Source organism: Tenrec ecaudatus, chromosome 3 (genome assembly GCF_050624435.1).
Source record: "Tenrec ecaudatus isolate mTenEca1 chromosome 3, mTenEca1.hap1, whole genome shotgun sequence".
NCBI classification, from domain to species: Eukaryota; Metazoa; Chordata; class Mammalia; order Afrosoricida; family Tenrecidae; genus Tenrec; species Tenrec ecaudatus.
The window spans coordinates 134,757,330-134,820,111 of NC_134532.1; the positions used below are offsets into that span (position 1 = coordinate 134,757,330).

General features: G+C 41.1%; 2 protein-coding genes across 2 annotated transcripts; both read right to left on the bottom strand.

Annotated features, from left to right (window-relative positions):
- Window positions 1-16,761: 16,761 nt before the first annotated feature.
- On the bottom strand, window positions 16,762-17,991 carry LOC142442763 (glyceraldehyde-3-phosphate dehydrogenase-like). The gene has a single exon (XM_075544035.1). It carries the CDS (start codon window positions 17,963-17,965, stop codon window positions 16,925-16,927), a length of 1,041 nt encoding a protein of 346 aa, XP_075400150.1. The 5' UTR covers window positions 17,966-17,991; the 3' UTR covers window positions 16,762-16,924.
- Window positions 17,992-20,273: 2,282 nt separating this feature from the next.
- Window positions 20,274-29,902, bottom strand: SPP1 (secreted phosphoprotein 1). The gene is made up of 8 exons (XM_075544034.1): window positions 29,788-29,902; window positions 28,667-28,731; window positions 28,531-28,572; window positions 25,306-25,347; window positions 23,960-24,280; window positions 23,034-23,075; window positions 21,675-22,013; window positions 20,274-20,969 (listed from the first exon to the last, which is right to left on the bottom strand). The coding sequence occupies exons 2-8, from the start codon at window positions 28,718-28,720 to the stop codon at window positions 20,670-20,672; spliced, it is 1,140 nt and encodes a 379-aa protein (XP_075400149.1). The 5' UTR covers window positions 28,721-28,731; window positions 29,788-29,902; the 3' UTR covers window positions 20,274-20,669.
- Window positions 29,903-62,782: the final 32,880 nt, after the last annotated feature.

Genomic DNA, 62,782 nt, shown 5'->3' on the forward strand with positions numbered 1-62,782 from the left:
GTATTCATAATGAAGGAGTCATCTTTCTTACAAAATTATATCATGGGCTCTCTAGCTTGAGTTCCATCACTAAAATCATGTTGTCCAACTAGCAATTCTTTCTCTCTGTTTCCAACTTTTGCATGAATGTTTCCATAAAATATGTTCCTAGGTTAATAAAGGGTTATTTATGGACACCTCATACATAAGAACAAATGCCCTAAAGCCTCTGTATTAAAATTTTGTGTTAATACATTGATTCATCATAATGAATACGGGTACTACTTTTTGATGCTCATGAAGACATCGAGGCTTCAGCAGTTCGTCACCATGAGGAAGGTGAAGGCTTCCTGTCTTTTTTTTAAAAACACATTTAACACACTGATAACACTGTGTTGAGTTATAACTTTGCATTTGGCTTGAATTTTTCTCTCTTTACCTTTCTAGCCATGCCTCCACAGCACAAATCCAATGTAAGTGTTGGTAGTCCATCATACTTTAAGGAAAATGATCACAACTGAAAATAGGGGGAAATAGTAAAGTGGTTATGAAGCGATGAAACCAATGATGAACTTATGGAAATTTAGTAACAGATGATAGCATTTGAGGAAGAAGATCAGAGCCTACAAACTCCAGAATCCCAAAAAGGTTTTGATGAAAGAGATAGCTTTCATCTCATTGAAGCAGGGGTGGCAAAGTTAGAGGAGTGGGTTCCCAATTCAGGAAGTTCGCCAAAGTTTACCATATAGTTACTGGGGCCATTTATGGTGCACACACAGATACAAACGTGTTCTGTACAAGGCCTCCTTGATGCATATTTCAAGAAATTGACTCCACTAGTATGCTCACCCTGAACCCCACCCTGCAGCAGCAGAACAAAACCTGACTCCCCAACACCAGGCCTGTCTTTTCCAGCATCAGCTCCACCACCTTCAATAGTAACCAACTCTCCATTATCTCTTCTATAAGCCAAGTATTAACATTATCATGTTACCTCACTAATGCCCTTTCCACGCTGCAAAACATCAGTAGAATGAGAGTATTAACTTTTAATTACAATCCTTTTCCTTTTTATTTCTTCCCTCTAAACTCTTTTAAGAACTATTTGTTTAATTTACTTAGATAGCATTATAAACTATAGAAGTTCTGGTGAGAGCACATCAAGTGCGGCACTGCTGAGCTGTATGGGGAGAAACATGAGCTGCTTCCATAAGGATTTACAACCTCAGAAACCCTGTAGCACAGCTCTACCCTGTCCTGTAGATGTTCACACACACACACACACACACACACACACACACACACACACACACACACCCTTTATTAATCTCTCTCCAGTACTGGTTTAAGATATTTTTGTGCATATGGAAAGGTTTTAAAAATGTTTTATATACATTAAAGGTAAAATACATGCTGTAAACATCTGACTAATTGATGCTAAATAGGATCCATTTGTACCTCATGTGCCTTAACTACAAGTGCCACTGAAAGATAGGCTTAGGAGTGATTAATTTCTAGTAATTTGTTTGAGAATTTGTCAGGACTTGGAGTGTCTTTATCCTACTTCCATCATGGTCGAGGAATCCTCACCAGAGCAGACTTGTTCCTAAAGCTACGGTGAACTGAGAACTATGGCGAGCCATTCCAATGATAGTTGGAATAGGGGGGGAAATTAAGGGGCCTTGCTGGAAATTTAATCTCCCTTTTATTAATGGGTAGTGTATGTATGGTATGTGTTGCACAGAAACCAAGTCCCTTCCCCCCAGATTTTGTGCACAGTAAGGGGCAGTGCTGCTCTGTTCAAGGAGGGTGCCACCCACTGAAATGTGGAAGCATAGTACCGTACGACGGAAGTTGATGACAATGTTTTCAATGAGTGTGGCTCTCCTACAAGCCTGCCAATAATCCTAGCTCATGCATCCGGCTCCTGAGAGGGCTCACTACACCTCATTCAAGTCTCCAATTCCAGGGCTTTGCCCCATATTTTTTTGTGTTCCGGGTATCATGCTGAATCGTCAGACCGTATGACCCTGGGTCTGTCCCTATTTTGCTTCATTGGTTGTGACAGAAACTGTTTAAAAAGCAAGTAGGAATTACTCAGAAATTGGGTGTTATTAGGATGGGACTGCCCTTTTTGTTTTAATCACTGAAACCCTTCCTCCTCCACTGCCAAAGTTTGCAACGAGGATGATGGTGGTACCTGGGAAGAGTCAGGCATTCCAGCTGCACTTCAAGCCTTCCCTCTGGTTTCTCTTGACCGCCTAGAGCATCAGGCTCATACAGAACTTTGTTCATTTTCTTAATCCAGTAACTTCACACAGAACCTAGCGGTGTTGCAAATGATGCAGCTAATATTAAGAATACTTTGAAAACCTTGCTTTTGGATTTTCCAGGCTATTAGTGCCAGCTGATCTGGTATCTCTTTGTTTCCCTGTTGTTTGTCAGGAGGACAATGCATCCAGGGGCCATGAGGATGGGGGTGGGAGAGAGGGAAAAAAGAGGAGCTGATACCAAGGGCTCAATAGAAAGTAAATTTTTAGAAAATAATGATGGCAACATATGTACAAATATGCTTGATACAATTGATGTATGGATTGTTACAAGAGCTGTAAGAGTCCCTGATAAAATGAACTTTTAATAAAAAATATGGTTAAATTTGAATTTCAGATAAACAACAAATACTCTTGTAATATGTAGTAGTGCAATATGTACCATGTAACACCTATTTAATAGTCCTCCCATTAATTAAGATACATTTGAGTAAAGGAAGATAGTGACCACCAAATCTCTCAAGTTCTAAGCACTTTGTTGCTTTGGACATCGTAAGCCATTTATGGGCAGAAATTCTGAAGCCCAGGGAACCACGGCGGCACTGTGGGTGCGGAGTTGGTTGGCAGTTCAAACCCACAGATGCTCCATGGGAGAGAGGAGAGGCCATCTGTTCCCGTAAAGATTCGTAGTTTTAGAACTTCAAAGGGGCAGTGCTACCCTGTCCTATGGCTGCTGTGAGTTAGAATTCTCTGGAAGGCAGTGTGGTGGAGTGGGAGCTATAAGGCAGAATCAATTCTATGATAGTTGAGGTTGCCAGGTACATTTACAATTAGCTGTGGAGACATCTCTTTTACTATCACTATGCACTAATGTGATAAAGACGATATTGTGCAGTCTATAGATATATACCCTTTCTGCTTTTACTCTTATTAATTCAAACCACCCTGGTTTGGGTCCACAGAAGCCCCATTGAGTCTGCTTTTTGTTACCATCCCATGTTGACTCGGCGTGCTTCCCTAAAATCTATCATTAAAAAGATGTCCAAGGCTCATTTTGTACTTTTCTTGCCCAAGAACAGGAATCAGCATTTCTTACCAAGGAGCCTGTTCCAGCTATGTGTTTATATTACGTCTCAAATCCATTACCTTTGCCGTGCTTTGCGTGCGATATTGGAGTTGGACAGGGAACTTGCTTCCTTGGCCAGCTGGCATGATGGCAAGCTTGGACAGTAGAGGGCACTGGAGGAACAGTGCAGGAGGAAGGCGTTTCTCTTGCTGGTCCTGGGGAGCATCCTGCTTCTTGTTCCTGTAGCAGCGCAGCTGCTGGTCATGGACACGCGCAGCGCAACATCCAGTGTGCTTGCTCTCCTTCCCTCTTTGTTGACTGCTTGGCAGGCAGTTTCCCGATCCCTGGGCTCCTGCTTGCCAGCCTCAGCCTGAGGGTGTCCCAGTGAGACATTTCCTGCTTGCTTGCTTCAGCCCACCAGGAGTACACCAGCTCTGGCTTACAGATCATACAGGAAACTTCTCTTCAGCCACAGCCAAACCCTTTTAAATAAAAATCTAACTCTCAGCTTGGAGAGAGAGGGGCTCTCTTCAAAATTTGTTCCTTATTTGTGTAAGATTCCTTCAGCTATAAGGTACCCATGAAACTTTTCTTTTAAAATTTTGCGAGCTCATTCTGGGTTGCACCACTTGTCTGTCAGCGTCTTACTGTGGTGGGTTGTGGGCTGCTGGGCTGTTGGAAACTTTGTCATGGAGATTTCAAATCCCAGTAGGGGCCCCCAAATGGAACCGTTGTTTTTGGTTTTTGTTTTCCAAAATCATTTTATTGGGTGCTAATACAGATGTCATATAATTCCATAGTTCAAGCGCATCAGGCGGTATTGTACAATTGCGACCACAGTCACTTTCAATACATTCTCCTTCTGGAACTCCTTGATATCAGCTCCCCTTTACTCCCCCACTCCCTCACTGTACCCTCAGAAACTCTGGATCTACTCTCTGGCTCTGTAGGTCCGTCAATCCTAGGTTTCATATCCTGAAAAACATAACAAAAATTCAAGAGGGCTACTCCCAATGACAAAATACATCAGAGATTAACCCCAATGTGGGGGGAAAAAAACCAACACAGAAAAATGTTGAAAACTGGATCAGGCTCAACTTGTCTCAGTGTGGTGATCAGCTGGCGTGATGTTAACTGTTCAAGTCGGGTTTGTCATTTTGGTATCCTATCTGGTAACCAGTTTGTTCCCCTCCCTCCGTTATGGACAGAGGGAAATTGCTGGGGGTTTATTTCCTGGGTAGAACTCACAAATGTATCTTGGGCTTCCCCTGTCATCCTAAACCTTCTGCAAACCAGAATCTCACAATTTAGGCTCTGATACTATTCCCTCCTTTGGCTTTGGATTATATGCTTAATAATCCTTGAGGCACAAATTTTGGTGGGCTTCTTCCATGTGGATTTAGTTGACATCTCACTTAGATGGCTGCTTGTTTGGAAATAAGCCTTTAAGATTCCAGATCCTGTTTTGTCTGCTAGCCGGGAACCATCTAATTTCTTCACCACACTTTGCTACAGCAAACATATCTTCTGTGTTCCCTTCCTGAAGGTGAGTATCAAGCAGGGCTATAATGTAAAAACTAATTGTTCTTAAATTTGGGTTAGAAATTAATGTGAGTCCTAAACCCATTCCTCGATCTATGTTTTTTTAATGTAATTTAATTTTTATCACCTTTACCTTGCTTTAGAGACCTCCATGTTGATTTATGGGATAGAGTTTAATCAATCATCTCCCTAGAACATATAGGTATTCCATTAATATTGTCATTGATTAGACCCTGGTACTAATTTTAAAATATTGTTGAGAGAGTTTGGGATAATGTAGGATAACTGTATGTTGCAATGCCTGATTGTTCACTTGTACAGAATACATCCTTTAGTGGCTGCATGCTATCCACACACACATGGGAGTTGGTTGTCAGGAAAAGTTTACTATGATATTCATTGAGAATGTCAGCAACAGGTTTGCCAGAATATTTATCTTAATACAGCATATAGGGCATTGATATCGTAAGTCAATGATTGTCTGCTTACTGACAGTTCAATACTCTTTGTTTAGCTGTCTTCTGCTTCTTCAAACACTGTGAATCTTCAGTCTGAAGTCCTCAGGTTACAGGTGTGTCTGAGGTAGAGTCCGGTTCACCTAGTGGAGTTTCCACAGCAGATCCCTCTGGTGGGGCCTTTGGAGCTTGTTGTGCACCTTAAAGATCCAGGATTCAATGCCTCATCGTTCTCTGGCACTTGGTCTGGATCCCCACGGTGTGTCCAAGCTTATTTGGTGCACATTACCAGGGATACTCCCCCTTTAGGCTCCTTAAGAGTATTGTTAGTCATTTTTCTCCAATTAGATGTCAGTCCACCCCTTTTCCTACCAACAGACATGTATTTGTGTTCTCCTAGACATTTCTGTAACCTTTTCTCTCTCCTGTTTTGACTTTCCAATCAGTATCCCTCAGCTCTCTGATAGGGATGTCTTCCTGTGCAGGCGGACCTTGCTATAACTTTGCACGACAGCCACTGAGTGGTCAACATCCCTCCTCCTCCCTTGACAATTTGATCCCAGCTGACACAAAGGGTTCTCCACCAACGTGACCTTCAAGATACACACCTAGAGAGGATGGAGTACGCTCATTGGCACCAGTCAGGCTCTCTACTAGTGTGTCTGCCATCCCAGACGGCAGACTGGATGTGCTGCAAGTCTTATCTGCGCCGTTCCTTTTGCTTGTCTCTATAGCAGTGGACTCATACAGCTTTGTCCTTCGGTGATTGACGAACTTCCAAAGTGAGCACGTTTTAACACCGCTTCCAGTCTAAGAAAAGACTGTGAATAGACTCTTTACTTCTGAAGAATTAGCTACTGAACACCTTCTGGTTGCATCAAACCATTGTGTGATATTGAAATCTGATGAACAGAAGCAGAAGACTGTCAGATATAGTGCCAGAAGATGAGCCCCTCAGGTCAGAAAGCACTCAAAATATGCCTGAGAAAGAGCTGTCTCCCAAAGTAGAGTCAACCGTGATGACTTGGCTGGAGGAAAACCCATGGGAGTAAAGCCTTCAGGACATTCTTTTATTGATTGGGCACAACTCAAAAGAAATCTCTGCAGACATCTCTTCATAATTGGAAGCTGGAATATACAAAGTATGAATATAAGGAAGTCATAAAAATGAAATGAAACTAATAAAGATCTATATTTGAGATATTAGTAAGCTTAAATGGACTGGAGTTGGCCATTTTGAATCAGAAAATCATATGGTTTATTATGCTGGGAATAACATATTCAAGAGGAATGGTATAATATTCATCATGTAAAACAGTGGTTGTCAATCTTCCTAATGCCACGATCCTTTCATACATAGTTCCTTATGTTGTGATGAACTCCAACCATAAAATTATTTTCATCGTTACTTCATAACTGTTATTTTGCTACTATTATGAATCATAATGTAAATGTCTGATATGCAGGGTGCTTTTTCTATGTTACAAATTGAACGTAATTGAACATAATTAAAGCAAAGTGATTAATCACAAAGCAATATGTAATTATCTATTGTGAAATATTTATGTTCTCCAATAGTCTTAGGTGACCCCTGTGAAATGGATCATGAGCCATAGGTTGAGAACCACTGATCTAAAAGGACATTTCAATATCTATCTTGAAGTACAATGCTGTCTGAGATAGGATAATATCTATCTGCTTTCAAGGAAACCTAATCAATACAACTATTATTCAAATTTATGCGCCATCCACTAAGCTAGTAATGCAGAAACTGAACAGTGCTGCCAATATCTATAGTCTGAAATTGATCAAATGTGTAATCGGTGTGCATAATTGATAATTATTAGTGAATGACAGACAAAATGAGATAAAAAGTAGTTTGAAAATATGGTCTTGGTGATAGAAATGAAGCTGGAGTTTCCATTACAGAATTTTGTAGGACCAATGCCAGTAGTTTTTCAACAACACAAATGGCAATTATATACATGGATTTATCTAGATGGCATTCACAGAAATAAAATAAACTACACCTGTGGGAAGAGATGATGATGAAGCATAATATGAACAGTTAAAACCAGGCTAGGGGCTGACTCTGGAACAGACCATCAATTGCTCACATGCAAGTTCAGATTGACGGTGAGCTGTGGGATATCAGACCATTGATCATGAAGAAAACAAAAAGTCACGAGAAAGGCAAGAAATAAATAAAAGATCAAAGCGTATGTTGGAAAAATTCTGAGATTTGCTCTTGATCCTAGAGTAGCTAAGGCAGATGGAAGAAATGATGACGTCAAAGAGCTGAATAAAATATTTCATAGGGCAGCTCAATAGGACAAATGTTACAATAAAATTTACAAAGACCTAAAGTTGGAAAATCAAAAAGGAAGAATACACTCAAGACATCATAAACTAAAACAATGAAAAAATTCAAGCCTAGTGTTACAATATTGAAAGTTTTTACGCACAAAATATTGAATGATTAATGAAGCATCAAAAGAATATGGAAAAAACACAGTCACTGAACTAAAAGTAGCTAGTAGACATTCAAGCATTTCATGAAATAGCATATGAGTAATAACCAATGGTAGTGAAGGAAGGAGGAGGTCAGGATGCACTGAAAGCATCAGTCAAAAACATGTCTCTGGGAGCTGATAGAAGGCCAAAAGACATATGTCAGCAGGCTGATGAAATGCAGGAGGAACCCATTCCTCTATGCCAGGAAATTTGGAAGACAGCTCCTCAGCCAGCTGACTGGCAGTCATCTTTATTTGTTCCTACTCCAAAGGAAGGTGACCCAACAGAAGAATCATACTATAGAAAAAGATCATTAATATCACATGCATAGAATTTTTTGCTAAAGATCATCCACAATAGTTGTAACAGCACGTTGGCAGGGAGCTGCCAGAGGGTCAGGCTGGATTCAGAAGAGGAAGTGGAATGAGGACTGTCAGATGGATCTTGGCTGAAAGCAGAGAATTCCAGAAAGAGGTATACTTGTGTTTTCTTGGCTATGCCAACACATTCAAACTATGGGTAGGCTTGAAAACAATGAGAATTCCAGAACACTTCCTGCGCTCATGCAGACCTTGAATATGAATCACAAGGGAGTTGGGCAAATAGAACAAGGGACTAGTGTATGGTTTAAAAACAGGAAAGGTGTGTCAGGGTTGCATCCTCTCACCACAATTATTCGTTCTGTATGCTGAGCAAATCATCAGAGAAGTTGCTTTAAATGAAGAAGAAAGTGGCATCAGGATTGGAAGTAGTCTTATTAATATCTTTGATAGGCAGATGAGGCAACCTTGTTTGCTGCAAGTGAGGAGGAATTGAAGCTCTTGCTGTTGAAGATCAAAGATTGCAGCCTTCAGGATGGATTACAACTCAATATAAAGAAGACTATAATCCTCCCCACTGGACCAATAGATAGCATCATGGTAAACAGCAACAAAGTTGCAGTTGTCAAGGATTTTGTCTTGCTGTGATCCTTAACTAATGCTCAGCAGCCAAGCGATCCAAGTAAATCTGCTGCACAAGACCCCTGTAGAGTTTTGAAAAGCAAGGATGTTACTTTGAGGATGAAGGTGTGCTTGACCCAAGCCATGGTACTTTCAATTTGCCTCATCTATACGTGAATGCCTTGGACATTGAATAACGACAACCTAAGAACTGCTGCATTTGAATATGGTGATGGTGAAGAATACTGAAAATACCATGGACTGCCCAAAGAACACACAAACCTGTATTGGATGATGTACAATCAGAATGTTCCTTAGAGGCTAGGATGGTGAAACTTGGTCTGATGCACTTTGGATATTGTATTAGCCTGGTTTGACTAAAGAAATAAATCCAGAGACTTTCATATGTGTGTAAGAAAGAGCTTTATTACAAGAAGCTTTATATACAGGAAAACATCCCAGTCCGGTCTAACTCAAGCCCCTAAGCCTGATACTAGTCCATGAGTCCGATACCAGTTCATAAGTCCCTCTTCCGATTCACACAGCCGCATGCAAAGAAGCAGAATGCAGAAATATCACAGGCTGGTTGGTGCAAAGTCCCATGGATCCAATGACGGTGGACACATCTCCAGGGCTCTGGCAAGCCCAGTGTGGCATGTCGGCTGCAAGGTGAAGGCAGAGAGAGGGGGGGAGCTTCCCTGGACCCTTCTTATGAGAAGGCCAGGTCCACAAGGAAGCACCATCAGGCTGTGACCTGATTGACAGGCTAGATTCCACCCCTACACTTTTATATCTTCAAGCTGACATGGATTTATGCACTACTGTAGATAAGTTATCATACCAGTTCCAGGAGAACATCATTATGGTTGGTAACACAGAGAGGCAGCAAACAAAATAGGAACGCCTTCAACAACGTGGATTGATACAGTGGCTGCAACAACGGGCTCAAGCATGAGAGCAATTGTGAGGCTGGTGCAGGACTGGTCCGTGTTTAGTTCTGTTGTACCAATGGTGGCAATGAGTAGGAACCAAGTAGGTGACGCCTAACAATAACAAGAATCCTCTATTGTTGTTATTTGTCTTTCACTCACAGTCTGACAAAGCTGCCCTGAACTCAAAGGAATTGCATGCTTGAAGTCCCATCCCATGTCATTCCCATAGCAGATTACACATCTGGCCATTATGATCCTTAGCACTTTAATCGGCTGCCTCCCTTCAGAGGATTTCCAAGCCTTTGTTTCCCATCTGTCACAGTTGAGAAACTCTTTGAACCCTATTCAGCAATATGAAAGTTTCCTCTGATCGATGACTGGTGGCTGTGCCTGAAGTGCATTAACTGGGAATAGAACTCTGCTCGCCTGTGTGGAAGACCAAAGCCACCACTGCCTGTCATCCTTTGTTGTTTATCAGTGCTTCATTTTATTAAAGTTTCCCTGTTCAAATTTCTGGTGTGGCATTGGTCTTCCAACTCAATATCAAGAAAATAGTACCAAGACTTAGACCTTAAAAGGGGGGACTATTTTGGTCATGTCCTTGGATTTGATCACAGTGCTGAACTGATGCCAATGGAAAATGGAATGCTTGTAATCTATGGCCTGTAGAGACATCACAATGAATCTCCCTGTCACCAATGATGAGGTTTAAGTGCAATGCAGCACAAAGAGCTGCTGCCCTCGACCATTGTGGCAGCATTGATGATTGTTGTTGTTGTTAGGTGCAATCGAGTTGGCTCCAACTCATAGCAACCCCATGCACAACAGAATGCAACACTGCACAGTCCTGTGCCATCTCCACAATAGTTCCTATGCCAGAGCCCATTGATGTAGCCACTGTGTCAATCCATCTCACAGTGAATCTTTTTCTTTTTTCCCGGCCCTCCACTTTACCAAACATGATGTTCTTCTCCAGGGACTGGTCTCTCCTGACAATATGTGCAAAGTTTATAAGACAGAGTTCTGCCCTCCCTACCTCTAAGGAGCCCTCTGGCCTTACTTCTTACACGATAGGTCAGTCTGTCCTTTGAGCAGTTCTGTGTTACTCTCTTTCTGTGTTATTCTCCAGCACCACAATTAGAATGCATCTAATCTTCGGTCTTCCTTACTCAGTGTCCAACTTTCACATTCGTATGATGCAATGGACAACACCAGGGTTTGGGTCCAGCACACTGTAGTCCTCAAAGTAACTTCTTTGCTTTTCAATACTCTAAGGAGGTTTTGTGCAGCAGATTTACCTGATGCAATGTGTCTTTTGATCACTGACTGCTGCTTCTATGAGCATTGATTAGGGACCTAAGTAAGACAAAATCCTTGACAACTTCAACATTTTCTCCATTTATTATGATGTTACTTATTGGTCCAGTTGTGAGGATTTTGGCCTTCCTTACATTGAGTTTAATCCATACCGAAGGCTACAATCTTTGATCTTTATCAGCAAGTGCATCAATTTGTCCTCACTTTCAGCAAACAAGGTTGTGTCATCCACATATTTCACGTTGTTAATAAACCTCCCTCCAATCCTGATGCTGCACTCTTCTTTATATAATCGAGCTTCTTTGATGATTTGTTTAGCATATAGATTGAAGAAATATGGTGCCAGGATATAGCCTTTAGAACGCCTTTCCTGATTTTAAAACAAATGATTGCAAAGACTGTGATAAAGGATGGAGTCTCCTAATGCATCAGCGTTCATAAAGAAAAGAACAACCCAGATCCAATTCATAGTCCACGTCAGTGTGAGAACCAGCAAGCCTGACAACTGTTAAAGAACCTCCTTTAACTCTCAGCTGACATTCCTGAAAGATAAAAGACAAAATTTAACTGTGCTGAATTAAAATGTCTGCTGAATTCACAATTTTACCATGTTTCTGACATGATATTTAAGGCAAAGAGTCCCAGTTGCCACTGAGTCAAGTTTGGTTCATGGTGACCACATGTGGGTCAAGGTAGAACTGTCTTCTGTTGGGTTTTCAGCCCTTTTTGCTATTAGACATGTAACTAGAGTGAAATTAGCATGTTTCCAGGAAAAAGGCGCATACTGGGGGACAACATACCTCATATAACGAAATAGTTGCAAGAATTCGCAAATAAACATGAGATGGCTTCAAAACATTTGTGCAAAAATTGAGTGAAAACATAAAGGGATTTTTCGATAAATGTTCTGAAGTCTGCTAGTATAAACAGAAACGAGGGAATCTGTGTGGGTGTGAATTCAAAGGAGACTGGAATATGGTAATAAATCAGGTACAATTAATTGACATAGTATCACTTGAGATTATGGATTTAATGCATTAGCTCATGCAGCTGGGAGTGGCTGAACTGCTTACTTGATTGGTTCACAGAAAATTGGACTTCATAATGGCCTGTGTTTGATGAAGTTAGGATGCCAGGGCTATCCAGGATAGACTCTAAAGCAGTGATTCTCAACCTTCCTAATACCATGACCCTTTAATACAGTTCCTCATGTTGTGGTGACCCCTAACCATAAAATTATTTTTGTTGCTACTTCATAACTGTAATTTTGTTACTGGATATGAATCAGGTGATCCCAAAAGGGTCACAACCCACAGGTAGAGAACCGCTGCTCTAAAGACTTAGGGAGATAGCAATGTTGAAATAGACTTATCTTTTATAATCTGTCTATCCCTACTACTAACGCTGTGCCACAATAACACATTCCCTGTAGTGAGGAATCTCCAGGTATATTACTGAGGGGAACACCCCTTCTGAGAAAGCTCTGCCATTGGTCTCCTTCACAGGCCAGGAAAGACTGTAGGGTCTGTGACACTGAGACACACCTTCTGCAATTTATGGGGATGATGGTATCCTGGCGGTGCAGGGGCCAAAGGACAGCACTTAACTGCCAACCACATGAGGATGTGCTTCCGCTTCGGGACAGCAGGGACACGAAGGGAAGCCGAATGCTGTGCTCTACTAGCACCCTTGACAGTGGCTAATTGCTCACTGGAATTCTAGCAAAGGAGTGAGCCAGGAGCCAATTGCCAGCGGGTCCGCTCTGACTCATGGTGGTCCCATGTGTGACATAGCAGAGGTTTGCTCCACACTTTTTCAATGGCTGCTCTTTAAAAAACTGATTGTGGAGGCCTTTCGTCTGAGGGGACTAGGTAAAATCAGACCTTCCCATAAACGGTTTGCATAACCCAAAAAATTAAGAAATGAAATAGGATTTATAAATATGAAACATTTAGGTATGGGGACCAAAATTCCAACTTACGTCATCATCACAGAGTCATGGCTCTTCACCATGATTTCACCTTTTCAAAACCTACGCCACTTCACGGAGTCAGAGCTCTTAACTGAGGAAAGCACCCCATGGTGGGTGGGTCCATGGAGCAATTGGACTCCTTTTGGCATCCTCCGAAGACCTCGGGATTCGTTTTGCCCCGATCACCTGATCATGATAAGCCCACTTTAACTGTGGTTCCCGGTGGTGACTTGGGTCCTGACTAATTAGTGCCAGCACAGAGTCAGTAATTCCAGAGAAGCTGGTATTCCCTTTCCCCCAGTATGGTCACTCCAGTAAATGTTCCCTGGAGCAACATCTGGAGGAATATCTGCAGCATGGACCTGAAGCGGGGCTGCAAGCTTTTTCCTGTGGTTATTTCCCCAGTTCATGAATAGACAGACAGAATCATCACATGGACTCTTTGATCACTGGATTAGGGCAAATATAGTGTGATTAGGTGCCATTGAGTCACTTCTCCTCCTAGCGACCTTGTGTACAGCAGAAAGAGAAACTGTCCTGCTCTGCACCATCCACACAATTGTTGTACTTGGACCTATGGCTTCAGCCACTGTGCCATTGTGTTGATTCACCACACAATGTAAGGGCCTTCCTCTTACCCACTCTCCCAAACACGATGGCTTTTCCAGTGACTGGTCTATCCTGATAATGTGGCCAAAACGCATGAGACAAATTCGCACCATCTATTCTATGAGTATTTTGGCTGTGTTTTCTCTATGACTCCTTGGTACTTTCAATATTCATCATCAATTCCATAATTAAAACATGTGAGGGCTTCTTCATTAATTGCCCAAGTTTTCCATGCATATGACACAATGGAAAATATCATGGCTCGAGGTGGGTCGACCTCCGACCTCAGAGTGATCTCTCTGTTCTCTATGATTTTAAATAGGTCTTTGACAGCAGATTTGCCCACTGCTAGGTTCCTTCATTGCTGCCCCCACGAGTACTGATTGTGGATTCAAATACAATGAAATCATCGACAACTTCAATTAATTGTCCACTTATCATGATGCTGTCCATTGGCTCAACTGTGAGGATGATTTCTTCCGTTGGGTTGTGCAGCATCCTGAAGGCTGCACTCCCTGGTCTTCATCGAGTGCTGCAAATTCTCTTGGCTTTCAGTGAGCAAGGCTGTATCAACCACACATCCCAGCTTATTAATGATCTCGAATTTTATGCCACTTTCTTCTTCAGATATTGTAGAAGGACTAATTTTTATCTACTTAGATGTATATGTATTTAAAAATGTATTGTTAGATATACCTTCCCTCACATCCAGATTACAAAGTAACTCATCCATGTATTCTAGTATTTCAGTTTGAAATTTAGATCTCTGGTCAATTTGAGGATTTTGTGTAGGTGAGATGTGGATCCAATTTCATCTTTTTCCAGTTGGATATCTAGTTATCCAATATTATTTATTTAATATCCATATTTTCCCAAATGATGTGAGATATATTTCTCATATGGAAATTATATGTACTTTGGTATATTTCTGAGCTTCATATTCACTTTATTTTTCTTAGGACAGTTTTATAGCATGTTCTAAGGCAAATCTTTCGTATTGCTGTCATTTTCTCAATATTTTGAAGGAAATAGTTGTATAATTATTATTTCATACGAACATTATAATTAGCTTGCCTAGATACAGAAAGAAAAACAATATTTCTTTTTTATTTCATTGGAGTCACAATACTTCTATATGTTACTTGACCACTATGGAATTGAATTCTTCTATACCATAAGAAGTAATTTCTTTCCATTTGTTCAAGTTTTCTTCTTTGCCTTTCAGGAATATTTTACAGTCTTCCTAAAACTGTTTATGTATACTCTCTGTCAAGTATTTTACATTTTTTAAAAACTGTGTTCAATGACATTACATTTTCTAAGGAGTTAATTTTAATACCCGTTGTGTATATATTTTAGGCTAATTTCATACTACAGAATTTATTTATTCATTTTTGCATCAATTTTGTTTTCCAAGCATATGATTACAACATCTGCTCACATTTTGCCATTGAACCTGTTTTGACTCATGGTGATCCAGTGTGTTACAGAGAAGAACTGTTCCATAGGGTTTGCTGTAATCTTTACAGAAGATAATGCCACACCTTTCTTGCATGGTGGTATTACATGGGTTTGAACTTACAGCTTTTAGATTAGTAGGCAAGAGTAAACCACACGCACATATGTTTTTACATATAATTTTGTTTGCTTTATAATTCTTACACTTCTAAATGCTTATTGTTATTGCTTATATCTCAAATCTTAAATACATACCAAATAGTAGAGTTGAGAGAGAATACTTGCTTTGTCCTTGATCTTAATTTGAGTGTCTACATTGCTTTTCCATTAAGTTTCTTGATGGCCTTGGGGGATGAGATGAAAAAGAGCTCATCACATTAAACATGTATCCCCTAATATTTTTTATTTCATAAAATCCAAAATGAGTGTTGAAATGTGTCCAAGGCTGTTGGATATTTTATTAACACGTTTTTTTTTTCTTTCTCCCTTCTCTCACCATCTCCACATGGTGAAAAGGGTAGGCTTTACCAATTCTATTGGTACTGGGTTTGACCATCTGATTTTCTGTGAAAAACAGAATTTGATAGAAAATAACAGGAGTCAGAGTTCAAGTTCACCCTTCTTTTGATGATAAGAAAATGTCCCGAGAGTTCTTAGTACCACCCTGGGAGATATATAGAGCATACCTGGCATCCTTTAGATGCCACCAGGTGGGTTCCAATTCATAGTGACGTTCTGAACAACAGAACAAAACACTGCCTTGTCCTGGGCCATCCTCACATTTGTTATGTTTGAGCCATTGTTGCAGCCACTGTGTCAGTCCATCTCCTCTCTTTTTAACCACTACCCTTCTAATTTACCATTCATGATGTCATTTTTAGGAACTGATCACTCCTGAAAACGGTTCAAAGTATGCGAGATAGTCTCCTTGTCTTCACTTTTAAGGAGCATTCTGGTTGTCCGTCTTCCAAGGCAGATTTGCATATTCTTCATCAGCACCATAATTCAAATGCACCGATTCTTCATGTTTTCTGGTTACAACGTCTGACTTTCAGATGTTTAAGAGCCATGGGTTGGGAAGATGCACCTTAGTCCAAAAAGTGGTCTCCGTGATCTTCAGCACCTTTAAGAGGTCTTCTTCAGCAGAATTACCCAATGCAGGACATTGTTTGATTTCTTGACCACTTCTTCCATGACTATCAAACCCATCCTTTAGCATGAAACAACCATCCTGCCAAGGCACTGTAAGTGACAGAACAAATGAGAAAATGAAATATTTGATGCTGGAAATCACTGCAATAGCTAAAAGGGCATTTCTCCAAGGAAATCACTATATTGATGCTGAACTTAACGCAGACATCTGATTAGCACACGGCACCCCAGAAATTCTGCACTCAAGCATTCCTCTGACTCAGCCTCCCGAGTAGCTGGGACAACAGGCTTGCACCACCACGCCTGGCATAAGGTTATGTTGTACTTAATTTTATAGTCACATCTAGCACAAAATCTGCTTCCTCATCTACATGACCTTTTTCTTCTTAACTCTAGAAACAGTGAATTATAGAAAAGGATTAACTAATATTTAATACCAAATTTGGAAACAAAGAAGGAGCAGTAGTTGGAAAATATGGCCTTAGAGTTAGAAACAAAGGTGTGGATGACACAGTAGAAATTTGCAAAACCAATGACTTCTTCATTGCAAATACTTTTTTTTTTCTAGGTACAGTGTACTTTATTGATGGTGCATAACAAGGTCGGGCTCTCTAAGCCCCTCCCCTTCCTTCAGGGGGTTCCGATGTTATATTCTCAGTATGTTAAGGGATTGAATTGGGGGCAAAGACTCCCCAGCAACTGAGAGCCTCTCTTCCTCTAGTGCTGTTGCTGGGGCTGCTGGTCCAGGGGGGCTCTTACTCCCTTGGAGGCCATGTGGACCATGAGGTCCACCACCCTGTTGCTGTAGCCAAATTCATTGTCATACCAGGAAATGAGCTTGACAAAGTGGTCGTTGAGGGCAATGCCAGCCCCAGCATCAAAGGTGGAAGAGTGGGTGTCACTGTAGAAGTCACAGGAGACCACCTGGTCCTCGGTGTAGCCCAGGATGCCCTTTAGGGGACCATCGGACGCCTGCTTCACCACCTTCTTGATGTCATCGTACTTGGCAGCTTTCTCCAGACGGCAGGTGAGATCCACGACGGACACATTGGGGGTGGGGACACGGAAGGTCATGCCAGTCAGTTTCCCATTCAGCTCCGGGATAACCTTGCCCACAGCCTTGGCAGCGCCAGTAGATGCAGGGATGATGTTCTGGGCAGCCCCACGGCCATCGCGCCAGAGTTTCCCAGAGGGGCCGTCCACGGTCTTTTGGGTGGCAGTGATGGCGTGGACTGTGGTCATGAGTCCTTCCACGATGCCAAAATTGTCATGGATGACCTTGGCCAGGGGGGCTAAGCAGTTGGTGGTGCAGGAGGCATTGCTGACAATCTTGAGGGAGTTGTCGTACTTCTCGTGGTTCACGCCCATCACAAACATGGGGGCATCGGCAGAAGGGGCAGAGATGATCACCCTCTTGGCACCGCCCTTCAGGTGAGCCCCGGCCTTCTCCATGGTGGTGAAGACACCGGTGGACTCCACGACATACTCGGCACCGGCCTCGCCCCACTTGATGTTGGCGGGATCTCGCTCCTGGAAGATGGAGATGGCCTTCCCATTGACAACAAGCTTCCCATTCTCAGCCTTGATGGTGCCCTTGAACTTGCCGTGGGTGGAATCATACTGGAACATGTAGACCACGTAGTTCAGATCAATGAAGGGGTCATTGATGGCAACAATGTCCACTTTGCCAGAATTGAAAGCAGCCCTGGTGACCAGGCGCCCAATGCGGCCGAATCCGTTCACTCCGACCTTCACCATCGTGTCTCGGGGATGCGGCTGGGACTGCACGGGAGCGGGAGAGGCGGCTGTCTGTCGCACGAGGAGGAGCAGAGAGCCGCAAATACTTTTATAAGACAAATAGTGTGTATGTATGTATGTATGTATATATATATGCGAATGGAATACAAGGGAGTCAAAGTGACTATGAGAAGAAATGATGAGGATGAAGCTCAATGTCATCAGCTAAAAGCGGGCCAGGAGCTGACTGTGGAATACACCATTAGCTCCTCATACTTAAATTCAGGTTGAAGTTGAAGACAATAAAACAGGCCCATCAGAATCAAAATATGCTTGAGTCTACCCCACTCTTCTGCCTCAGGTGTTCACGAGAAAAGATGGTAACTTTGAGGACTAAGGTGCATCTGACCTAAGTCATGGTATTTTCAATTGCCTCACGTGCCTGTGGAAGCTGGACAATGAAAGCAGAAGACCAAAGACGAATCGGTGCATTTGAATTATAGTGCTGGCCAAAAATATTGGAAATAACAGGGACTGCCGAAAGAAGGCACACAGCTATCACGGAAGAGGAATAACTAGAAGGCTCCTTTGACGCCAGGATGCCTCGACTTTATCTCCCATGCTCTGAGCATATTATCAGGAGAGCCCGCTCTCTGGGAAAGGACATCATGCTTGTTCCTAGAGGGGCAGAGAAGGGGAGGCCAACTCTGGAGGAGATGGATTTACACGGTGGCTGCAACAATGTGCTCAAGCATAGGAGGATGGCGCAGGATCCAGCCATGCTTTGTGCTGTTGTAAAGAGGGTCATTTGGACTCTGAACTGACTTGATGGCACCTACCAACAGTATTGTATTTTTGGGAAATTCAACCTTGATTATGATACATTGTAAAACTTGATTTTGGAGTTCATTTGCTGGTACCTCATTCGGATTTTTCCATTGCTCGTTATGAGTGAAAGTGGTTTCTGCGTTTGCAGTATCTATTGGATTTGTATGTCGAAATTATGTTACTTGCTTCATAAATTTATTTAAAATTTTTTGTTAGTTTTGTACCATTTCTCTAGAGAAATTTGTCTTTTCATACTTTTTAAGCATAGGGTAGTCAGTTATAGTCCTTTCCTAGAAAATTATCCAGTTCCTGTGGGTTTTTTTTCTTTTGATGTATATAGATTTATGCCAAATGGTCTTTTGATTTCTAATAAATTATTGGTTTCATGGGTCTCTCCTCATTTTAATTTTTCATTTGTACAATTTTCCTGTATTTCTTGTATTTTTTGTTGAGTTTTTTTTATAAATCCAATATTTTATTAGCTATTAGTTTCTGTTATTGTTCTGTTCTTTACCTCATTATTTCCTGCTTTTATTTTTCCTTATACTTTTTTCACTTCATTTTCAATTTTTTAAGGTACAAACAGTTTACTTATTTTAATTTAATATTATTTGTTGCTGAAAAAAATTGATAACTATGACTTTGCACTGACTTAGCTATATGATCATTGAGTTGACACTACCCTGTATGTTCATTATGATTGTATTTTAGCAATTCCATCATTTATATTTTATCCCTTGGTTCCTGAGATTTATCTAATAGAGAATTATAAAATTTCTAATGTAATTACTAGTTTTACAAAGAGCAAAAGAGCAAGACACGGAAATGAGGAAGCTCTTTTTCCGGAAGTTTTGGTTTTCCATGAAATTGGAAATTTTGCATAATTTGATAGAAGGATTTAAAAATTTCCCAATATCAATGACCTATTTATTATCTGAGATTGATAATTAAAAATGCTATGAGATTTCCCCAAGGTTTACCCAAGGACTGGAAAGTGATCAATTTACTGAGCAAATTGATAGGTGTCAAGCAACCATAAAATCAATTTGCGATTGCATTTAGCTCTTACTAACTTGTACATGAGCTTGAGGGGCCCTGGGATGGCGGAGCTCTTCCTCGGCTGCCAATCACAAAGCTGGCAGTTTGAAACCATCAGCACCTCCTGGGAGAGCGACAAGGCTTTCTATTCCGTAAAGAATGATAATTTTGGAAACCCATAGGCACAGTTTTCTATGTCATTATGAGTCAGAATTGACTGTGGTAGTGCGTTTCTATCTGCCTTGTGTTAATTAGAAGGAGGCCCTATTGACAGTCCATAAAGTCCCAAGGGGATGAAGATGTAAGTGCTGGCTGAATGCCTACCCCTCCTCAGTCCCATCTTTGAGTCAGTCAACTGATCTGCAAAGTCTCAGATTAGACTCTGCCAAGTCCAGGACCTTCAGGAAAATGACTAGATTTTAACTGTGGGAAACCAGATAAAAGACGCACAGATGCTCCCAAATTCTCATTCTGTCTCGGATAGTTTTAATCACAAAACAAAAATAATCACAATAAAATACACATGAATTAAAAAACATTATAATGAGAAAATATAATCACATTTATGTCAAAGTGTTGGCGTTGCTTCTACATAAATTTCTATTCATAAAAGAATAGCCAACATTAGGGTGCAGTGAAAGTTCCCTGTAGAGAAAGCACACGGGCCAAACCTTGCAGCCGCTTAGTTTACAAGGTGTTAACCACAAAGCTACAATCAAAACGAAAAACAACAAAGATCTATAGATTTCCAGACCCAGATACATGCACATTCATCCCCTCAGCTGAGAAATCACGATTCTCTCCCATGCCCGTCCATATTCTCTTTTCAATTTACTCAGAGCAAAAATAAGAGAGCACGTTAAACAGCCTCATGAGATACACTTTCATGGCTATGGAATTCCTGGCTTTGTGTTTCTTGGCTGACTGTGGGACTTTCCTGACTATTGATCCGATCAGAACGCTCACTGCTCTCAACCTCTGGCTCCAGCTCTGACTCTTTCGACTGCTCATGGCTCTGGGTCTCCACACTGTGATCATCTGGCTGTCTGGTTTCACGACTGTCCTGCTGCTGGCTCTCCCCAGAAGAAGAAGCCTTCCTCAGGACCTGGACGGGAGAGATGGCCTTGATGGTCTCATCCGAGGCGAAGTCATCAGGGTACTGAATCACAGCACAAAGGAAAGAGAGTTAAATGAACACTCAGGGATGGGAACATTGTAAGTCTGCACCGTGATCTCACTGTCAGGATAATGTATTATGAAAATGATCTAAATATTAGCTGAACTGGGAAAAAATTAAAATAATCTTATATGTTGTCCTTGACCATACCCCTAGGTCATAGCTGTCATCTCCTTTAGCTTGCACACATTAATTGTACATAAATTATATAGATAACGGGGCCTATGAAGTAGGGACCACGATCTGTGTTTTACATAAAGGGAAGTGCAAGTTGCAAGTCACTTGAAGATAGCTAGCAGAGAGCAAGCCAATCCACTCAGCACCATACAGTCGATTCAGACTCAGAGACCTGATAGGGTGGAGAACTCCATCATGTTCCTCAGGTTGCACATCGTCCCCCAAAAGGCCTCTGTCACTATTCTCCCTCTCATTTGGCAGCCAGGCATTTATTTCTTATCACCACCCAGGCTCCACAGAAAACGGCAAAGCTGAGTCAAATCGAGATCCTTGGACTATCACTAACTGCAGTTTAATTTATAACTCTATGATTTCCCTTGTTTATTAAGAAAGTCATTGCTGCTTTCTTTCTTTAATTGCTTTAATTGCTTTCTTTAATTTAAAGAGTAGAATAAACGCCTACATGTGCACTAGTCGTTAAGTGTCCAATGCAGCTGGTAAGGAATTTACCTTGATTTCATGGATCTTCCTCAGGTTTGACCTCACTGCATAACTCAGACTATCACCTCGGCCATCATCAGAATAGACCTCAGTGGGCAGAGCTGAAGTGAACGGCGCGGTTGCTGGAACTTCAGTGGGCACATCAGTGACGACTTCCTCAGACTCATCAGAATGGTGAGACTCATCAGAATGGTGAGACTCGTCAGAATGATCCGGCTCTTCTGCATGATCATCGTCGTCGTCTGGGTCGTCGTATTCCATGGAGTGCCAGCTCCTCCCGTGGTCACTGTCGTCAGCATCCACATCACCTGTCTGGTCGTGGCTCTCACTGGATTTGTTTGGGAGGGTCTAAAATTCCCGATGGCCACAAACATCAACATATGACTTATTATTTATTCTCTGTCTTTACAGTACATACAACTTTTTTTCTTAACTTAGTTGAAGGATCTCTTGACTCCACTTCATGGCTTTTGGGAGCTAACATGAGCATCTTCCATGCTTTCTTAAATATCCCCACAGGGATCAATGGAAAAGTAATCTGCCCTATTTACCTCACTTTCTCATAAATCATAATTGACTACACATTGTTCAAGCTGAGTAAGTGTGTAAGACACTCATATTGAGCAACTGAAGAAAGTTCCTTGCTGTCGCTGGGTCAATTCAAACTCTTAGCTACCCTAGAGGCAGGGTAAGGATGCCATTGTGAGTTTTCCAGACCATAAATCTTTACGGGAGTAGAAAAACCTCATCTTTTCCCAGCAGAATGGATGATGGTTTTGAACAGCTGACCTCTCAGCAGCCAAACATGTAACCCACTATGCTCTCAAGGCTCCCAATCAAATTGATAGTATTGTTTTCTGTCTTATATATACATGGCATTACTTAATTTACTAAATTCAATGATGCAATATATTCATATACATAATTGGTTGATTTTTCTGCTTCACTGGAAAATAGAGTGTGCCTATTTGAACATATGTGTTAAAATATAAAATCACCTGGTCATTAGCATGGGTAATTAAAAAGATTCTCTTTGCAGATGGGGATAAGGAGTAGCGCAAGTTCTTAATTAAGTTAACCTGTCATTTAATTAGATCCCTCTTAGATTTGAGCGCAGATAGCTACAAAATACTCTCTAGAGAATTTAAATAAGCATCTGTGAACATTCCCTATCATCTCAAACATTTATGCATGAAAAACAACCTGCTCTTTCTGACAGTTAGTTAATATGTGTGTGTTCCCTGAGCAAGTTTTAGACTGGCAATTTACTATAGAATTTGCTAATGGGATTTCATCAGGAGAAATCTAGGCAAGGCTATTGAAAAAAAATCTGATTTCTTGTCTTCGCTTTTGAAAGGAAGCACGTACCTCTTGTTTCAGTCTATCGGTTTCCTCGGAGGACGTGGTGTCCTGCATGGGAAAGAAGGACACATTAGTGGTGTACATTGCACATGTGCAACTCTTGGATTCCAAAGTTCGCTTTCCAATCCAACTCGGGGCTTGTGCTCAGCCTGCTTGTTGGATGGCTTGCAGTGAGAGGAAGGCAACAAGATATATCAGTCAATCGGTGTTCTAAGCACAGGGTTACCAATAGGTGGGAGAGGAAGGATGGATCTATTGAATCAGCCCAAATGGTTGACTTTGTAGATATGTAGTTTTTTTCCTTTTCTTTAATCACTGGAAAAGTTTAAGAGTACCCGCAATCCTGGAAGAATCTGGGGCCCATGAAGTAGGGACAATGATCTGTGCTTTACATAAAAGGGAATTGAAAGTTGCAGGTTATGTGAAGAGTAGATGACAGAGACAAAATAAATCACAGGATCATCCACTCCATCTGGCTTCACAGAGACCGGAGAGCATGGAGCACTCTGCCGTGTTCCTGAGGTAGCGCATCGTCCCCAAAAGGCCTGTGTCACTATTCTCCCTCTCTCTTAGCAGCCGGACATTTATTCTGCGCCACCCCCGGACTCCTTAGTAAATGTCAACGGTGTGTAAAATTCAGATCTTTGACTTCACTAAGTGCAGTTTAATTTACAACTCTGTGATTTCCTTTGTTTAAGAAAAGCATTGCTTGTTTTGAGAATGATGAGTGCAACAAATGTACAAATGTGCTTGACACAATGGTTATATGTATGGATTGTGATAAGAGTTGTATGAGCCCCCAGTGAAATGATTAAGAAAAAAAAAGAAAATCATTGCTGCTTCCTGAAGTCTTTCTTTAATTTAAAGAGTAGAATAAACACCTACATGCGCTCTAGTCGCTAAGTGTCCAATGCAGCTGGTAAGGAATTTACCTTGATTTCATGGATCTTCCTCAGGTTTGACCTCACTGCATAACTCAGACTATCACCTCGGCCATCATCAGAATAGACCTCAGTGGGCAGAGCTGAAGTGAACGGCGCGGTTGCTGGAACTTCAGTGGGCACATCAGTGACGACTTCCTCAGACTCGTCAGAATGGTGAGACTCGTCAGAATGATCCGGCTCTTCTGCATGATCATCATCGTCGTCTGGGTCGTCGTATTCCATGGAGTGCCAGCTCCTCCCGTGGTCACTGTCGCCAGCATCCACATCACCTGTCTGGTCGTGGCTCTCACTGGATTTGTTTGGGAGGGTCTAAAATTCCCGATGGCCACAAACATCAACATATGACTTATTATTTATTCTCTGTCTTTACAGTACATACAACTTTTTTTCTTAACTTAGTTGAAGGATCTCTTGACTCCACTTCATGGCTTTTGGGAGCTAACACGAGCATCTTCCATGCTTTCTTAAATATCCCCACAGGGATCAATGGAAAAATAGTCTGCCCTATTTACCTCACTTTCTCATAAATCATATTTGACTACACATTGTTCATGCTGAGTAAGTGTGTAAGACACTCATATTGAGCAACTGAAGAAAGTTCCTTGCTGTCGCTGGGTCAATTCAAACTCGTAGCCACTCTAGAGGCAGGGTAAGGATGCCATTGTGAGTTTTCCAGACCATAAATCTTTACGGGAGTAGAAAAACCTCATCTTTTCCCATCAGAATGGATGGTGGTTTTGAACAACTGACCTCTCAGCAGCCAAACATGTAACCCACTATGCTCTCAAGGCTCCCAATCCAATCGATAGTATTGTTTTCTGTCTTATATATACATGGCATTACTTAATTTACTAAATTCAATGATGCAATATATTCATATACATAATTGGTTGATTTTTCTGCTTCACTGGAAAACAGAGTGTGCCTATTTGAACATATGTACTAAAATATAAAAATCACCTGGTCATTAGCATGGATGATTAAAAAAAAGATTCTCTTTGCCGATGGGGATAAACAGTAGTGCAAATTCTTATTTAAATTAACCAGTCATTTAATTGGATCCCTCTTAGATTTGAGCTCAGACAGTTACAAAATACTCTCTAGAGAATTTAAATAAGCATCTGTGAACATTCCCTATCATCTTAAACATTTATACATGAAAAACAACCTGCTTTTTCTGACAGTTAGTTAATATGCGTGCGTTTCCCGAGCAAGTTTTAGACTGGCAATTTACTATAGAATTTGCTAATGGGATTTCATCAGGAGAAATCTAGGCAATCTTATTGCAAAAAAATTCTGATTTCTTGTCTTCGCCTTTGAAAGGAAGCACTTACCTCTTGTTTCAGGCTATCGGTATCCTCAGTGGACGTGGTGTCCTGCATGGGAAAGAAGGACACATTAGTGGTGTACATTGCACATGTGCAACTCTTGGATTCCAAAGTTCGCTTTCCAATCCAACTTGGGGCTTGTGCTCAGCCTGCCTGTTGGATGGCTTGCAGTGAGAGGAAGGCAACAAGATATATCAGTCAATCGGTGTTCTAAGCACAGGGTTACCAATAGGTGGGAGAGGAAGGATGGATCTATTGAATCAGCCCAAATGGTTGACTTTGTAGATATGTAGTTTTTCCCTTTTTTTCTTTAATCACTGGAAAAGTTTAGGAGCACCCATAGTGCTAGAAGAATCTGGGGCCTATTAAGTAGGGGCCTTGCTCTGTGTTTTACGTAAAAGGGAAATGAAAGTTGCAAGTCATGTGAAGAGTAGAAGGCAGAAACAAAACCAATCTACTCAGCACCATCAGTTGATTCTGACTCAGAGACCCGATAGGATCTTCATTTCATGGGTCTTCCTCAGTTTTGACCGCACTGCATAACCCAGGCTATCACCTCTGCTCAGTGGGCAGAGCTGAAGTGAACAGCGTGGTTGCTGGAACAGCAGTGGGCACATCAGTGATGACTTCATCAGATTGGTCTGATGCTGAGACTCATCAGAATGATCATCGTCATCTGAGTCGTCGGATTCTATGGAGTGCTGGCTCTTCCAGTGATCACTGTCGTCAGCATCCACATCACCTGTCTGGTCGTGGCTCTCACTGGACTTGTTTAGGAGGGTCTAAAAATCCCGATGGCCACAAAATCTGCATGTGGATGGTGGTTTTGAACAGCTGACCTCTCAGCAGCCAAACATGTAACCCACTATGCTCTCAAGGCTCCTAATCCAATCGATAGCATTGTTTTCTGTCTTATATATACACGGCATTACTTAATTTACTAAATTCAATGATGCAATAGATTCAGATACATAATTGGTTGATTTTTCTGCTTCACTGGAAAATAGAGTGTGCGCATTTGAACATATGTGTTAAAATCTAAAATCACCTGGTCATTAGAGTATCTGTGGTGCTAGAAGGATCGCTGGCAGGATAAGCCAAGTTTTTGCCAGGTGGCTACAGCACCTGGGTAATTGAAGAGAAGCTATAAAAAATAAGATTCATGGATTTGTCATTGTAGAAAAGGAAAACTTGGATCTCTAAGAGAGAAACTGTAAATATTACCAGTCTTCGATGGAGAAACATAATGACTCTGTATAATCAAACAGTCAGTAGCATCTTTTGTATAGTTCATTTTTCCTTAATCTTCTCAACCCCCTGTGAAGTAGGTATTGATCCACATTTTACAGATCAGGATGCTACCACAAAGAGGTTCCAAAAAACCCAGATTTCTTTGCTATCATGTTTACTCTGACCCCCAGTGACCTTATAGGACAACATAGAGCTGCCCCTGTGAGTTTACAAGACTATCTCTTTTTAGGAGTAGAAAGTCTCACCTTTTCCCCCAGGAATGGCTGTTGGTTTTGAACTGCTCACCTTTTGGTTAGCAGCCCAATGCATATCCACTATTCCACCATGGGTTAAATGGTTTTAAGTGGCAGAACCAGGATTCAAACCCAGGCAAAGTAGATTTTAATGCTGGGCTTATGACGATGCTTTCCTATTCATTATGGCTAGCTGCCTTTTCCTGTCAGTGAAAGCACATCTAAAGCAGAGGTTCCCCCAATGGGGTTACTCTTCATTGTTTCCTCTCCATGGGAAAAGGACTGCACTGTCTAACACAGTAGCCCCTAACCTAACCACATGTAAGGAGTCCCGTGGGGCATTCTGGTTAACTAAGCACTTGGTTGCTAACTGAAACGTTAAGGGTTCAAATCCATGAGTGACTTCATGGGAGAAAAGACCTGGCCATTTGCTCTGGTCAAACTTACAGCTTAGGAAATCTTATGGGGCAATTCTGCATGGTTCTACAGGGTCAGTATGAGTCTGAATTAACTCGCTAGCAAACAGCAATAGCCTGTGTGACTATCTACTTTTCATAAAGATTAAACTAAAAATTCAGTCCTCAGTTGCACTAGTCACATTTTGAGTGATCAAGTTATTCTAGAGTAAATCCTTTTGGACTTTCCCATATTTCCACGTAACTCTAGATTTCTGGACTTCCGGGAGTTAGAGTCTCTGAAGCAGAATCGACTCAACAGTGTGCGTTCGAGATGTTAGAATTTTGAGCTCCTTTGCTCACGCAGCTCCTAAGGCCATGCATTTTCATTGCGTCGTGTGCCCTTTCAGGAGGTGACCTCGCCACTTTACATTCTATTAGGAAGGCACCAATTCTTGTCTCCAAACAGTGTGACTTCCAATTTCTCTGACAAGTTATTTCTTTTCTGTTTTAATCTTATGAATCAGCATCCATGTCCTCAAATCAGTTGAAAACAAAACGAAAGAAGCATGCTTACCACACAGAACCCCACACAGATGCACACACAACGCAAGCAGGAACACCTCTCTGCATGTCTTCATTAAGCAAGCTACATGCACTGAGCCCAGGCAACACTAGATGGGCCTCTGTCCTGTTCATTTGGTACTTTGTGTGCCTTTTGGTCTAAGCATCTTGGGACAATGCCCATGTGTTGTTTGGCTGGCATTGTTTCATCTGTTGTGGAGGGGCAGGCACAGCTGAGGGGCGGAAGCAGTGACTTGGTCTTATGTGGGGTTAGGAAAATGTGACCTAAAATCAGCTGATGAGCACAATAGACACAAACCGCATAACAGATATTCTTTGCACAATGAACCTCCTGGGAACTATCTGAGGAGATAATCAGGAGTAGTAGTCATGCAACCAGTCCTGACTAATATCTGCGCCAAATTTTAAACCTAGCTCTCCACAGAATAAAACAAACCACAGGATTTTCTGAACAGTATGTTGACTCACAGAAAATGCCACACGATTTCATAGAACTCCATTTACAGAGTGATAATGGTTCAGAGCCTTATTTTCTATACTAATAAAAAGCCTGCTTTGGTTTTAAGATGCTATCAAAAATAAAAAAATGATACTATGCTAGGTACTGCTCTAGATTTCTAGCAAGCAGCCTATAGACCTTTCTAATGTATACAGACTCGAGTGTGAGAAAACATACAGTCGCAGCGTACAGCACTGCAGCTTAGAGGGCTCTTGTGATACGTCATGCTGTAAATAATTTAAGGATGACGAATGTACAAGTTGCTTACCTGCTTTTCCTCGGAGCTGCCAGAATCCACAGGGCGTTTAACCTTGAAATAGAAAAGATGGGAATCAGGGTGGGAGTGTGCCCCGAGGACATGGGGGCCCACAGCTCATGGCTTCCGCGGTGTAGTAGGTACTCACTGGAAGGGTGGAGGCGATGCCCAGCAGGCAACAGCAAAGCACCGCAGCCCTCATAGTGCCTTTTCCTGCAAACGATTCATTTTAGGAACATTAGATATTCTCATAGGTTAAGACAGTGATGCCGATTTATGCTACCACCTTAGACAAGAATCACCAATGCAGTTTCTTTTCTGTAGAACGTTTTCTGCTTCTCAGAGAAATTTGTTCCTTTTAATACCATGCTCTTTTGAATTAATATTTTTCAATACCACCTTGATTCTCCATCTCTCCCGATTAAGCAAGGGAGGCATACACTTCACAAGTCTAAAGCCTATTTTTAAATCCTGAGCTCCAGAAAAGATGATCTCTTTACCACTCGATAGCTCCACTTGTTTTAGCCTAAAGGTAGATCAGTAATCATCCGATTAATTGATTAAACAGGTATAGAGATTATTTTATCTTTTCAGAAGATAAACACAAACAGGAGAGCAAAGAAAACAATATAAGAAAGTATTTTCTCGCTATGCAGGATGGATTCCAAATCTCGTGTTTCCCTTATTTTGAAGGGGCTACTTAAGGAAAGGAGCTAACCTTTAATGTGAGTTACGCCCCTAAGGCAGCTAGTCTGGAAATTTGAAATGACTAAAAAACACTGGAAACAGCTTTTCTCTAATGTAATATTAGCATCCTGATGAAAGATTTCACAGCAAAACACAAATGTCCAACATGCAGAAAGAAGTTTCCCCACCCCTTGAAATTAGAATAGATCGAACCATCATAAGCATGATAGTATTAGCACTCAATGAATGTCCTTTTACAACACCTCGACAATCACCTATTGATAACCATGTGGTTATGGTCATTCTAAAGGGCTGTGGAACTGTACTTTTCATTTTTCTGATTTGAAACAGTCGTCTCAGCTCTTTTGAGAACCCAATGGAAGCATTTAAAATTTTTATTTACAGCGGGGTTTTCAGCCTAGCGGATCATCTTTCTTCCAGTTCTACAATGCATCTAGCATGCTTATTCAAAAGGCTATTAAGAATTTAAGGCTTGGCCAACTTCCTTGCAGTTACGGTTAGTCAGTGAAATTCAATGCAGACAGTCAGGCATAGCAATAGAGTAGCAAACTGCAGACTCACCTTGGCTGGTGTCTGGCTGAGAAGGCTGCCACTGGTGGGAGGAGAGATGCTGCCGCACTCCCTGGCCTCTGCTGCTTGCTCCCAGAATTTAAATGCTGCTCCCAGAGTGCTCCACCACCAACACAGTGAGGTGGACAGATGCGTCATGAGGTTTGTGCCCAACCCACCTGCGCCCACACTTCCTCTTCTGGTTTTGTGGTTTGAAAACGAAAGCAAACAAAACAAAACACAAACAGCACACACACACACACACACACATACACACAAACTGTCCCACAGTTAAAACATTACTTATGTGCAATACCATGAGCCTGCCCTTTCCTATAGGGATCTGGCAGGAAGCACCCTGGAAGGTTACTTAAGGGTTAGGGTGGGGGTGGGGGATAGTAATAGTGATTGTAAATGTTGAAGTCACAGCTTCTGGTTTAGAAGTACCCTGATGAAATGAAATGGTGTTGATTTTTGTTTCTTTCCATTCAAGGGAGAGATAAAGGTAATGTCTGCCAGCAACGTTGCCTCCATGATTATCCGATCAGAGTTCTAGAGAGTTTAGAGGGCAAACCTGCGCCCTTGACTGTTGGAGTGAAGTTTGTGATTGCAAGAGGGCAGCCGCTTGCCGGCCAGCTAAGTGGCATCAGAATTCATGGATTTAAAGCTTTCAAGGGCATAGGACTTTGCTGCATTATCGATGCTGTTTGAATTGGTGGGAAGTGATCAATCTGATAGCTTGCTGTATAGGAAGGGAAAATGACCATTTCTTCTGCTGCTGAAGTGTTTCATGAGTAAGAGCATGTAGAGACCAGAATGTGATCTCCGAATTTAACCCCATTCTGCCACCAATTAGCTGTGTAATCTTGAGCAAATCATTTAACCTCTCACCTCATCTTTAAAATGAAGGGATTGTTATTTTGCTCACAGGACTTTTGAGAGTTTTGAATGAATATCTGTAAAACCAATCACGCGGGGCAAATATTGAGCACTAATAAATGTTAGCTATTAGCCAACATTTTTACTGCAGTAGGTACGTATGATTTTCAATACCTTTATGAGCAATGGGTTGTTAGAAATGATCAAAGATCTTCAACCTGTATACACCAATAAGGTTAATTTACCTTTAAATCAATAGATTTACTTAGTTGATTTAAGAAATTAAAAAAATATATAGTTTCTTTTTAAAACACATCTTTATTGGGTACGTAAAACGTGTTTGAATAAAAGGATAATTGCATGTGGGATTTGAATATTGGAGTAGAAATCAGACAGCAGAGCTCAGGGTTCATCTGCCTTTAGCACCTGTGAAAGGAGGATTTCCGGATTCACTTATCTTACAAGTACAATGTAAAAATTGTATGTGAGGTAAAATGAAGGATGAATGAAACTATGTTTTCATTCTAAAGTGTCAGCTGCAATCTACCAAATCTTGTCTTTAATTGAGATTTAAAGATTTAGGTTTAAAGAATGTCTTGGAACAATAGTAGGATAGTAATTCAATGGAATCAAATATAAGAACAATTGTGAGGATAACCCAGGCCTGAGCATTATTTCCTTCTGTGATACATCTTGTCACTATGTGTCGGAGCCAATTAGACCGCATCTAACAAAAGCAGCAAAATCCATAGGAATGTTTGGTTGAGAAAATAGATGTCTTTTAAATTGGTTACTTTACAAATAGAAGAGATACTTTGTTGATATGGTTGATTTGTGAGTCCTAATCAAGCAAATAATTGAGATTCTTTGTTATTTCAAAAACACCCATCAACGAGGGCAGAATGCTACAAAATAGACTTATTTCTGCTCTTAAAACTTTCCCCACCTCCCATAAATACATTACCCACATAAGTTTGTCACGATGCCAACGGAGTTCGGGAAGTGGCGAATTCACTAGAGTTTACTCTGTGCCTACGAGAATGATTCAAAATGAGTTTAGGGAATTAGAGGAATAGATGTGTCTGGAGCCCGGCCAGTGTGGGATGAACCTTCAGAGGGCTCTTGTGGGCGTAGCTCAAAAGTAGCCACATGATGGCAGTATTTCGGAGAAGCTTTCCACACCACAATTTGGGTCTTTTGGTTTTCTTACTGGGGCAGGAGAGAATAACAGCCACATGTTTAAAGAAATAATTTTGAAAGAACGGCCTGGTGGTGTACGCCTCGAAACCAGCCCCCGGGACCCCTTTGGAGCCCAGTGCTACTCGGACCCACACAGAGTCCCCGTGAGCTGTGATCTGTTCGTTGGCATTTTCTTTTTACTGACACACCTCTCAGACACGTATTGGGTTCATCCCTTACTTAGACTGCCAGATGAGGAAATATTTACCAGCAAAGATCCTCTCTGTCACAGAAGGGAATAGAGAACAAGCAAACCCGAACATACTTGTTTCACTGGTGTTGCCATCAGCAACGACAGGTGGACGGGGTCTCCTTGTGCACCTGGAGGCTCACCCAGAGCGAGCACCCCCTTATACTCACGCTTAAATAATGTGTCTGGGATTCTTCCGAGAGGGAAAAGAAATGCGATTTGTCCATTTTCATCCCTGCTGGACGGCAGTGTTCTACAGGCACCCCAAATCTACAAGGCTACTGAGTGAACCTGCTGGGACATTGGAACAAGAAGGTGGGGGCATGTCGGTATCAGAAAAGATTGTGCTTCTGATGGTGTCTAAGATGGGAGAGACATCCGCCATTGAGAAAAACACTTAACATTACTTGTGGAAACCCCAGAAGAAGAATATATCCGGTGTTGTGTTCCTAATTGGATTTTTTTAACCTAGTTTCCAACCAATCCCTGGTGATCTGGGAAGCATCCTATAAACAACTGGGGCATTAGACTCTGCCCTTTCAGGATGCATAACACCCTTCACAGACTACATTAGAAGGACCCAACTTAGAAACCCCAATGTGTCCACTGAGTCCTGCCTTGCATTCGCTTGTAGCAGAACTAAAAAATGGCAATACTCCCTTGAACTCTAGGCCGCAATAACTTGTTGGGAGAAAAAGCAGAGATCTTGATAACAAGGTTAGGGAATTGGTGGTCATTGGGCTTTGGGTGGGTTTGCACCTATTGCTTTGAGGGTGCCCCATGAATGAAAACCTGGGACCAACTTATAGTTGCTGTTTTCACTTTCTCTGTTTGGTGACATGTATTAGTCAATCACCCAAAGTACGGAGATGTGCAGGTTAATCATTCATGTGTTGGGGTCTAATAAGATGTCTTACACATGTATAAAATCCTTTGCAAAATAGTGTTTTGACATTGACTACCATAATGTTGCTATTGATAGAATTGCTGTGAGCTCTGTGAGGGTGATCTATGAATACTACAATGAAATGATAATGCTGTCTCAAAAGTGTACTAGAGCCTTATAGAAACAATGGTTATATGAATGGATTGGGATTTTCACTTAATCATAACCCTAATATAAGAATAATTTATTCTAGTGATAAGGCCCTGCCTGGTACTTGGCCTCATGAGGAGCTCGCTGAAGATATGGATAACATAGCAATGTGGGGTGAAGAAATCAGATGATGTCCTGCTATCAGGAAAAATAGTGTCTGAGATCTTCAAGATTTGTCTCAAAACAAGCAGCACCATCTAATTGACTAAGCTAAATCCACACAGAAGAAGCACACCAGCTTGTATGATCCAAGGATTGTGGGCAATAAAGTCCAAACCTGGAGGAGGGAACAATACCAGTGCCTAAATTCTAAACACCCAGTTTTCAGAATGCTGTGGATGACAGTGGAAGGTCCAGATCCTTTTGCAGGCTCCCCACATGGATTGAGTCTCCAGTGAATTCCCACTGTCCATAGAGTAGGAATGTGAACAACCCTAATACCAGGCAGAGAACTTTGTTAAGTAGTTCTTAGCAACTGTATTTAGACTGGAATGCAACACCTTGTTGATTAATGTTGCTTGGGACTCACTAGATTCTGGGTTTTTAATATCCTCTATTTTTTTCTTAGCTGTAGGTCTTCGTTTTATATAATCATGGCTGCGGAGTCCTTTTATGGGGTCAGGATGCGTGGATTTATGAAGACGGTAATGGGATATCACTTACCTGGGGCATGGAAACGAAGGGTGTAGGAAGTGGGGCATCCACACTGAGTGGTACACGGAGGAAGAAAATGTTTCAAAGTTGATTTGTGTGCACTATTGACTTGTTTGATGTGTTCATTATAGCTCAATAAAATGTTGTTTAAGAAAGTATTGATACAAACCAGAGAAACATTTATCAGGCAAATGTATAAAAATATATGTAAAGGAAAAAACAGCAATGACAGTAAATGGATGTGTCCTGGAAGGTTGTTCTGTGAAGTCCATAGTTGGAGAGCAGAGAATGGATACTTTTATCTTTCTGACTTTGGGGGAGGCTTTTTCTTTTTAAAATTTATTTTTATTGTTATTTTTGATAGTTTTATTGGCACTTTATCCACATGTCATGCAATTAAATAATTCAATCATATCAAGTAGAGTTGTGCAATTGTTATCATATTCAATTCTAGAATATTTTCTTTTTCCTTGTAGTCATTGTTATTCATGTAAATATAATTATTTTCTAATTGTGGCAAAAATATGCAGAACAGACATTCTCCAATTCCACAACTTCTACCTTGTATATTTGTATAATTTAGAGTCATTGAGAATACTCTTTGTGGTATACTACCTTTATTGATCTTCTTTTCCAAATGAATCCACGACCATTAACATAAACTCAATTGCCCCTAAACAACAACTCTTTCCCCTTTACCTATGGTAACCATTGGTCAAGTTTAATTTCTTTGTGTGTGTGTGGTTTTCTTGATATAGTATTCACATATCATATGCTTCCAGGATTAAATTGCCTTTAATCTAGTGCTCTCTCCCCACCTCCCACACTCCCCAAATCTCTTCACCCTCCCTCTCTCTGACCCCCACCCCTACCTCCCCTGTAACCCCTGCTTTAGTTTATTATCTTTATCCATCTATTCCATCTGTGCTTCACTAACTGGGAAAACCAACAGGAACAATAAAAAAATAATGTGGTAAGGATAAAATAATAATAGGAAGATAAACATGCAAATAATGAGTAAGAAAAAAAGACCACTGTCAATATTTAAAAAGCCAGGGAAGAAATTCTTGTCATGGAACAAGCAAGCAGTACTTGCACCTAGAACAGTTTTAGGTTGGGTCCAGAGGGAGGTCAACTGACCAAGTACCAATGTTGAAGCAGCATAATCAACATTACAATGTCTCCATCTGATAGTAAGGCTGTCTGAGACCCTTGCCTGTGGCTAGAGGGATCTTCCAGCAGCTTAATCTGGCTAGACACTCTACAGAGAAGTTTTGGCTTCTCACCATCCTCCGCAGCCTTCTACAAATTGAGTGTTTGCAATTTAAGCTCTGATACTTTTCCCTTTATCATATTTGGATTTTGTTATCGTCAACTAAGTCCCCATGGACTTAGTTGGCTCCTCACTTAGATGGCTGATTGTTTAAAGAAAGCCTTTGAGACCACAGATACCATTCTTTTTTTCTCAATCATTTTATTGGGGTTCATACAACTCTTAATCACAATCTATATCCATTGTGTCAAGAACATTTGTACATTTGTTGCCATCATCATTCTCAAAACATTTGGTTTCTACTTTGAGCCCTTGGTATCAACTCCTCATTTTCCCCCTCCCTCCTCATCCCCCGCCCCATGAACCCTTGATAATTTAAAAATTATTATTTTGTCAAATCTTGCAGTGTCCGACATCTCCCTTCACCCCACAGACACCATTTTAATTGATAGCTGGGCACCATCTGCTTTCTTTACCACACTTTGCTGTAGCATCCTTATCTTCAGTGATCATTTCATGAAGGTGAGTATTGAGCAGGGCCATGTTATCAGTACTAACTGTTTTTTGATTGGGCTCGAGTTCAGTGGGAGCCCAGAATCCATCTGCATGCATGACTCAGGTTTACTATGGTGGTCATATTATGACAAAATTAAAACCTTGTAATACCAACTGCACCATCACCAGCAACAAACCAACCAGAAAACAAACAAATCAAAAAAAAGAAAGCAAACAAAAACACGTAGAAACAAAAAGTAAACATTGTCAAGCATCCCCCTGGGGCATAAGGCACTGATAACATCACCAATTTTCCCAATGACACAGCACTTGTGACACTGTCCATATGAGTGTCTGGGAGGACAGTTCCACTGCGAGCTGCATGTATCCCATGAGCTGTTGCCCTACACGGTTCCATCTCCCATTCGACTGAGCTCTGTTTACTCTAATCATGGAGATTGGTGTCAGGGGGAAACTTACTGGATCAATTCTTCCAAGTGCAGATCCCTGCAGAACAGATCCAAACCTGTCCTATCACTGCAAGGGGGCATTAAGGTACTAAATATAAGTGATTCTAGGCCCCTTTCCATTGGATACCCACCAAGCTAGGGGTTTCCCCCAAGGTCCAATGACCACCAATTCCACAGCCCAGGGGAGGCCACTCTCTGTTTCCTCTTCCACGCAACTACTTAGTCCAAAGGTGCAGGCAGCTTTGAGGCAGGGCTCAGTTCATTCAGTGGGGCCTCTATGTTGAGTCCTTCTGGCGCAGCTCCTGGGGAATGCTATGCTGCCTGCAAGGTCAGCATCCAAGGTCATCATGGCGCTTAGTCCATGGCATAGTTCACCAAAGGTTGGGTGGAAGCATATTCATAGTGTCCACCCAGGAACATAATATCTGGTCCATGTCCCCCTAAGTTCCCTATAATCATTGTTTAACATCCCTTCCTGATATGAGGCTACTCTACCCATTCACCCACTTTGCTCACTGTGTTAGTCTGGGTACATTAGAGAAATAAATCAACAGAAACTCATATGCATGAGAGAGTTTTATATAAAGGGTAAGTGCACACCAAGAAACCATTCCAACCCAGTGCTGCCCAAACCCACAAGTCCAACATTAATCCATATGACCGATACCAATCCACAAAGTCCTCCTCCATCTCACAAAATACACACTATGACGCTGACTGCAGGTGGAAAGCTGAATCAGTGAATGTGTGAGCATCTCAGCACAGGCTGCTCCAGCAACCATGGCTGCATCAGGGTAGGTCCATGTGGCTTCTTCTTGGGGACGTCTTGTAGGAAGTGAGCCTTGCCAGCTGAAGCAGGGAACTGGCTAAGGCAGCTGCACCCTGGTCCAACCATCACAAAGCAAGAGACCCGAGAACTAGAAAGGCAAGGCTCACCAAGTCATTTATCTCTCTGACCTTCAATTAACCCCACATGTGTTTATTGGCCAGGTTGGCACAATTAACTTCCTCACTCACTAGCAGAACTATCAGTGTCTCCTCCCAAATGTAGACACTCCTCTTCCCTGTCCTAGCTTGTTTTTCCAGCAAGGTTCTCATTCCATTCCTATGGAGGGTCCATTGATTTGTCCCAGCCTTGCTCAATGGTGGATAGGGAGGCTCTTTTCTCTTGCTTTTGATCATCAAGCATCCTGCTGACATGTTTTTTCTGTGTAGGATTTTCCAATGTTCAGAATTAGCATGTTACATGACTTAAATCGGAGAGATTTGTTCTGTAGCATTTCTGTATTATCTCCATCTTTGATTAGGTTAGTGGATGTTAGAGATGAGAAGTCAAAATGTCTCTAATACATATACATCTTGCATTATGTAAAAACTTCAGATGTTATACTGGCATGCAAACAATGGGCTGTGATCTTGGAATGTATGCCCTACACTGGACATAGGAAAACTTATACCCACCCACTGCCGTCAAGTTGACCACTCCCCTGTTGATTTGTTGCACTGTGGTGGTTTGTGTTTTGCTGTGATGCTGGAAATTATGCCACCAGTTTTTCAAATATTAACAGGGTTATCTATGGTCCATAGGTTTCAATAGAGCCTCTAAGAACAGAGGCTAAGAAGAAGGAATACACCGCTCACTTCAGAAGGATTGGTCTTTGAAAATCTATGAATTACAGTGGTATGTTGTTAGACTTAGTGCCTGAAGACAAGTCCCTCAAGTTGGAAGACACTCAATATAGGACTGGGGAAGTGCTGTTTCCTCAGTGTACCTGACTGATGCGACTGGAGCAGGGGTTTCAAGACCTTCACTTGCTCACGTAAAAGTAAAAGAAACAGGTACATACATCATTAATATTTGGGAAGTAGAATGCACAAAGAACAATGAAATGGAATGTATGAAGATGACTATTCTCGCAGGGAGCCCTGGTGGCATAGTGGTTATGCCTGGCCTGCAATCCACAAGATTACTACTCTCAGCATTGGTCGATGGAAAGAGACTGGTATTGGCCATTTTGATTGAATCTGAAAATCACATGCCCGAAATGACATATTGAATAGGACTTATATCACATTCGCCATCAAAAAAGAACATTCCAAGACCTATCTTTAAGTTCAATGTTGTCTGTAATAGCATAAAATACCTATAAAGGAAGCCACTTAATGCAACTCTTATTCAAATTGTGCACTAACCACTATAGCCAATGATGAAGAAATGGAAGATTTCCACTAAATTCTTCAGTCTGAAATTGACCAAGCATGCAACTGATATGTATTGATAATGACTTGTAATTAGGATCAAAAGATGGAAGCAAAGAGGGAGGATCAGTAGTTGGAAAATGTGGCGTAGGTCATACAAATGAAACTGGAGATGGCATAATAACATTTTATAAGACCAAGGGTTCTTTCATTGCGAACACCTTTGTCAGCAACATAAACAGAGGGAGGCCAGAGGACTTAGATGTACCCCATCAGTGAAATGGGCAGAAGACTTTGCACTTGTCAACATCAGTGACTGTTCCTGGTACTAAAGAAAGTCGGCCAGGTTTCTTACAGAACTTCGGGTCTCTTGAGGTCTGGTATCTTATTTCAAACTTCTCTTCCTGGTCTCCATGAAGCAGTGAGACAGCACCACCCGGAATTCCCCATGGGATCGTGCTATTTTAAGTCTTCACACCTTTGCTCACATTGCATAGCCTCCGGGTGTAGGCTTTCACTCTGACCCCATGCACACCTGCCTTTGAAACATCTGCACATTTTCCCAGAGTGAGTTCACATTGACCGTCCTCTATGAAGCTTTATATGACTCTAATAGGTCACATTAGTGATTCTCATATTGTGTCCTTCATGCAATCTACACACCATCTGTCAAAGAACCAATGGTGTTTAAAGTCCTTGCATATGCTACCTTATTTTAGGAAGTAACTAGCAGGACCAGACCTTTCCATGCTTGCATCCACTTTCTTGCTGGGCAATCAATGAATGTTTAGTGAACAAGTGAATGAAGGAACATTGTTTCCCAATGCTCAATCCTACGGGCACTTCAAATACCACTTGCATTCAACATCAACCCCTGGCTCTTCAAAGCCCTGTATGTGCATCCCTAAATGCCCTTTCAGGATCTGAAGATCCAGAGTCTCTTCTCCCCCACACCTCTCCTAATCTACATGATTTTGGAAAATCTCACGACTTGTCTGGATCTCCGGTTCCTTGACAGAGTTAGCCTGGGTTATTTCAAAAGCCCATTTTAGCTCTGAAGTCTAACAATTGTAGATTTCTTTAGAAATTCAAATATTGACATTACAACAGGAAGAACAAACAGATTGTAGCAACAGGAAGAACAAACAGATTGTAGCAATAGAGTGATGTCACTGAGTCCGCAAGAGAAGTTCACTTTAGAAACAAGAAGGGGACAGTTTTGACATAAGAATTTCAGAGAAGGAAACAAGTGAAAGTTGAAGAGGCTTAAGATGTGATTAAGTAAAATATTACCAATATTTGCTATATTTGAAATCATAGATGAACACCTGATGAAGGAGCAAGTTCAGTAATGCTAATGTTAATAAAAATAAAACCTGTTTAAAGGTGTAAAATAACTCCGAACATACTCTTCCGATAAATCACGTTTTGATGCTCTGAAAAGTTCTCACAATATGGGTTTGCCAGAGGGGTTTTCTTAACAGGTCACATGACTTTTGTTCAGCTGTCATTACACCAAGAGTGGGAGATTTCGGGGAACCGGATTGAAGAGGTTGGCTGCTTCTTTCTTGGAAAAATGCTCCTGTGGTTTTAGGGGGCAGTTTCCTTGCCAAACAGATCTGGAAAAACATATCAAGTATGTACATAATCTGGAGATATGTTTAGATTTCTTTCCCCCCAAGCCCATATCCTCTTCATTTTGAAGCATTGGTTGAAGTCAGTGGTCCAGGCAACCTATCAATTTCACTTGAATCAGATGTGTTTGTTCCAAACCTAATCGGTGCTATATTTGTGTCCCATTTTGCACCCAATATGTCAGTCCATGTCATTGAGAATTTTCTGTTTTATGGATCTTCTACTTTTCCATGCATGATGTCCTTCTCAAGGGTAGATCCCTCTGATGACCTGGTTAAAGCATGTGAGACAACATCTCACTATCCTTGCTTATAAGGAGCATTGCGGTTGTACTTCTTCTAAAACCAATTTTCCCATTCTTCCGGCAGTCTATCTAGTTAATATTATTTGCTACCATCACAAGGCAAAGGCATCACTTCTTGGGTTCCCTTGACTCATTGATTACCTTTTGGATGCCCATGAAGTGATCTAAAGTGCCATAGCCTGGGTCAGAAACAATTTTAGTCCTCAAAATGACATCTTCACTTTTCACCATTTTAAAGAAGCCTTTTACAGTTTGCACAGCACAATGTGTTCCTTGATTTCAGGACTTCTGTTTCCACTCGTGGTGATGATTGTGGATCCAAATAAAATGAACTCCTTGAGAGCCAGACTCAAGCACACTTCCAAATGATCTTCAGTCATGGTGGACCGGTACTTGGACTCAGTGATGTTTATGTGGGGAAAAGGCTGACTCACATAAATAAGTAGAAGTGAATAATACAGTCAAGGAGGTAGCACATTTTCTCATATTTGGGCACTTTCCCTCTGCGAGAAAGTTCCTGAACTGTTCATGAACTCTGGACTTCAGCTGAATGTTGGCTTATAGTGTCAAAATCTCCCATTTCGTTTGAAAGGGATACGTTTTTGTCTTCTTACTTAGTCCGGCTCCCCCACTCATCTTAATACCCTTTCTTATGTTTAAGAGAAAGAAATAAAAAACAAGGTCTCAAAATGGGTGATAATTTCACTTGTCAGTTTTGCTGCACTTAGCGCATTTGCTTGTGCATGAGTTTGACACCCAAGATTACATCTGATTGGCTGCGCTGTTTATCAGTTAAATGATGGGACTGATGATAGGCTAACGTCTATTTTTTTTAATGCCGTGCGATCTACCCACACTACCTTTGCTATCGACTAGTAGATCGCGATCGACATATCGAGCAGCCCTGCCTTAGAGCAAGGATTCCAAGCCTTCGTCTTACATATTTTGGACATGTTATCAGGGGAGAGCAGTCTTTGGAGAAGGATGTCATGTTTGGTAAATTGAAGGAGCAGCAAAAAAAACAAGGAGGCCCCTCAACAACGTGGATTGACACGGTGGCTACATCAATGGGCTCAGGCATCGAACCCATCGTGAGGATGGCTCAGGACCGGGCAGTGCATAGGGTCGCTATGCATAGGGTTTGTGCATAGGGTCGCTATGGGTCAGAACCAGCTCCATGGCACCTAACAGCACCCACCTCCCTTACTAATCCAATTACTTACCTAAAGTTATGCTCAATCTATATTGTTGATTTAATTTTAGCATTTTTTTTGTTCAGATCACTGGACTTGAGATTGGATTTGTAAGTTATGGTGCATCTATCTCTATATCATCTATATATGAGTTTCTATTCATTTGTACTTTCAATTTCTAAAATCCTGTGTAGGTCAATGTGCATATTTTATACAATTGTTAGATATTACTAATATGCTTATATTCTAGTTTATTATTTTATATAATAAGAATGTGATTCATCAAGTAGAAAGAAAATGTTTGAAAATGATGACAACATATGTACAAATGTGCTTGATACAATTGGTGTATAGATTGTTATAAGAGCTGTAAGAGCCCTCAATAAAATGACTTATTTTTACAAAGGATGGGATCCACTTAATTTAATTGGGAGATGGTATGCAGTATCATAGATACTACACATAGTACCATAACAGTTTTCTCTCAATCTTTGTTTTATTTTTTAGTCCCCAGTGTTCTCAGAAGAGATTCAGCTTTAGTTTAGGTTTTAGTAGACAGAGTTTTCTGCAAGGAGTCTTCCTTTAATCTTAACTATATGAAAAATTCATTGGTGGTACAGTGTGTCACAAGTTAGACTGTGAACTACAAGGTCATGAGTTCAAAAGTACCAGGTTTTCTATGCCGATTCCATTAAGATTTACAGTCTCAGAAACTCACAGGGACAATTCTACTCTGTCCTTACAGGGTCACTGTGAGTCAGAATTGACTTGATGACTGTAAGCTGTGTTGGTATGACAAACTCCATTAAATATTGTTAACCTAACCTGCCTTTAAGAGGAGAGAGGATACAGCTATGTCCCAATAACTTATAAATGGAGCTTGCAACTTCTGAATTGTACACATGGCCTCATTTGCTTTCTTAAGCAATTAGTCTGTTTCTCGGATATATTTCACTATGAGTCATAATTGACTTGATAGCAGTGAGTTTGGTTTTGGATTCTTTGGCTCTTTGACCTGCACACCAAGGGGCAAGTGTGGGTAAAAATAAAGATAAAATCAACTTCCATAGTTATATTTAAGAAATTACAATCATGTTCTTTTCAGGTTTAGGGTGACTTCTATTCATTGGTGCAGTTATGTTTACAGGTTGATTTTGGTCTTCCTTGCCTCTCAGCAGATCAAATATTGTGTGACAAATTCTAGGAAACTGGAAGAATTTTTAAACCCTCTACCCCGATTCCTAATATGGGGATGACCATAATTAGAGGAAACGGTAGGTTACACTAGAAACTGCTCATGGTTGGTTGGCGGAGTTTGGACCTTTTCCTGTAGATTTCATTGATAGTCCCCGAATCCCCCACCAACCTGCGGCGGTCTCTTGGTCTGGGGAGCAGAGCTTGGTTGAGGGGTTAGCCAGAGTTCTCAGTGAAGCAGCTAGAGGTTATATAGGCCTTATCAGCAGAACTGGTACACCCACTTGTCTGGGTCAGGGAGGAAGTGGAGTCTGGGATGGGGAAAGTGGCTCTCTTTACTGCTTTCAGACAGTGCCAAAGCATGCTGGCTTGGGGTTTCAGCTTTGTTTTTGTTTATGCGAAGTTGGTTGAGACAAAAGTGAAATTGTGGTGTCTTAACCTCTAGAGAGATTTCAAACATACATCTTGCTTCATCAAGCGTGGTCTCTGCAGAATTCAGTTTATAGTGTAGAGATGATGGGTTTTTCTAAATTTAGAAGGACAAGGGTGACAGAGCTTCATTTAAATCTCAAAATCCTTGACTTTTATATAAACTATGTTCAGAATGTTAAGAAATAAAAAAGTCATACTTTTAATTTTCACCAGAAAAATAAGAATCCTACATGTAGTAAATCTGCTTTATTTAAAATATTCTTTACACTCAGAGTGTTTATGTAGAATTGGAAAGCTGGTTTATTTCTTGCAGCCTTAAATTCTGTCTTGTTTATCCACCAGCTGGGCAGGGTGCCTAGCACTAGGATATCACGAAAACTTTCATCTTCTCATACCAGCTATGTCCCTCTGGGCATTAATTTTTTTTCCTCACACAAAGTCTTGAGGTTTTCTACCAAGACTCATGAAACATAAAACAAAAATACAAACTCATTGACATTGAGTTGATGCCAACTCTGCCCTCTGCGACAAGGTAGAACCACCCTTGAGAGTTTCTGAGACTGTTATTCTTTACAGGAGTAGAAAGCCCTGTCTTTCTCCAGAGGAGCAGCTGTTGGTTTCGAACTGTTGACCTTGCTCTTAGCAGTGTAATGTATAACCCCTTGCCACCATGACACCTTAAAAATATATACTAAAGAATTGAGGGGTTTAGGGAAGGGAAATTTTAAAAATCAACAAAATTTATACATTATGCTAAACCTGGCACATAAAATACAAAGCAGCTTACAAATATTAATTTTAGTTGCTTTGAGACAATGTAATTTGATATCAAATAATTAAAAGAACAATTGTAGTTGATGCTGTGGTAGAGGTAATTTGTATTATATTTATCTTTTCAGCTAATCAAAAATTCTATTTAAAAAAATGGGGGAAAAGGCAGTAGGAATTCTAAAAGTTATAGAGGCCACCTCTAACAATGACGGCATTTCCTAGGGTCTGTCCAAGTCACTGCAAGAGGAGTGGCAAGAGGCAGAAAAATGAGATAGGAAGAGATAGTTCTTGGATTGCGGCTCCATGTTAATTGACAATAATTCAGGGTCTAGAAAGAGAAAATCACGAAGGCTAGAGATTAGAGTAGGAACTTTTCATTCAATAAAACACAACAAACCACCCAGTACAACAACAAACACTCCAGTCCCCAAATTACCAGTGAGTCAACCCTGAATTAGCTGGAACATACTTTAACAATTGATGTTCAGGGCCCCCACTGAGCCCATTAAAGCTACTGTTGAGATGACTTTGACGCCTGGTGACCACAGAGTCTCTAATGGCCGGAGTTTTGGAAGTAGATTCATAGACCTTTCTTCTGGGTGGATTCAAGGCTTCAAGCTTTTGGTTAACAGCTGAGCATGAGAATTTCCTCATCCAGGCACATCCAAATTAAAAGATGTTCTCAATGGAAGACAAATTAGAATATTCAGAAAGCAGTACTGAAATAGCCACATGAACTAAGGGTTTCCTCCTTGGCATCTAGATCTTTTCTAAGAGTTTTAAGCTTTAAAATATCTTTAACTGTGCAAGTTTACAGAGCAGATCACCAGTTTCATATTCACTGTTCACATACATATTGTTTCAATACATGTTTCAATTATCATTAAGCTTTTAATCAGGTGCCAAAGGGAGACTTCAACTGGACCCATCTCTGATCTATACTTTTAAAAATCAGGGATCAGTAATTTCTGGGAACAAATCTACTCATGACTTTTTTTTAATGAAATTTTGTTGGAACACAACCATGCACATTTCTTGAAGTACCATCTCTGCTTGTATGTGACAGTGGCAAATTTGTGTAGTTGTAAAAGAGACTCTCTGGACTGTAGGACCTAAAATATTTACTATCTGTCTCTTTATGGAAAAAGTTTGCTCCCTTTTAGCTAGGATAAATATCTTTCTTATTGTAATCTTGTCTTTTAACTCAAGTGTATGGATCCCTCCCCCTTGTCCTGATGTTATCTCTTCTAGCTCCATCTCTATTTTTGAGTGTGATAGATGATAATCTACATGATATATCCGATGCACATCATGTAATGGGTTCGTTTACCACAATAGTGCCCTGGGTGATAGTCAGCACAGGACCCTGAATTAGTGATATGAAGGGTAGGTAATTAACCTTGAATTCCTTTTGGATCATAAACAATCACTCATTATATACAATCTCATAAATGCGCTTGGAATTTTTGCCAGGTGTAAATAGCCCCACTTACCTGGGACCCTCTGATAACTCATCTGTCACTTTTGCAGTTTCTCCTTATAGTCCCTGAAGGAATTCTGTTTTACTTATTACTCTCTCTCTCTCTTTACAGTCATTCAATTATTTTAATATCACTTCTAAATTTTGGAATTTTAGTACAAAAAGTGATACCAATATTTTTAAAGTATATTGTTCTTTATGCATTTAGAGTGCTTTCTGATAGACTATCTGAAATAATGAAGTTGGACACAGAATAAAGAAGACCAAAGAAGAGTGGATGCATTTGAACCATGGCGCTGGAGCAGATATTGAAAGTCCTATGGACTGCGAGAAGGACAAACCGATCCGTATTGGAAGAAGTAAGACGAGCGTGCTCTTTAGAGGCAAGGATGGAGAGACTTCATTGCACACACTTTGGAGATTTTGTCAGGAGAGACTAGTCCCCAGAGAAGGTCGTCATGCTGGGTAAACTGGAGGGGAGGCAAATGAGAGGAAGACGCTCAAGGAGATGAGTTGACACAGGGGCTACAGCAATGGGCTCAAGCACAGAAACCATTGTGAGGATGGCGCAGGACAGGGCAGTACTCCGTTCTGTTGTGCACAGGGTGGCTATGGGTCTGAACTGATGGGATAGCAACTAACAACAACATCTGAATCAATGGTTGTAACAGTGGTTGCCCCTGACAAAGGGGTCTGCTTAAGTAGAGGCAGGGATTGGAGGAAATTTTCCATTTTTCATGGACATTTTTTATAGCTTTTAGATTTTGTAATATGCTTCTATGAGTCCTTATTACTGAATAGAAAATTACCACACACTAAGTAGCTTAAATCAACACACACTTTTTATCTCAAAATGTCTGGGGTTCTGGAATGTAAGTATGACTTAGCTGGATTCTCTGTCACCGAATCTTCTCACAATCAAGTGTTCTCTAGAACCGTGGTTTCTGAAGGCTGGGCTGGGAAGAATTCTTGGCAGGTTTTAATTCTTTGAGTGTGTTGTTCAACTGAAAGTCTCGCTAGTTGGCCCTTGGTGGGGGACTTCCCTCTGTTGTTTTCAGCATGGCAGCTTGCATCTTCAAACCATGCAAGTCCAGAAGGCAACAAAGGGAGTCTAATAGCAAAATGGAGTACACCTTTACTGCCTTCCATTAATGAGAGCCTCTTTATTGCTGCTTCCATGGGCATTGATGATGGATCCAAGCAAGATAAAGCCATTGACCATTTCAACTTTTTCAAACCATCATGGTATTACCTATTGGTCCAGTTGTGAGGGTTTTAGTCTTCTTTACATGGAATTGATATTGAGACTAAAAGCTACAATCCTTGATCTTCATCAACAGATGCAAGAGATCAAAAGACAAGTTGCATTATATGAATGTGCTGCACAAGACCTCCTTTTTTAGACATTTTTATGGGCATATAATTCCCATATTGTACAATCAACAAGACTTGTACAATCACCACCACAATTTAGAACATTTTCTCCATTCTTGAACTCATTGATATTAGCGCCCCATCTCCTTCAACCTGTACTGCCATGCCCCTAAGGAACCATTAGTCCAGTTTCTGTCTCTAAAGAGTTATCTAGCCTGAATTTCATATACAGGAAAACATTTAAAAACAAACAAACAAACCAAAACTAACAAGAATAACCAGATAAAACAGATGAAAAACCTCAATCAAAATCAAAGCAGAAAATATTGAAAACTGAACACATTTAAATAGATCATAAAGGGATCAAATGACAGGATGCTAAATTTTAACTTATCTGCGTCTACAATAATCCACTTTCCAATGTATTCTACATGCTAGCAAGACTATTCCCATCCCTGGTCCATGGTCAGATGGGGTTCACCAGGGGATTAATCCATGTGTCTTTTCCCTTTGTTTCCTTTTGAAAATGGAAGCAGCTTTAAAATGGGTCCAAAAGGAGAATAAATAATAAGATATTACATTTTGAACTAAGTACATCTGCCATAATCAGTTTTTCAATTCTCTCTTTCTGATAACAGGTTATTTATATTTCTCAGCTATGATCAGAAGGGATTCACCAGAGGCTTAATGCATGTGTGGATCCTGAAAATGGATCTGGGGCTTCAATGGTCATCCATAGCCTTCTGAAAAGCAGGAGTTCACAATTTAAGCTCTAATGTCATTTTCTCTTTTATATTTGGATCGTGTCATTTACTATACCTAAAGGCTCACACAGGCTGGTGCGCTTCTTCCATGTGTGTATAGCTGATGCCTCACTTAGATAGCTACTTGTTTGAAATCAAGTGGAAGTGGATTTTTTTTCAAGGTGAACCTATAAAGTCCAGAGAAATCACCTGTTTCTAACATATCAAACACAATGACTATTGTCTATTTGACCTACCTCTAAAGGCCTGGGATCCTTCTCCTACAGTGAAAAGATGGTTAAGGCTAAATCACACAGCTGATTTTGCTCAGAAAAGAAAGCAAAGAATATTGAAATTGAGGATGCTAATCAAAAATCAATGTGAAAATACCTTAAATAACAGTTATATAGTTTTTGTCAGGCATTTTCATTAATATTTTAAAACTCTTCCTTATAACATAAACCAGTTTTGTGAACCTCTTTTATAGTTCTTATTAATTATTAACTGTATAAAATAATAAACTACATTATTATTTTATACTTTCAATATATCTTTTATTATATACTTAAAACTATCCTTAAGGTATCAAAGTGGTTGTTAAATTATTTGTATCCCACCACTGTCTGTGATGGTTAAAGTGTATGTCAACTAGACACTCCTAGATTAGGTTAGGGACAAAACCCAACCTATCAATCATGTTGCAGCTGATAATAGTTCCTCCAGGGTATGGCTTTTTGTATAAGTAAGAGTCCCAGAGTAGAGCTGTCCATTCTTGCTCCTTCTCCTGTATGTGGATCCTGCATTTAGTTCAGCGATTCAGTCACTTGCTGGTCCCAGGAGTTGTGAGCCCACTGCTGACCACAGATTTATTTATCTCTGCATCCACCAGCCTGTGGCCCCTTTGCTTCATCATCCCATTTCCCGTTTGCCGGATTCTGCAGTTACGTAAGTTAGGAGAAGCCTCTGGTTGTCATCTGACCTGCGGACTCAAACTGAACTGATCTCCCCTACTTTTACTGCTGTCTAAGCCATTTCATGACATAAATCTCTTTCTATATGCATACATATACAAGCTTCACTGGTTTTGCTTCTCAAGAGAAGCCAGTCTAACCCACATACTTTCAGGGAACTTGTGATAACAAGTTTTCTACCCAAAGCAAAATTAACACTTGTTGATTCACATAGTAAGTTGGTGTTCCCCTCTCCCTTGACTCATCTGGCTGGAACCAGAACTTTTCTAGGAAAATATAAGAAAGACATAATTGTTTGGGCTTATAAGCATTGAGAACTCCCATGCCTTCCTTTTATCTCTGCTTCATTCTAAATCCATCCACCCATTGTGGCCGTTAATGTCCAAGTAGACCTTATCTGAACACCAATTCCGCTTCCTGGAAAGTTGGAAACAACTCTAGCCTGTGGTTAACTCAACACCCCACACTACCCAAGTATCCTGTGTGTAGCAGGGAATATTTTACAAAAAATAGTATTTACAGCACTAGAAACAAAACCTAAAGTAGGTACCATGATAGCAAATGGTCATCATGCATTTGGTCCCAAAGGAGATGGGTGAAGGGCTCTAAAGCCCAGGTGTCGGTCCTACTCCTGATTTGGTTAACATGGAGAGGACATTTGCTACCACGCCAGTTTCTAGACTCTCTCCTGCCATGTGACAGTACCATTGTGCAAACAGGGAAATGGGGGAGGGGGGCTCAAAGATTAAGGGCCCCCCAAATCCACTGAGTTTATTCCAAGTCATAGTGACCTGATAGTACATAGTAGAACTGCTCCTTAGGATTTCCAAGACGATAATTTTTTATTTTTATGGGAGCAGACAAAACCTTCTTTTTTCCATGAAGCAACTAGTCAGCATAGTTTGCTTCCCATTACAATGTATAATTTGGAAGCTTCTTGAACTTAAAGAAGAAAGTATCAAGCAGCTATTTTTGGTTTTTGTTGATGCAGTTTTTTTTTCCAATTATATGAAGTTAGTATTGTGAGGGAAGTACTTGTCTCCTAAACTTCCTGTTTAAGAAGTAAAAAGAAGTCAAGGAAGGTCTACTATGATCAAATGATAATGACAGTTTATTCAATGGAAGACCTTTGGGTTTTTTTCTTTGCTCATAAGCACAGCGTTAGGAAGCCTAAATCCCCACAAATGCATGTGTACATTTTGCCAAACCACAGGATTGACCAAAATGGCATCACCCGAATCTCAATCTTGGGAAATTGTGAACTGTGCCTGGAAAGCTTAACTAAAATGGATAAATACAACAATTAAAAATAAATCAACTTTTGAGTTTCCAAATTCAAGCTGTTTGGAATAGCAATTGCTATCGACAAAATGCAATGATACTATGTTTAGAATTCTTTTTTCAAAAAAACTGGTAAAATTCTATTTCTATTAGGTAGAAATTCTTCTTTAGGCAGCCAAAAATCAGATAACACACTCAACTACATAGCCCTGTTCTACAGTAATTTGATGTGCATGCAAACTAAAACAGTTAAGAGTGTTTTAGTGATATTAAAGTATTTAGAAAGCAGAAGAGCTCTTTTCAGCCTATTTTTCATTGTTTTCAGGACCTTTCCCAACTTTCAGGACTGGGTATTTATAATTGATTAGATGGAAAAATTATAAGGAATTCACACAAAGTTGGGTATTGAGACATTTTGGTAGCAGTTGTTGGAAAGGTGCTGTTGAGTTGGACCTTCTACAAGAAAACACTGTCAAGTCCTATTTCATCTTCCCAGTTCTTTCCATGCTTGAGCTCACTGTGACAGCCCATGTGTAAATGGCTTCATTGAGCATCTCTGTACCTTCCCAAGCATGATGTCCTTCTCTAGGATTTGGTCCCTCCTGATAATATTCACAATGTATGTAAGAAGAATGCCCACCAGCCTTGTTTGATGAATTCTGGCTGTACTTCTTCTAAGACAGGTTTGTAGGCTCCGCTGTCAGTTGACCTATAGATGTCTGTCAGTTTGTCATACTGTAGTGATTTGTATGTTGCTGTTATGCTGATGGCCATGTTACTGGTATGTCAAATACCAGCAAGGCCACCCCAAGTGAACAGGAGACAGCAGAACTTTCAGACTAAGAACAGACGGTGTTCTTAGTCTGAACACCGTTTGAAATACGGTGCTGGCAAAGCATATTGAAAGTACCCTGGACTGCCAAAGGAAAAATACATTTGGCTTGGAAATACAGCCAGGATGTTCCTTAGAGGCAAGGATGGTGAAATGTAGTCTCATTTACTTGGACATGTATCAGGCAAGACCAATCCTTGGAGAAGGACATCCTGCTTGGGAAAGGGAGGGGCAGTGAAAAAGGGGAAGGCCTCAGCAAGATGGATGGACAGAATGCCTGCAACAATGGGCTCAAACTTAAAAACAACTGCAAGGATGGCCAAAGACTGGGTTGTGCTTCCTTCTCTTGTACTGATGTAGTTAGTTTATTGTGCCAACCTGGCCAATAAACACGTGTGGGGTTAATTGAAGGGCAGAGGGATAAATGGCTCAGTGAGCCTCGCCTTTCTAGTTCTCGGGTCTCTTGCTTTCTGATGGTCACACCAGGGTGCACCTGCCTTAGCCAGTTCTCTGGTTTAGCTGGCAAGGCTCACTTCCTGCAAGACATCCCCGAGGAGAAGCCACATGGACCTACCCTGATGCAGCCCTGGTTGCTGGAGCAGCTGTGTGGAGATCCCTGCCAGCACTGAAATGTTTACACATTCACTGACTCGGCTTTCCTCCTGTAGTCAGCATCATTGCGTCTGTTTTGTGAGATGGAGGAAGACTGCAGATTGGTGTTGGACATATGGATTAATGTTGAACTTGTGGGCTTGGGCAGCACTGGGTTGGGATGTTTTCTTGATGCACACTTACTCTTTATATAAAAATCTCTCAGGATCAAAAAGGGGATACCCTTCACAATAGGAAAACAGAAATTGAAATATCTAGGGATATACCTGACTCAAAAAAACCCAACAAAAATCTGTATGAGGAAAACTATAAAACACTATTAAAAGAAACCAAGGATGACCTCAACAAATGGAAGGAGACCCTATGCTCGTGGATTGGCAGACTCCATATTGTAAAGATGTCAATTCTACCCAAGGCACTATATAAGTTCAATGCTATCCTGATCCAAATTCCAGCAACTTTCTTCAAAGAGTTGGAAAAACAGATTACCAACTTCATATGGAGAGGGAAGAAACTGAGAATCAGCAGAGAACTCCTCAAGAAGAAGACAAAGTCGAGGACTTTCTTTACCCGACTTTAGCACCTACTACACAGCCACAGTGTCAAAACAGCGTGGTACTGGTATAATAATAGATATTCAGACCAATGGAAAAGGATTGAAAACCCAGAAATAAAATCATCAGCATACAGACAACTGATCTTTGATAAGTGCCCCAAAATATCAAATGGTAAACGGATGCCCTCTTCAATTCCTGGTGCTGGAAAAAAGGGATATGTAGCTGCAGAAAAAATGAAGCAAGACCTTTAGCTCACTCTATGCATGAGAATAAACTCAAGATGGATCACAGACCTGGAGGAAAAACTCTAACTATTAGGGCCATCAATGAGGGAAGTGGGAAAAACCTAAGAACCTTGGCACAGGGATTACATAGGCTATCGGAAATCAGGAAGAACACCAACACAGAGGAGGCAAAAATTGACCAATGGGAAATGCTAAAGATAAAACACTTATGTACATCGAAAGCATTCACCAAGAGAGTAGTAAGAGACTACAGAATGGGAAAACATCTTTAGCAATGACACAACAGACAAAGGCCTTATTACTAAAATCTACAATACCCTGCTAAACTATAACAAGAAAAAAAACCAACAAAAATAATTGTCCATTCCAGAGGTGGGCAAAGGACCTGAGCAGGAGTTTCTCAAGGGCAGAAATCCAAATAGCCAATAAATATATGAGAAAATGTTCCAGATGTCTAGCCACAAGAGAAATGCAAATTAAAACAAATATGAAATACCACCTAACACCCTCAAAGATAGCCCAATACAAGAAATCAGAAAGTAACAAGTGTTGGAGGGGATGCGGAGAGATAGGCACTCTTGTCCACTGCTGGTGGACCTGTAGGTATGTACACCCATTGTGGACATGATTTGGCGATATCTAAAACAGTTGGAAATTGAGCTACCTTATGACCCAGCAATCCCCCTACTGGGCACATACCCAGAGGAGACAAAAAACAAATCACAGCCAGACCTCTGTGCCCCAATGTTCATTGCAGCACAGTTCACAATTGCAAGGAGTTGGAAACAGCCCAAATTCCCATCAATAGATGAATGGATTAAAAAACTCTGGTACATACATACAACAGAGTATTATGCATCCCTAAAAAGCAGTGATGAATGCACGAAGCACATCGCTGCATGGGAAGAACTGGAGGAAATTATGCTAAGTGAAGTAAGCCAAGCACAGAAGGATAAGTACTACACGAGTCCGCTGAGGTAAGCTAAAAAAAAGGGGGGGGCATAGGGAAGAAGATGCTGTATACATACGTCCCTGGGGTGAGGCCCAGGTAATATGGCAGGGGCCAGACTAAACTCAGGGATACATATAGAATACATATGGTAGCCCATTCAAAGGGGGGATAGAAAAAGGTATGGTTAGACGGGGTAACAGGGCACTAACCCACACAGGGGGAGGGTGATGATTGTGTCTCCACAGGGAAAGGGAGATCACTTCAACCTGGAGCTCCATGACAAGACCGCAACACACTGACATGAATTAGGAAACTGATAGAGAGGCCTGAGGGGCTGGCCACATTACCAACTAAGAGTACAGTACCATCCTCCCCCCAAGAAGAATTCACTTCAGAGGACAACACTGAAGCTACAGATCAAGAAGAGGGACTGGTCAGGTCAGAGCACACAGGAGCCAACAAGGGGGGAGAGGGGAAAAAAAAAAAAGAAAAGAGTGAAGCACATCCTGGCTCACCAAGCCCTGAGGAAAATGTTCCTGCTCAGAATACCAATGCATAGAGATGACTACAGGGCCGGCCCCACCATGGGACACAGCATTCCTTGCTGACCCATAGCACCATTGGGGACAACACTAGAGACACACAGTGGGAACTGTACCCGCCATGAGCTCACCACACCAAAGCCTCTGGGGGCATGCAGCAGGGGAAGCAGAACAATGAAGTCCCAAGGGATGGAGGTGGTACCAGGGCATGGCACCCCATTAGACTTGACTGGAAAGCACCCATGAAGGAAAACAAACAGACCCTGAATTATTCATACGTTTATGTGTGTAAGCGTGTGTATGCGTGTGTTGTTGTTGTTGTAGCTATTGTTTTACTTTCTGCTGTTGCTTCATGGTACTCAGTCTTATAATAGTACCTAGCATGTCTACCTGGAAGGGATAGTGGAATAAACAAGCCAGAAGAGAGAACAACGGAATGACAGTTCTGGGGGACATAGGGGTAGAGGAGGTGGGGGAAAGGAAGAGGGTGTTAACAAGCCCAGGGACAAGGGAATAACAAGTGATCCAAAATCAGTGTCAAGGAGGGTGTAGGAAGTCTGGCAGGGCTGGATCAAGGGCAATGTAACCAAGAGGAATTCCTAAAACCCAAATGAAAGCAGAACATGATAGTGGGACAAGAAAAAATAGAGGAAAGAACTAGGAAGCAAAGGGTAGTCACAGAGATTTAAATACAGGCATGTAAAGATGTAAATATACTTATATACGATGAGGGGAAATAGATTTATGTACATACATTTATAGGTTGAGTATTAAGAAAACAGATGGACATTGGGCCTATCCACAAATACTCCCTCAACACAAGAACACTTTGTTCTAACAATTCGGCAGTGCTAGATGCTCACTTGCCTGGCACGATCGCTGATGGTGCACAAGCAAATGTGGTGAGGAAAGCTGATGGTGCCTGGCTACCAAAAGATATAGCACCTGAAGTCGCTGAAGACAATGGGTGCACAAGCAAATGTGGTGAAGAAAGCTGGGAGTGCCCAGCTACCAAAAGATAAAGCACTTGAAGTCTTAAAGACCTAAAGATAAACAAGCAGCTATCTAACTGAGAGACAACAAAACCCACTAGGGAAGAAGCACACCAGCCTGTTCCAACTCGATCACTGAGGACAAAGTGGGTGCATAAGCAAAAGTTGTGAAGAAAGCTGATGGTGCCCAGCTATCAAATGATATAGCATCTAGGGTCTTAAACTAAGACTTAGAGGCTTGAAGATAATCAGGCAGCCATCTAGCTAAGAAACAACAAAGCCCACATTGAAGAAGCACCAGCCTACCCCAACACAAACGCTGAAGACAAAGCAGGTGCATAGGCAAATGTGGTGAAGAAAGTTGATGGTGCCCAGCTGTCTAAATATATAGAATCTGGGGTCCCATAGGCCAGAAGATAAACAAGGGGCCATTTAACAGAGAAACAACAAAGCCTACGTGGAAAATACACACCAACCAGTGAACTGACAAGGCATCGAAGGGATTAGGTATCAGGCATCAAAGACCAAAAATAAATAAATAAAAGTAAATCATAGCATTGTGAATGAGGGGGAGTGCAGAGTGGGGACCCAGGACCCATGTCCGGGAAATTGGACATCCCCTTGCAGAAGGGCTATGGGGAGGTGATGAGTCAGTCAGAGTGCAGTGTATCAACGATGAAATATACAATTTTCTTCTAGTTCTTTTAAAAGAAATCTTTTTATTGGGGCTCATAAGGCTTTTATCACAATCTGTACATACATCAATTGAGCAAAGCACCCTTATACATTCGTTGCACTCGTCATTCTCATAATTCACCTTCAAATGCTTCCTTCCCCCCACTATCATGATCCCAATTCTACCTTACATATCCGGCTGGACTAGAGGATGTACACTGGCACGGGTAGGAACTGGACATACAGGGAATCCAGGACAGATGAACCCCTCAAGATCAGTGGTGAGAGTGGCAATACCTGGAGGGTAGAGGGAAGGTAGGGTAGAAAGGGGGAACTGATTACAAGGATCTACATATAACCTCCTCCCTGGAGGACAGACAGTGGAGAACTGGGTGAGAGAGACGTCGGATGGTGTAAGATATGATAAAGTAATAATTAGTTATAAATTATCAAGGGTTCAGGGGGAGGGGGGAGTGGAGAGGGAGGGGAAAAATGAGGAGTTGATACCAAGGACTTAAGTAGAAAGCAGGTGTTTTGAGAATAATGATGGCAACATATGTACGAATGTGCTGGAAACAAATGATGTATGTACGGATTGTGAAAAGAGTTGTATGAGTTCCTAATAAAATTATTTCAATAAATAAAACTCTCTCCTATACACGAGCTTCTGTGGATTGGTTTCTTTACTATACCCAGAGTAACACATGTACACAGGGTGCATATGACTCAGAACTGACTTAACGGCACCTAACAACAACAACAGCTGGCGGTTGGTGGTATATTCAATGTTCTCTGCCAACATTATAATTCAAATGCAATAATTATTTTTTGTCTTCCTTTGGTTTCTCTTTTTACTCTTTCGATGAAGACTTTTAATGCACACAAATACTTTACTTTTAGTAAGTCTTAGTCAATTATTTTGTCTTCTGCTATGTGTATTTACTTCATTATGGTTGATAGTGTGTTTACCTCCAGTAACATATCATGATGATTAGAAATGCATCATAACATAATGATATCTTATCATGTATCATTAAGGCCAAACTAAATTGTCAATATGACAGGAATTTTGTATCTGCATTTTCATAATAAAAAATAAGAAATGTAAGTGTCTGAATTAAATTCTGACCCTCTCCTCCCCCGTGCATAGTATATATCGACCTCTGTACTTCTTGATAGAATCTCATTTGGGAATCAGTTTCCTTTGTTATGGTGGTCATACCATATCAGTGCAAGATGTGGCTGATGTCAATTACTTTTGAGATATTAAAGAAACAAATTGAGCCTAGGAGTAGGAAGCGTTGGTGAGGGAAGATTGACATCATGCGACATGAAGTTGGACAATGAACTCAAGATCACAAGGTAAAGAGACAAAGACTTTTCCTCAGAGTTCACAGAAGGAAAGCCTTTCCCTGAAGTTGTTGCCTTGAATTCAGATTTATAGCCTCCGAAACTGTGCTGAAGTACATTTCTGTACATTACAGCTCCATTTTGGACATTACAGCAACCCACTTGTATTTCTGCTATGGCACCACTAAGAAACTAAGACAATTGCTAACTTAACCCACAAGTATGCTTTGGCTCTTTTCAAACATTACTATCATCATGATGGAGAAAGGAGACAAAAGAACATTTAACAGTGCATTTTTATTAAATACTTTAATCCATCTAACAATGCTAAAAGATATTATTACTGTTCCTATTGTACTAATGAGGAAATGGAGGCATAGAAATTTTGAGTAACTTTCTCGTGATTGTACAGTGCACACAAGACATAGTAAAGATGTGAGCCAATCAATATGCATTGGATTAAACCATAAAATAATGATATGCTATAAACAAATGAGGATACCAAGATTTCTTCATGTATGAGAATAATTAGCTCTGCAAAATAGATGATCTATCTCCTTGTGAGCTACCCCAAAATTTGGTGTTCATGTAACTATTACTTTGTACTCTCACATAAACATCACCCTTGAGAGTGCCTTCCTTACTCCAGTAGTGGAAGTAATTCCTGAACAGGAACTTTTCTTTTACTACAAAACGCTAAGTATTAGAAGCAATTTCATTCCACCTGGCTGTCCCATTGATGTTGATAAGTACTTCAGAAATTTAAAATATCAAGTACTATAATGGTTCATGTATTAAGCTTCTTCTAAGAACTCAAACTTAGTGCTATCTAATCAATACCCACTTACAGCAACCCTATAGAACATGGTAGAGCTGCTCCCCTTGGGTATTAGAGATCCTAAATCTTTACCGAAGTAGAGAGTCTTGGTCTTTGTCCTGTGAAGCTGCTGAGGGTTTCAAACTGCTGACCTTTCAGTTAGCAAACCAATGTGTAACCACTCCAACACCAGGCTCCTTCTTACAGGGGAGTAAAATAACATGTTAAAATCCACATGGTGGTGTTTATACCTCTGGCAGGCTGCACAAAAACAGGTGCTTTTTGAACAAAAGGTTTTCCCTGTGAGTAGTTCTCCTAAGAATAAGCATTTCATGGGCTAGAAATGTTAAACTTCCTTTTCATTGGCATGTTCTTTAGCAGAAATCTCCCTAAGAAAAGTTCAATTGAGCGAGGGAGTATGGTTTTTCTCTTCCCCAAACAAGGAAGTGCTCTGTGAAAGGTTTTTTCATGGACTCAGCTAGATGGTTGGCTCAACCTACATTGATTGATGGTCTTAGAATGAACCTTGTGGCCTAGCCAAAGGACAAAGCCCTGAACCACAACGTGCCTTTCACGATATCTCTATCTATCTATCTATCTATCTATCTATCTATCTATCTATCTATCTATCTATCTATCTATCTATCTATCTCTATCTATCTATCCATCTATCTATCTATAATTTTGTTTTGGTTGAGAATATACTTTCATATTCATTTGAGACGCTTCCTCAGCTGCCTTGTAAGCATCTATTAGCCTGGAGCATGTCTTTCTGTAAGGAAGCCCAAAGGAGCCAACTTAGAGTGAGCCCATTAAGCGCCTACGAAACTAAGGGGCTATGAAAAGACAGAGGAAGAGAGGAAAAGAGACATAGCTGTCCACTCTCCAGCTGTTCATCTCCATGTTGCTGTTTTTAGGTGACATCGCGCCTGCTCTGATTCATAGTGACCTTACGCACAGCAGAATGAAATGCTGTCGGGTCCCACGCCATTCTCACAGTTGTTATGTTTGAGTCTATTACTGAAGCCACTGGGTCAATCCATCTTCCTCTTTTTCCATGCCCCATCCACATAACCAAGCATGATATCCTTTTCCAGGGACTGGTCTCTCCTGACAACATGCCCAAAGTATATGTAATGAAGTCTCACCATCCTTGCTTCTAAGGAGCATTCTGGTTGTACTTCTTCCAAGATAGATGTTTTTTAATTTTTTTTGACAACCCATGGTACTTTCAAGATTCTTCACCAGCACCATAATGCATTGATTACTTTTCCATCTTCCTGATTCAATGTCCAAGTTTAATTTTCATAAGACCCCATTGAAAAAGACTAAGACTTGGGCAAAGCACACTTTCGTCCTCAAACGAACATTCTTGCTTTTCAACACTTTAAAGAAATCTTGTGCAGCAGATTTACTCAGTGAAATGAGTCGTTTGACTTTTTGACTGTCACTATCATCAGCATTGGTTGTGGATCCAAGGAAGATGAACTCCTTGACAACCTCAATCCTTTCCCCACTTTTCATGGTGTTATCTATTGGTCTAGCTTGGGAATTTTGGTCTTCTCTACATTGACTTGTAACCCATATTGAAGGCTGAAATCCCTGACTTCATCAACAAATGCCTCAAGTCTTCCTCACTTTCAGCAAGTTAGGTTGGGCCATCTGCATATCACAGGTTGTCAATAAGTCTGCTAATCTTGATGCCACATTCTTCTTCACATAATCCAGCTTCTCTGATGATTTGCTCACCATCATTACACCAGCGTTAGTCACTAGTTTTCTATGAATACCCGAGAGACCTCAAACCAGAACTGGCTGGCAGAGAGAGACCTTCCTGAACTCCGGAGGACAGATTGGCTGATTTTAAAGTAAATGATGATTATTTCTTTCACAGCGATTCTTCTGAAGAAGTAGTAATGGAGCATTCAGGTTTTATCACTTGTGCCTTCTTAATGACAGAAATGAGTTCTCTGTGAAGTGTGAAATCATAACGTAAATAACTGCAGACTGAGAAAATCAAGCTTGTTCACAAGAAACCACTGAAGTGTGAAGTGTGTCTGGTTTTAAAAGGGATTCAAGGTCCAAATCTCTGGCCTTCACTTGACCAAGTATTTTACCCACATGCTCCAAAGCTCAGTGCCATTGAGACAATTCTGATACCAATGTATAATTATTATCACTTTATTAATAATATTAGTTTCTCAACTAATCTTTTTTAAGAAGAGGATAATATTTTGTACATTTTCATTATGCTAAGAGGTTTGAAGACTACTACTAGACATTTTTAAAAGTAAAATAAATACGTTAAACTAAAGCAAAACTTAAAATACAGTTCTGAGTGTTTTATTAGTCTGATCAAAATCCTTCTAAGGCTCTCCACACACTTCGTCACACACTCTCCACTCGGTTGGAGACAGATGAATGTTGTGTATCTCCCTGTAGAGCCTTCACTGCCAAGCGGTATGCTACAATGACAGCAAGCCCCAGAATCGATTCTGCCATGCTTATCGCCATTGCTATCCAACTTCACACGATTCACTCCAAGGCAGCCATCAGTGCAGGTCGCACCAACCATCCAGTGATAGTGACGGAATCCGTTACTACGCCCGTCATTACGTGTAAGTGTGTTTGTACATGGATGACAGTGGTCACTAGGGAGGCACAGAACTTCATGACCCCGGATCAAGTGCGATCCTCTTGCTAGTCTCTGGGCCTAACAGTGTTTTTCACTTTTCTTTTTTTTCCATGCAAAGATACTAGTGTTTATACAGACTTTCTAGACAATTATACTTATGAATTATTACTACTTGCATCCACGGAAGACTTTATCTAATATCCCTAATGTTATTTCACACACTTTTGGGTGAATATTTAGACAGTGATCTCTAAAGCACTTGCTAACAGAATTCCTGGAATGTGGGTTTCTCCTTATGGTTTTTCTAACCTTTTAAAGTACTCCGAATACAAATTAAGCTTCAGAGTATTACAAATATTAATAAACTGCTCCACGCCTTTTGATCTAAGTACACACACACGCATGCACGCACGCACACGCACACGCCGTACTGTTTAGCCGCAGGGCTTTGGCAGCACCACATTTAACAGCACTGTAGGCACAATTTAATATCAGACTTTTCCCCTTTTGATTTCTCAAGTACACTCTTCGATAACTCATTCTATTCCACGCATACTTAGGTCTCTGCTCTTTACCCAACACCACTCACCTAACCTTGCTACAGCAGCTTTGCATTGGTAGTTTGTTCTACACGGAACAGATCAGATATAGCTAATGTTACCACTTCAGTATCTTGAAAATATGCCACCTCTGCAAGTGGGCTTTCCTGAACACCCTATAAAGACGGGCACTTCTCATTCTCTACTGCTCAGCTTTTCTTTCTTCTTCCTAACACGTACCCTAACTTGGCATTTTCATGATAGATTAGCTGATGAGTTGGCTTATTGTCTGTCTCCTCCTAGAATGGAGGTTGAAGAGGGTATGGAAGTTTCTTTTGGGGTAATTAACTCTTCTACCTGGACTCATGCTTGGTAAATGGCAGATACGCGAAGCTTTCATTGTTGCTGTTTGTTGTTGAATGAGTGGATGAGTCAGGATATCCAGTCTATATTGAACTTTCCACACATACATTTATTTTTCTCTATAGGTGATGCTTAAGTGGTTCTTTGGAGTAGAATCCATATCATATGGCCGGCTGCCCTCTGAGAAGTAGCTTAGAGGCAGGCTCTTGATGTCTGGTACTCCACAAAGTGACCTGAGACCTGTGGCATTTGTTCTTCTATTTTGTTTACTTGTCTACACAATAAGGTTGCTGTCACACTAAATGTCTTCCCCATGAGAGCTCACTGGAGAGGTAGATAGATGGAGTCTCTGCCTCCTCAGGAGGGAAATCTACCAGAGGCGATCATTACACAAGCCTTTACAAGAGGGGTGGATCTAGGAAGACAGCAAGGGGATTATTAAGTACCTGGGAGTGCGGAAGGAGATACAGGGACATGGAGAGTCAAGATCAAGGGGTAAAAGAAGGAAGGAAACGTTCCAAAGTTGATTGTGGTGATGAAGGCACACTTCCTAATCTGACGGAACTATTGAATCGTATGAAATCTGACGGAACTATTGAATCGTATGAACTATTGAATCAATAAAGCTATGAAAAATCAATCATGGTGTGTTCTTCCATGTGGACTTTGTTGCTTCTGAGCTAGGTGGCCGCTTGTTTATCTTCAAGCCTTTAAGACCCCAGTCACTATCTCTTTTGATAGCCGGGCACCATCAGCTTTCTTCACCACATTTACTTGTTCACACACTTTGGCTCCAGCCGTTGTGTCGGGAGAGTGAGCATCATAGAGTTCCAATTTAATAAAAGAAGGTATTCATGCATTGAGGGAGTGTTTGAGTAGAGGCCCAAGGTCCTTCCGCCACCTTAATACTTGACCTATAAATATAGACACATAGATCTATTTCCCCATCCTCCTATATATATTTGCATGTACATGTCTTTGTCTAGACCTCCATGAATGCCCTTTGACTCCTAGCTCTTTCCTCCATCTCCCTTGACTTTCCTCCTGCCCTACTACCATGCTTCATCGCCACCTGGGCTAGAGTATACCTCTTCTCTAAGCAACCTTACCCTTGATCTTTCCAGCCTGAGTGAGCGAGTGGTCCCAAAGGGATCAGTTACCAGGCATCAAAGAACAAAAAATCATATCATTGACTGCACACCTCCATGATAGGATCGCTGAAGACAAATGGGTGCATAAGCAAATGTGGTGAAGAAAGCTGATGGTGCCCGGCTATCAAAAGAGATAGTGTCTGGGGTCTTAAAGGCTTGAAGGTGAACAAGCGGCCATCTAGCTCAGAAGCAAATAAGCCCACATGGAAGAAGCACACCGGCCAGTGCGATCACGAGGTGCCCAAGGGACCAGGTATAAGGCATCATGCAAAAAAAAAAAAGATATAAGTGTGTGTATGTATGTGTATATATGTGTATATGTATATATGTATGTATATATGTATATATATCATATTAAATGAAGGGGGAAGTGCAGAGTGGAGACCCAAGGCCCAAGTGTCGACCAATGGAGATCCCCTCATAGAGGGGTTTAGGAGAGGAGATGGGTTAATTAGGGTGTGAGGTAGTATCGATGAAGAACACAGCTTTCCCCCGGATCCTGGATGCTTCCTCCCCCCAACTACCATGATCCGAATTCTACCTTGCAGGGTTGGATAGGACAGAGGCTGTACACTGGTGCATATGAGGGTTGGAGGTACAGGGAATCCAGGGTGGATGATACCTTCAGGACCAAGGGTGTGAGGGACGATGCTGGGAGAGTGGAGGGTGAGTGGGTTGGAAAAGGGGAACTGATTACAAGGATCCACATGTGACCTCTTCCCTGGGAGAGGGACAGCAGAGAAGGGGGGAAGGGAGACTCCGGATAGGGCAAGATATGACAAAACAACGATGTATAAATTACCAAGGGCATATGAGGGAGGGGGGAAGGGGGAGGGAGGAGGGGAAAAAAAAGAGGACCTGATGCAAGGGGC

Coding starts and splice junctions, on each gene's coding strand:
- LOC142442763 (XM_075544035.1), bottom strand. CDS start 17,965: ATGGTGAAGGTCGGAGTGAACGGATTCGGCCGCATTGGGCGCCTGGTC.
- SPP1 (XM_075544034.1), bottom strand. CDS start 28,720: ATGAGGGCTGCGGTGCTTTGCTGTTGCCTGCTGGGCATCGCCTCCACC. Junction 22,014..23,033: donor CCGATAGACTGAAACAAGAG/GTACGTGCTTCC, acceptor CGGGAATTTTAG/ACCCTCCCAAACAAATCCAG. Junction 20,970..21,674: donor GGAAGATCCATGAAATCAAG/GTAAATTCCTTA, acceptor GCTGTGATTCAG/TACCCTGATGACTTCGCCTC.